Raw genomic sequence first — 61,712 nt, forward strand, 5'->3', positions numbered from 1 at the left:
ATCATTACCTAATTCGCAATCAATATTTTCATCATCCGAGATCTCTTCATCTGTTAGCATGTTATTATCCAATGGAAATTCTTCATTCAGCCAGTTATGTATTTTTTCGTCTTCATTAATATTAGTCATTTTTGTACAACAATATAAATGATCAAATATTCAAATTATAAAATAATAATTTATCAAAACGACAAACACAAGACGCAAGCGAGTACGCGACAACAAACGCTACAAACACGAAAACACGACGCGTCAAACGCGACGACACTTGCTGACCGACGGTACGCACAAGTCCAATTGATTATAATCGCATTATAAACATGAAATCTATATAAAAACATTTTAACCAAGTAATATAATTAATCTACACACACATGCCAACATAATTGCCGTTTTATAATTTCAATACAATGATTATTGATAAAATAATATAAACGATAATATTGTACGAGCAATCTCCCGATACCGATTTCAAGAAAATCCCATCCAAAAATAGTCGTTACGTAATTATTAAATAGAATTATATCTTACTTTTTTTTTTTTCGATAGATATAGTGGTACTGTAGAGTACCGACGGGAAATAACGTACAAATTGTTTCATATTGATTTTATATATATTTTAAAAGTGACGGTACTTATACGTACCGTCGGTCGACAAAGGGTTAAGTTAATAATAATTAATATTTATTATAAAATATGTGCGATTTGTTTTTGGAAAAGTTTGTAGAACTTTAATTTTTATTTAATTTTATTATTTTTGAATAGACAAGTGTATGACTTAAAATAATATATAAATACATGATCAAATATCCTGAGAATAGTTAGAATGATTCATCATTAAATACACGTTTTACTCATCTATTACAGTGATCTAGTCAATGACGAAGTACTTATACTTAACGCCTATTGGTTACTGGGTATACAGCAGAGCGACTTATACGGTTTTTTTTTCTCATAGTGACTTTCAAGACACTCGTCGTTTCATAAGATAATGATAGTAGTGGCCATCTATACACTCTATTGCTCAACTTAGCCCATAGGCAATTAATAACTAAACAAAAGCATAATAATTATTGTTCTCTGTGACCACGATGGCACGATGAGTTTCGTGGTAGCCTAACGGATCTGGTAAATATTATGAAATAATCTGTGGTCTGTGACCAGTGACGTCACACAAGAGATGGGCCCAAAGGGGCTTTAGGTTTTTTTATAACACACATTTTACCTTTTTATTTTTTTTTCCAAAAAACGGTTGGGAATTTTTTATCACAATACTGCCACCTGGTCACGTAACATTTATTTACAAATTTCATATTAATATATATGTATATAATACATAAGTTGAGGGACCTCTGAAAAGTATTTTACATTAAACGATATATTATAAAATAATGTGTTGAGTATTAGGAAGCTGCAGAGGTCAGAGAGATTTGTACACGGGTAGTACACTAGTACTCGAGTGTACTCAACAACTTAAATTAAAAATACATCTGTAAACAAATCAATGCCTTTTAATTACCAGCTACTACTATAAAGCCAATATTTCACCGTTGCCTTATTTATTTTGGCTTAACTAAGTTTGACTAATTACATCTGCAGTTTAATTACTTCAATATTATTGTAATTTAAAATTATATAATATAATAATATAGGTAGTTAAAATATGATGGTATGCACTAACCATCTTGAGAAAATAATGTAAGTGGCCCTCTTCTTATCTAATCTTGGGTACGGCATTGGCCAACTATTGTTCGTCACGGGTCAAACTATACGCTACAATCGAAAAGTAAAAAAAATCGAAATGAGCCGAGTAGGAAGAGTTGGTACTAACATCAATGTTTCATTCTAAACAGTCAAACTATACACCCACAACTATAATGTGGATAAATTAGAAACAAATTAAATTAAATTTATATTAACCGTGTAAGTCGTTACAAAATTTGTTTTTGTAATACAAAGTCAATTAAGACATATTTTCTATTACTCTCAGTTATAACCCAACCTTTAAGTACCTACGTCCTACGTATTATGCTGAAGATGCCATGTTTTTAGTTGAACATAATATTTTCAACACAAACTATTATTTATGAATAACTTTCACAAATTACAAAAACGAAATATTTGATTTAGCTGAAACAAGCGCAGAGAGATATATTTTATAGGTAAACCGTTAAACTCTCATAATACAGATAAACAGTCTAGCGGGATCATAAATTCTCTGAGGTACGAATTCAGTCTTGTAAAAAATACTTTTCAAATTTCACTTAAACGCAATTCTAAATACGACCATTTAGAAGGTATTTAAATACTTTTCAAATACTTTTTAATTTTACAAGGAAGTAAAAAAATGTATTTTGTTATGATAGTAATTATTAATTTAAAATTATTATGTCTCATTTAAGTATTATTAGAACTTTGTACTACTTTCAACTGATGAAAATAAATAAATATTTGTTATGTTTTAATTCTGAAATACTTAATATTAATTAAACAATAACCGATTGATGATAAAATATAAAATAAATAAATGTTTATAATTTGATTTTAATTATATAAAAAAAAAACCATTGTCAAAAAACAATATAAATAGTAAAATATCATGAATAACTCGCTTTTATTAATTTTGAAAATCATTTACTTATACTAGTATATGATATTAAGTAAAATTAGAGGTATCTACTATTCTACTATTTTTACTTAAATATTTTGAAAAGACTAGTTACGTTGATAATATTTATATTAATGGAAATAATAACTTATAACTGAAATTTTAATCTTTGAACTCGATAGTGCTTCACATTGAAATATGATTATTTTTTTTACTATTAATCTTTAAGTTTGACGGCAGGGGGGTAAATAGAGGTATATAAATTCACAAATAAATAAGATGGAATAAGTAATATGTGTGAAAATTATTATTATCGTTCGTATTAGTAACGAATTGCTTTAATAAAGTATCCCTTATTATTTCAAAAAAGAAAATCGTGATGTTCAATTTTTTTGAATGTGAATCAAATTTGATTACAATATGTTTATAACTTATATTATGCTTCTTGAAGGGGATGGGTAAAGTTACTATACAAATTTAGTGTAATTTAAAAAGAAAAAAAACATAAAAGCTCATTTAATTAACTACTGAGAAGGTTACAGAATTGTTGCAGACGTTGGTGCGTGCTAACTACTGACTTTATCCGAGACGTGAATGGATATCGAAAATCCCATGACAAGAGACCACTTTCAATTTGTTTATAAATTGTCGTATAAATGGCTGCGTATAAAAAGATCATCTACTTATTGATCTTCTATTATTCAGTTATTATGCAAGACTCTGAATTATCGTGGTGTCGCACAGAACCAAAATTCATACTTGCCATGGTAGTCGGTATATGGTATATGGTATATGCTATACGTGTATCAACGAAGCACTTACTAAGTCACTACTTGGCAGGCGTGCAGCTGGATGTAGTCTGCAGTGATTTCCATTTTTTTTGTAAAGCATCGTTAAAAATCGGAAAAATACCACTTAATCATTTAAATTGTCCACTAAGAACTCAAGAACCACTGTCGGCTGAATAAACCACGTTCAGGTGCAGTAGCATAGATTTAAAATTATCCAGGAATAGGTATGCACCTAATGTCCAAATTAGTAAACCACAATGCTTATCTACATGTAACACTTATCAAATCATTGACCTGTAAGATCAATTGGTAACTAACTGCAATTCACACTATTCTATTCACACAATAAGTATTTTCGTTCGGTTATCTTTGCGATTAATGTATTCTATTTCAATACATTTTTTGTTTTTTTATTAATTCGTCACATAGGTAGGTATGAAGTAACTCACACGTGCTATGGGCTGGAGTCCCGCTACGTAATGATAATAAAATGGTTCACCTTAAATTGCTGTACAGCTATTACCTCAGGATAGATAATCATCACAATCCTGGAATACGACAAGCAGATAGCATATAAATTAGAAGGTGGGTCTGGAAAAGTAATTGACCATAAGAGGTAACGATCCTAAAAAATAGAATAAAATAACAATAAGCACGAAGGGAACATAAATATACGTATATTGGTGGTCACACGTAGAAGTGCGCGTGGACAGGACAAGAAGGCGATGAAAATATCAGGAAAAATAGTAAACTAAATAGTACCAAAGAATAATTTACAAAACTATAAGTGTTTTTAAGCAATAAGCAGTAGTTCATCGAAAATGTTGTCATACAGGATGTACACTCGTATTGGAGACAAGAATGTATACAAACACCACATTCATGGGAATGATATTCTAAAGTAGTTTAGGAAAAGTAGAGGGTAGGTCTGTATAGGAGAGAGCCCTAAACAGCCCATATTCAAACGTGTTATAACAGAGCTATCATATATTATCCGGACATTGATTTCATTGATTTAAATATTCTAGTAATTTAAAAATATACCGTGTAAAATGTTAACAGTTTGAACACATTTAATACACATCTTATTCAATAAGCCAAATATTTTTTTTAAATAAATGTCACACGATTAAAATCCAGGGACATATGTCGTCAGGTGTCAATAAAAATATTAAACGTAGAAATCTCAATCAATTTGAATATCACATAATATATTTTGTGTTATTAAAAGTAGTCAGTTTATAGGTAGGTTGTACTTCCCATGCCATTAGCTTTCATTGACCAACAACATACAAATTGACTAAGACGGGGATTGTTTCAAATTAGGCGAGCGAGTAAATGAAAAATCGAATTTGAGTTAATTAAGTTAAGTCAATGGTCAAAACGTCAAGTTATATAATATATTAATCGTAACCACGTATTATATTTACTCTAAAAGTTAACTTAACTCAGTCAAAATGTTAGTTAATTTTTTCTAGTTATCACATGAATCACTCATTAGTGATTGTGCATTTTTTATTTTTAATAGTGACTTAAGAAATTATTAGTTTTATCTACTAATTTACAAAGCACAGAATTATTAGATTGTTTACTTTAAATATAAAATCATTGCTCACAGTGAGATCAAATAAAAAAATATTTAGTTAATTCTAAATTTTAATCACAGTTATAGATTTAAACAAGCTAAATTTAAATTTAAAAGAAAATTCCATGTTATTACTTTGGAAAATCATTTAAAATAATTAAAATTAATAAAAAAATTAACTTACTACTTAATTTTGAAAAATAGAAAAATTTAACTTTTTGGGTTAGGTTTAACTGTTTAAATGAGTATCCAATTAGCCAATTTTTGCAATTTAGAAGTGATTTTACAGAGTTTATGAAAGCACATTCACCCTACGGTAGTCAAGTCAATAAAGTTGAAAGTACTTAAAATTATTTTTGTGTTAAATTAATAAAGAGTTTAAATGTTAATTTAACGTATTAAATTATTTCAATGCTTCAAAGTGAGTTAAATCCATTTTAGATATTGCGTTGACATTGGCTACACCAAAAACGCAAATGTCAATTTATTTGACTAAGTTTATATTGTACTGTCTTGAATATTTTCGAATATCTAGCGTATATTTTATGCATTTTTTTTTTAAGTGCATAAGAGAATGCGTGTTTCGTGTTTTTTTAGTGGATTCAATTCGCAGCCCTGACAAAACTCACATGTACTACGAAAATCGCTATTACCTGTATTTTTTTTTATGCTTCGAGAGTTTATGAGAATTTGCAACTATTAGTGGAGTATTGGGAGTTGCAATACCAGCTGTGTGTATTGTGCCACTATCGTTTTTTTTATTTTTCACATCGGTATATATTTTTTTACTCTACACGGAATACATTATAATATTTCGTATACATATTTTAACGAGTGGAAAATTCGCCACTTTGTGTTCGGAGTATTATACGATCGGGGAATTGCGGTCACACTGTTGGATTACATATTATTATTATTATACGTAGGTATACGATGCAATACATAGCATGAGACGCACTTGACACAAACGCGTGTACCTATGTTATAATATGTTTATATATAAATATCATCTCACTTTAGTCTATACAAGTATATAGGCAACTATAGTAATAAGGGGCTCTATTAACGACTATATAGTCGACTGTGGTAGCGTGCTAAAGATTTGCGTGCAAGTCCCCTCGTTTTCTTACGTTGATGTTTATTATCGTCGTCATTATTACCATCATCGTCATCGTCGTCTTCGTAATAATCATGATCATCGTGATCATCATCATCATTATTATATTAGCTGTAACATCGAAAACTATGATAATAGGTGTTAAGTGGACGCCACACGCTCATAAATTGTTTGTGAAAACCGTCTCGAGCGTAAAAGAACCACTCGGGATAGTCATAGTTGAATAACCAAATGTCTATACTTTACACAGATGAAAATGTATTTCTTCGTCGCAGGGTTTTAATTTTAATTGTTTTTTTAGTACCATTAAATGAAAAATAATATTTTTAGTTTTAAAATAGTTTTATATTGTATGTATTAATAATGGTGTAAAAAACAAAACGCCTAAAATATGTATGGAAATATTCTGTATTGTGTAGGTATAAATTTAGTTTCTTAAACTATGAATCTGACTCAGTGATATCCGAAATGTTAAAATCGAAAGAGTCACTAGTGTGGAGTTGCTCTGGCCCTCTCTGTCAAATTACATCTGAAAAATATTATAACATTCAATATTATATTCTTTATAAGTATGTACGAATATGTTGTAACTATATATTATGTACATAATAAGTACCTATGTTCCCTATGATGATAATAATTTTTATGAATTTTATATGAAACACTAGTTTTGTAAACCATCTAAAAAATGTGTTTAAATGCGTACTTATTTTCAATAGTTTTTATATTGTATTATTTATTAAAATTACTTTTTTCCAAACCAGAAAAATTGATTTAAATTTAAGACCCAATAATTTTTTTCAATCACTTACGTGTATAATTTTTACTAGCATTATAAATTATTTGACTATACCTAAACATAATACGTTTTTGTTCGTTACCAACTAAAGTTAATTTCAAACCATTCCAAAATTAACAATAAAAAAGTGTATATTCTATAAGTATTCGTATACCGTTTCACCAATTTATTCAAATCCTTAGTAAAAAATAAAAATATTCTTTACAAGACTGTCAAATACAAATGCAGTAACAATGACGTAGCGAGCCCGAGTACAGATAATGATTTCAAGACGTATATGGCAAGGTGTCGTTAATAATATTAACAGTGATTTGGCTTATTGGATAAGATGTTTTTTAAATTTGTTCAAACTGCTAACATTTTACACGGTATATTTTTAAATTACTAGAATATTTAAATCAATGAAATCAGTGTCCAGAAAATATATGATAGCTCTGTTGAAACACATCTGACATGGCTATTTGGAGCTCTCCTATATATATATTCCTACCCTATACTTCTCCTAGCCATCTCGATAAGAGTACCTATCGTTCCCATGGATTAAGTATCCTAGTATAATCTTTTTTAGTATCTTAAGTTATGATAACAATTCTCACGACTTTGTATCACTGTCGTATCCGACTTCATATATTGTGATTACAATTGGCCACTTGTCCATTAAGTCACCCTTCCTGCACTATTATTATCCTATCTCTAATTCTGATTTCTCAGACATTTTTATAAGCCCGCCATTTAATATTTATGCGTTCTTGCTATAGCTGTTAAATTTGAATTAACAATGTTTCCCAACCCAGAGGTAGTGATAGGATGGTAATTTAATGTTAACTCTTTTATCGTTAATATTATTATAACGTCAGTCCATAGCATATTATATTATTAGTCATTATAATATGTAACAATTATATTATATTTATTACTGTTCTTATTAGTCAATACCGACTTACCGTAATGCAATGTAAATAAGTTCGTGGTATCCCTTAAAATGTGTCTAAATATTATGAAAATTTCATTGTGTATAGAAAATAATTTAATAAATCTAATGGTAAAACGTTTAAAGTCCCTACGTTTAAAGTTTTTCGAATTACAGAAAATCAATTTGAATCGTTAGATGCAATAACTGGCAAAATCGTTATTTTCCGTTTAGATATATAATGTTTAATTTTTTTTTTTGTTATTTCAGATTATTTTGAAAAGTTCTGGAAATTTTTACTCTTGACCTCCCGCCTCCTAAACTACGAACTAGATTTAACTCGTTAACAGATAAAAAGCTCAAAAAGGATATTGAGATTTAAGTAATTGTACTTTTGCTGCTTCTAAAGGTGACATCAGACGAAAAAATGAAACGACAACCACTCTAAAACTAATCACTTCAAACAAATCTTGTACATTTTTTTTATCTCGTGGTATTATCAAATTAAATAATACAAATAAGGAATAGTAGTGTAAATGTAACTTCTATTTAATGGTAGTTTGTAGTTTTTTTTACAAAAAAACTCTCAAATTATGTAAAATGTAGTTGTTTTAAAATCTTATACGTACCTACCTATATAAAAATAACAACTTAAATATTATGCAACTGCACTGTAGGAGCGCATAAATCTGCTCCAGTATATTATTTCACACGGAAAAAAACACATCCGTTGCAGTAATAAAAAAGAATGATTTTATGGTTGTAATATAATATATATTATACACATATATACACGTACACGGACACGCACATACCCACACACTCACATATATATATATATATAGTCGTATATACATACATAATCACGTTGTGCACTCATGTCGTATTGTACTCGGAAATGTTTATCAACAAAAAAAAAATAATAGAAAAAATTAACACAATTGTGTAACTCTTACTCACATACCTACCTATATTAAGTATAGTATAATAATATATACCATTGTGCGAAATTGTATTTATAATTTATTTTATTACAATGGAAAAACCGATTTACTATACACATTTCAGGTGGTGTCGATGAGTCGCCCGGGCGGGCATTTGAGTTCAATAACAACGCAAGTTTAACGCACTGAGCCGACGATCGCATCGATAATACGTTATTATTTTTATTGGATTTAAAATTTAAATTCATTGTCACGCTGAAAAATGTGATGACCGGGACACTCAAATCTCAAGTTTTCACTCTAATTGTTATAATACTACACACGGTACACTATTTAAGTACTTGTTAAAGAAAAAAAAATATCAATAATAATCACAGTGTTAGGTGCAAAATATCTATTATTTGTAGCCATCGAAATAGCATCTAATAATATTTATCAAAATATGATAGCTAATATAATATTAAAGCAAAACAAAAATAAACGTACATATTTGTCTTAGGAATTCTGTTATGAATTATATTGTGTTTTTAGAAATGTTCTATGGTGGAAGGGCACAAAAAGAATTTGAATTAATAATCAATAGTATTGTTACAATAGTCAATAATTACCTCATTTAAATATTATAAATAATAAACGAACATAGAATAAATCGTAGATTATATAAAAATAAAACAAAATATCTTAAATTATTATTCATGTTTATATATAATATGTGGATAATTTTGTCCAAATTTGAACTTTAAACGATTACGAAACAAAATCTTTTCTACTCATTTTTGATATTTTTCAACTGCCATTATTGTAACAATATTTTAGGAACCTTGTATTTTCATCCTCTTTGACTCAACGAATAAAATTGAAATAACATTTATAGAAAAAAAACTAAAAAAATGGAAAACTGAAAACTTTCATAAACAACTCAAAACAAGTCAAAATATTTTGAAAATTGTATGATGTATAGAAAATGCTAATAAAAACATTCAGTGAAAATTTTTGAAAATTTTGAGAGGATTTTTATTCCACCAGTAGGAGTTATATGGTACATAATATTATACTCCAATTATTTAAAGTTTTTATTTTCCTAGTTATTATTATAATTAGTTGAATTAATTTTCGTACGGTTTTCGTAATCGTCTGTAGGATGGTCTATAGTATTTTTTTGAAAGCAAAATTAAACAATTTCTCGACATATTGGTGAGAAAATGTTTTCAAAATTTTCGTTCGTATTACTAACCAATAAATTTGTTTTATTAATCTCTTTGCGTGCATTTGGTAAGCGTTTAAAGATAGGTTTAATCGGTCCAAGCGATGAGTATAATAATTTCGCATCGTTAAATCACATCTTGGATAATCAACTCCGAAACACAATGCCTATAACTTACAAGCAAAATAAATGTCTCTGAACAATTTATGTCCCAAAAGTGTTGATGCCTCGTCATGTACCACCTATATATAGTTCTGTTCTATTAGTAATTGTTTATCGATTTTAAAGTGTTTTTAACATCTCGTTTCGATAGTCTGATTGAACTACCGGTCGGCCCTGCGCTGGAATATAATATCATCCTATAGAGCTTGTCAACAATCGTATGGTAATTATATTATGTTCGCGGAACAATGAAGACATTAAAACGCATTATTCGCCGTTCAACGACATATTATAATAACAGCTGTGAACGTTAATTATTAATCTCGGACGAGTGTGTCTATATATTATACTATTATATGTACATATAATTATTTTATTACACAACGTTTATTTTTATAATGTAATACATTTATCGCCTAGGTAATTTCACTCGGATCGAGTATAACAAGTACTCCGGGTTATTTGTTCGTTCACTTTCAATTTGCCAATTTACACCACCGGATTACCGAGGTAGTGTGTGTGTGTGTGTGTGTGCATATAATATGTAGGTATCTATTATATTTTATCGTCCGCGCTCAGCTAGTTAGCAACTATTTTACTATACGCAGTTACCTATTACGATGCAACTGATAATACAAATAATAATATAACGTTAGACCACGTTTTCGTTAAAACGTGTTTTTCAGCCAGAATCTGCAGGTTAAACCTAGGTGACCGACTGTAAACGGCAGCGGTTTGTATGTTTAAATTATTACACAGAGGGTCTCTCCCTACGTGTATCGAAATGACAGCACTTTCAATCTTAGACGAATACAAACGGCACCACGACCGTCTTATTAAAATAACTCCTGAAGTGAAGCAGGACAAGACACAGAATATGTCAATTAAATCCAAGCTAACTGCAACATATTGGTAGTATTGGGTGTAGAGTTCGGGAGTTTTAGACTTTGTTTCTTTTTTCTCATAATTTTCCAATACCACGAATCTCGAAACTATGTATAAGCCATACAACATTAATATTATTTGTAAATTACATATAGGATATTAATATCAATTCTTAATTATTGTAATATTATGCATAAAAACTTCAACTTTCTAATAGGAAAAAGCGAATCTAGTTGGTATTTTGAAGTTCGAGCGGTCAATTAAAATCACTTTTCTTTATAATGAGACAAAATATAGAAATAAAGGGAATTTTCAACAATTATTTAGAACATCATATTCTATATACATTGTTTAATTTCAAAAATATTTTGACACTTATTGAGCTATTTATAGACATTCGAGAAACTCGATTTTTTTTTTCTTTTCTATAAATTTCCACTGTGAGCATTGAGCACAGTTTAAAATCTGAAGAAATTGAAAAGTCTCACTCAAAGTAACGATTTACTATTGAATACATTTTTGTTTTTTTGTTGTAATTTGAAGAATATTAACTGGGAACTTGAAATATACCACTGCTACTTTAATATAATTTTCTTTACTCAATCCAATTTTCAAAATATTTAGACCCAGTTTTAAACTATTAAAAGTATTTGACATTTTGGATTTATTTAAAAAATTATTGATAAAAAATTGAGGCAAAAAAAATCAAAAATTTTGCATCAAACCTTAAAAATAGTCGAACCGAATATTTTAAATTCTGAGCTGAACGATGGATGTATTGATTTTATAATAATGTAGGTTTTTTGTTTTGTCATCAACTTCTGAGACAGTATAAATGCAATGTTTTTGGCAAAAATTAATTTAACCTTCTGTATTATTGATAGTAAAACAAATTGCTTTAATAGTAAAAATATCATAAAATATAATTTGTAATATAGGCTTATATATTATATATATCTGACCATCTTCGCTCAGAATCATTTTCATATACTTACAATGATTTTGTCTCATTGAATTCAAATTTAACGCATCCTTTACAGTGACTCCTGTAGACACCAGTACTGGCAAAGTACTCAGTTGCTCACCTTTCTACTCTTCACTCTTAATTCTTAACAAGCTTATAATATTAGTGTACACATAGTAAGTACTGTAGTAAGATTAAAAACTGAATTTTTCATACAATTAGCACCCATACTATTTATTTTTAAATTAAAACTGGTCAATAACTTTAAAATGTACCTTTGTATGGGTATGTTTTTTTATTTATAAACAAAAACATTTGAATTGCAATACTTCAAAATTCCAATAATTATAATTTTAATATTAATGTCGTGATTCCTTATAATTTATTTAATTTTTAAAAAAATGGCTTTCAAATGTGTATGACATTGACACTTCCTGCAGTTAAAATAACTAATACCCGGAAGTTCCATCAATGGATGGATTCTTCCCTCAATACCACAAGTTTACTTAAGTCACTACATCACTTATACTTATTGTAAATAAAATAAAATTACAAATTGTATAATAGACTAGGTATTTGAAATACAAAAAAAATAACTTAAAATTTCTATGCTTGTCATACATTTCGAGTTCACGGTGTATTGGTGAATGTGTGTTCGATAATAGCATTACGATCAAAAACAAATTGTTTGTAAAGACGAATAAATTTATATGAAACGTACACAAGTTGTATTTAAGAGAGTGTAGTGCTAATGTAATTGGCGTGTAGGAACCCAATACATCCGAACCAACGCCACATGACGAACATGCTGTAATTCACACGTATGTTGTACATTGTGTGAACAGATTCTATAAAATGGTAAATTTTAATAATTCATATACTTCCTACTAGCTACCTATCTAGTGCAAGTTGCAAGAAGCCTTGTGAAATTCACTGTCTTGTCAAATAATAAAAACTTTAGGTCACGAATCAAATAAGATTTCTCCGACACATAAAATAAGTACCTACTATAAAATAAAAATTTGATTGAAAATAATATTATCGTCGCAAGTTAGCACAATACAATTAAAAAAAAAAAAAATCATAGTTAAGTAATTGCGACCGTAACAAACAATAGTGACAATGGTACTAACATATTATAAACATATGTGGCCATATGGGAGTATGGGACCACTTGTAAATGTAATCGTAAAACTTTCGTAGTACGTACAAATTTTAAAAGTTTAAACGACCACTTGTTAAAAACTCCATTACTTAAATGCTTATTGGGAGTTCCTTCGCCACCATATCGTACGTCGTGTTTCTTAACCAAACAAGTATGTCGGTGTAGGATGTAAATAAGAAGTTATTTATTTGACGTATTATTATAAATGAAATTAAATATTAAGGATTGGTATTGTACGATTCAATTAAATATAAACAATAATATGTTGGACAAGTCATAAGTCATACTCGCAATATATAAAACTATCTTCTCGCCAAAAAATAAAATCCACTCTGTTAAGTGCGTCCTTTCACCGAAATTCCTTTCGCCAAAATGACCGGTTACATCTTGTAAGTAGGTACACAATATTATACTTGCCATCAAAAGTAATTGCTAAAAAATAACATACAATCAGTGCTCTTTCCGGTCGACTATAAAATATCATATAATGAATAGTATTGTTGACCGGCTAGTAATTTTCAGTAGATAGGTTATACATTTATCAGAATAGTATATTATATAATTTACTATGTATAATTGTGAGCATTAATCATTCGGTATCAAAATAAATTTTTTCGATGTAAGTATGTTACGTAGGTACCTTATTGAATTTGGATTCTGGATGGAGGAATAAATGATATTGGCATTATAACGATGTGTTAATTTTTTTTATTTTGTGTCTTCAGAAACTTTTGAATGCATCCACTTCAACTTTGAAGATGGCTTATAGTATCAAATTTAATTTAGTTGGTAATTTGGAGCCAATAGGTACCTAATTTAAAAAACAAATTAGGAATAACTAAAACCAAATTACGGAAAAACGGATATGTTTACGAAAGCTACATACAACAATTTATTGAAAAATCGGTTTTATTATTTTACTGCAATTCGAAAATAAATGTCGTAGGTACACTTGTCACCGCTTATTGGACTCACTTTGGAACCAGAGTATATATGAGTCCAATAATTGAATTAGTCAATAATATTTTTAAATGTTCTTTTAGGAGTGTTGATAAATTTTTTTATGCTGGGTAGAAATGTTTAAATTGTAACACATAGGTAATAAGGCATATGTTTTTTAGCGTCATTAAAAAATTTCAAAAATACATAATATGCACAATGTTTTATTTATAGACATTTTGAGTAACAATTTGACGATTGTAACATAGATTGTAACTGTGTTGTAATTTAAAAAAAAAAATCCTCTTAGGGACTTGTAACTTTTTGCCATTATGTATATGTATTATTTAGTATACAATAATATACCTTTTCATGTTTTATACCACTAACAACCGTTCTATATAGTACATGGGTGTTGGCTATAGAACAGAACGACTTTTCTTGTTTTTTTTTTCATTTTTAAATTGGTGATTTTTATTTATATTAACACTCTCTTGACCGGTTAGTGCTATTTTGTTTTTCGAATGTACACGTGGGTCATAGGTACCTAATCATTTTGTATTCAATTTAAGTATAGTTATATTTGACGGATCAAAAATTTCACACTGCCACCTGATAATCGGCGAGGGACGCACGTGCATCACGCCCACATCATTGCCGGTTGCAGTCAAATATACTTAACAATATATTTTATATAAAGTACTTATTATATGCTAATACAAGGTTAATGCTATGTAATATACTGTCAAAAGCGAAGTTCAATTATTGGACGTCTCAGTCATGTTCAACCGATCGTGTGTGTTATAACTAATATTATATATTATAACCTATAACCTACACCATAGGTCCTATAGGTACAAGGCACATATACATATTGAGCGTAATGTTTAGGTAACTCTAATGCAATACAATAAGCACTCGTATTAACACTGTATTTAACACAGCGCTTATAATTAGACCTCGGGGCTTTCTTTTGTAATTATAAATTTTACAATGAGTGTGCAAGAATATAGGGGATCTATTTATACGGCTATGCTAATTTTATATTGTTTTGATTGTTTTTTGCTACCTTTATATTTTGTTATAATCATTTTTTTTTGGGGTCTTGAATTGTTTACATTTGAGGTATATTGGATACTCAGAAGCAAAAAAATAACCTTGATGTATAAATATCAGATATTATAATAAATAGTAACTGAATTAACAACATTTAAAGTTTAGGTGAACTAATGAGCAGTAATATTTGTGACCATTGAGGTCAATACGACAATACTTATCAAAACTTCAAATATTTAGTAATAAAAAAAAAAAAGGGGTAGTCGCTCTGTTGGACATTGTTTATCCATAAAAGTCACTATAATGGATGTGTTAAATTTGAACTCAATGATATAAAACCATTGTTTAAAAAAAATGATTCTGAGCGAAGACGGTATGTCAGACTATAATACTACCGAGTATATTTTATGATATTATTAACTATAATTAAAGTAATTTATTTTGCTGTTAGTCATTCGTACTACAGTAGGTTAAATTAATTTTTGACTAAATAATTGTATTTTAAAATGTCATTGTGTGTATCTTAAAAGGTTCAAGTACCTAGTAATAATATTTTCAAATTACAACAGAACAACTAAAATCATTAATCTTTGTTTAAATATCTAATTTTGTCTGAATCTGAACTTAAAATGTCTAAAAAAAACTGTGACTATATTTCTAAGATTTTTTGATTACAGTGATATGATCTACTCGCGTGGAATCTTATTTTACCTTTTAAACCCTTAAATATAACAGTTAAACATTTTTTAAATTTGTATCTTTACAACGAATTTAATTTATTGTCATGTATAGGAGCACAAAACTAAAAAAAATTAAAAATTGAAAATTTCTGTAAACATCTCAACCCCTTAAACATTTTTTGAAAATTGTATCAAGTGAAAAAAATGGTAAAATAAAAAGTTGGTGTAAATTTCAAGTATCTATACGGTTATTCGTTTTAGAATTGCAATAAAATAAAAAAGTCGTTGCATGAAAAATTCAGCGGTTATCCAATGTCGTAAAAATTCGAACTTTAAACTTTAAAAAATCTAATTTGACTTTTCGGTCGACTTTTATTTTGTAAAGGTAGATAAATTTATGAGGAATCTTGTATTCAATTTTAAAATTTAAGACATAAGAAGAAACATTTTTATGAATTTCTAACTCCAAATAATTTGTAAATTTTAGTAATTTTGACAAATTTTGTTGAAAATCAAACCAATATTTCGACTACTTATCGTGGACATACAAAAAATAAAAGACACACATCATTGTCAACTCATTTCAAATCAATACATTCATATCTCCTCTCAGAATCTAAAAATAACAGAGGATGTCGCTGTGCTGTATAGTAGTGTTACGAGTGAGTCTCGTCATTACTTCAAGTCCTAAGTACTACCGCAATGGCCTACTGTTATACATAATTTAACATATCCATTACGGTCTTACAAAATAGGATTCTGAGTAGAGACGGTGTCAGCCTCGATTTCTAAGAATATTTTATAATTTATTCAAATTGCCTAAGTAATGTACGGTAGATTTAAGTAGTTGAAAGTTGATTTTCAATTGAAATATTTGTTGGTTATTCATTTTTAAATACAACACGAAAATTAAATTTTTTGAAATGACTTCATCGAAAATTGGTAGGTAAATATTCCAGTTTTTCAATTTTTTATGCATATTTTTGCCACTCGATTTCTTACATCGTCAATTTAAATTGCAGGTATTACAGAACCGGGACTTTTTTAACATTAAGGAAACAAAATCTCGGAAACGGAATTGAAGTGTTGATGTACAAGTTTTTTCGATTTGCTGGTACTTAGAAGTTACTTTTGGTTTTCTCTTTCATCGGTTACAAAACTTTTACTCAAATTAAACTAATAATTTTATAATACCCATCTAACATAACATCATAATAAATACATACATTTTACGATAAAATTGAAAATAATATATACTATTATACAATTGTCAACAAACTACATTATATGCGTGTAAATTATGTTAGTAAAATTTCAGAAAAGGACACGCATATTCAAACTTTAGTTTTATGATATGTATTTTTTCTACAAAGTCTTAGATGAATTAAATTGCAATATACATAATGCGGTTTCTTATAAAGAATATTTTTAGTAGTGAAAAATAAATAGTTAAAAAGTTATACATTTTTTTGGAATATCGGTCAAATAATATTAATTGTAATATTTTATAATACATTTTTATGTTTAGGTAAATGTTTCACTCAAATGAGTCTACATTATTATATGCTGGTCTGTAACTAACCTTTTAATATTTAAATAATAATAAGTTTTATTTTTGGTTTTATAATCCATACCTATACTTTTTTAAATAATGTGTTTATTTATATGTGAAAAAATTGAATCACTATTAAAGAATTAATAGATTTTTTTACTTACAAGCAATACATAAATATCCACTCTATAAGTTATAAGCATTTTTGTTACACGTCGTACGTTATTAACTTATAAACAGACATTAATTATTATACACTTCTTGACGTTTGATTGGGTACATTCGAAAATAAGACGGCTTTCGAAACGCCATCAATTATTTATTAGATATTATAAGAGACGTCACACTCAGCAGTTGTGTTCGTTTTCTAAGAATATAGTGGGGCTTCGCATTCATATATAAATTAATATATGGGTATATTGTATTAGTCAATTATACATGAGAAACTTTGGGTAGTATATTTGGGCGATTGTCTGTAAATAACTGTTATATTCTTATATTATGCTGTAATAACTTACTGCGGGTACGCTAAATGCTAAAATTAATTAACGACAGTAAAGTATAAATAAATTGCATTTACAATTTTTTAAAATCTAATACTGGTCATAGAAGAGGTAATATAATTGGAGAAATTGTTATACAAGTTTGACAAATAAGTCGTCTTTAATTAACAAATAAATAAATCCATCAGTTACCTAAGTTTTTTTAGCAAAAATAAAATCTATTAAAAGTTGATGTATCTAGTAGGTCCCTACGTTTTTCAACTAAATGAAAAAAGTTTCTTAATATTTCAATTTCTGACAGGGGTGATAGCCCGACCTCACCTCCTCCTCACATTCACAACACTGTATTTTAAACGCATGTATAATAATTTATTGTGTTATGTTCGGTGGTAAATTACCTATTTGATCTATTTTAAATGTGCCTTTGAATTGTTTATATTTTGTTTATTTAAATAATGAAACCATGTATGAAAAATTGTATATACTCGCGACAAGGTTCAGTTAAAAGAGTTACAAGAGATGAAACATTTTTTTTTTTTTATAACAGAAAAAGCTAATTACACTATTATTATGCCAATCATAATAAATATGTACTTATTGTACTTAATGGATATGCGTTTTTGAGTCCACAACAATATTATTATCTGTAATTGAATTTGGTATTCGTTTATTGTAATTCACGAAGAAAATAAGCGAACCAACCTGGGGGCTAAGGCGTGTTCAAAAAGTAGTTTGATACACGTACTTATTAATAAGAAAATGTTAATGTTATACTATCGTTCTTTCTACTATAAGTATACTTAAGCACTGTGATTGCTATGTATATATTAAACTGAAATGCTGTTACATAATGCGTTTTAAATTTTAATAATCTTAATATCTGATTAATTACATTCAATTAATTATCAGATGGTATATTGGAATAGTAACACCCAATACGCGAACAATGTGCATATTAAAATAAATTTAAAAGTAGTTTCGTTGTTTGTGAAATAAACTAAAATTTCAAATCTAATTACATAATTATTGTAAGTTTTAAATTGTAATTACATATTTTAAAGGTTTATACCTATCATTATATTTTATAGTTAATGTGGGTGTCGTGACTGATTTAAAATATTAACAATTGTATTGTGCTACATAATAGATAACATACAACTATTGAAAAATACCTATTGCTAATGTTGGGAATTTTTAATTAAAAATTTTTTTGTTAAATTTGGTTTCAATGGTAAATCATTTATATATACCTACGATAAAAACGATTTAGAGCGAAGACGGTTAGTTTTTTATTTATATATTATTACTTCGCCAGTGTGTATTTTTATTTTTTTCATATTTACAGTATATATCCCTATAACGTTAGAACTTCTCGGAACAATTTTTATCTATATGAATTACAAAAATGATAAGTTGCATGTAGCTAGAAGACCCCGGGCAGCCGTGTCGTACAATACAAAATATATAATTGTTAATTACTCCACTAAAACGCTACATTTTTGAAAATCCTTCAGCAAATCTTAAAATAAGTATTACTTACACTAATTTAACATTATAATAATATCTCGTTATGGTGCATTGTAAAATATTATATAATAACATTATGTTACTAAATTATATCATGATAGTGATTTTTGACTACTGTTACAACCATAAAGAAAATATGTATCAGAATTCATTATAGTATTCATTTATAATATATATATATATATATGTATAAAAAAAACGATAAAAATAGATTTGACTAACGAAATTAGAAGATTATCTTAATAACGATTCACAAATATGGCTGAATATATATTGTCGTTCTCGGTTTAAGAGTTTATGACTTATTTATGATGTTGTGTATATTGAAATATAAAATATATTCAATTGCACAACAAATCGTAAAATTTATTACTAACGCTCTCGTTATGAGTACGTTACTACGTACACGACGAGCAAAGATTTTTATACGTTTGAAGATTGTAATAAATAATAATTTACAATATTATACATATTTTATACGAGTTCAAAGGTAACCTACATGTGCTCTCACCCACTTTCACGGTAGGCAGTTTGCGTGTGTGTTTAATCAAAAACCGAAGGTAAGTAAACGTAAACGTAAAACAAAATAAACAAAAATAAATAAAAACGAGTTGGTTTTCGAATTTAATGTTATTGGCCCCGGCCCCGCTTAAAGACAGTACAATAATAATAATAATTCTGATTTATATTACGGAAATATTGTAACGTTGTTTGTCGTTTGGTAAACCTAAGTTTAGGTCACATACTTAAATAATATAATTTATTATGTTATTATGTATTATTTTTATAGGTGCCATATAATATTATTATCAGCATGACGTTCGCCGTTATGTCGAACTTTCGAAAACGACGATTGCACCCGTGTCGAATCTGCGAGTGGAATAAAATATAATATCGAACAATCTACCTAAATGTAGTAATACTGCTGAACAGTACACATACAATATTATGTTCGTATTCATATGGGAACTGCAATTGTAATAAAGGTAAAAAAAAAATGAACTCCAACATCCTTTTAGTTTGATCACAGAAAAAAACAAAAATAGTAGTAGTAATAATAATAATGGAGTGTTCAATTGTATTTTTCTATTATATGTGAATGCATGTATATGAGTAAATTCTTTGAACGATGAACGGTTTTCCCGTTTAACAGAAAAATATAACTTTATTTAATAAATTATTATACATATAGGAACAAAGGACTAGGTATTTTTTTTTTTATCACTAAACTGCAGTCATTCTCGTTTAATAGTTTACGTGGTTTTTTAAATATTTTATTTTCATCATTGTACGAGGTACGAGTAAGTCATTATACAGAACAAAAATTTTTTTATCATTATATTTTTTTAGTTTTTAAATTTTTAAACTTTCATAAGGTCGTAATATTTTATTTCAAAACATGAAATATCAAATTATCTGTCAGTTGTCAATTAATTATACGCATATACATTTTAGACAAGTATACTGGACACATTTAAAAAATTAAAAAATGTATCTATATATTGTATACTGTTTGGTAAAAAAAGAGCCAAAATAAAGGTACGGAACGTTTACCAGTGACCATCATATTAATTGCATCCACTAAAAACGTTTTTGTATAATTTTTTGATACCAACAATTATCATTGTTGACAGTATTTTTAATATTGGTTTATCAAAAATCTAAGGTTTTATACTATATAATTTATTAATTATTGTATTATAGAATTTATCAATTGTGCAAATATTTAAAGAATTCAATAATTTGTTGTTGATTACCATTTGGTATTCAAAAAGTTATGTGAGTTTTAAACTTTTAAATAATAATATATGCATATATTGTACAAAGGTATAATTAGTCAGCACGATATATTCGTACTTCTAAAAGTGATTTGTAGTGAAAAGTTTATAAATCCAGAGAAAGTTTTCAGACGTCTATTGTTTCCTGACACAAATCACAATTTTATACTCCATATGAGAGTAGTTGGTATTTTGAATGCCAGGTGTCAGGACAACGTCTCTTATTTGTGACTTAGAAGTATATTATGTTGTTTCTTCCCAACTGTACACAATTATAGGAACTAAATCCTAAGCTAAATTCTGCTTATTATACATTTTTTGAAAATATGATAATTAAGTATGCATGTCCAGTTCTCGATGTACCTGTTTTGAAAGCTTAAATCTACTATGCATATAGTGGATACCACTCTAGTTTCCGGTTGCGTAAGTACGGTTTCACGTTACCCACCCAATTTTCACAGGATTGGATTTGACGAAGGAATTTGCCAAATTTTGAGATGAGTGTACAATATTATTTTAAGCACCACAATAGTCGATGATTAGTAAATAAAAAATAAAAAATAAAAATTATAATCTCGATTATCTAAAAATACAGTTTTTTAGTACGACAATAATTTTCAGCTGATACCTATAATATGAGTATATGACAATGTGGTATGATATAATTTCAATAATATTTCAAACTACTTATAAATATGTAATCGATCGAACACATTACACATATTAAATACATAAAATAATTCGTCTGCGTTTCAATTTTCAGAAGATACAAAACAGTCTAAGGATAGGTCGTTTGCGGGATGTGTGCACCTATGGTCAATATATTAATATTCAAAGAATAAGTGAATTATATAGCAATGATATTTTTATTAAACATACAACATAGGCAACTTAATGGTACGTATTATTTTAATTCCACCCGAGGTGAATATTTGGTTTGTTTACTTTCAGATGTTATTTGCCAAGGTAAAATCGGATAATGAACGGAAAAGTAATTTATTTTATCATCTATTCCGAAAAACATTATAGGTATACTACAAAACTAAAAATAAAGTAGCGTTTTCTAAAAATGATTATCATTTATCATCAACAGGTGTTGTTTTTTATAATTTATTCGGTAATGCCGATATAATGCCCATGTACAACGAGTATATTAAAATGATTGAATTAATATAACACCGGCGGACCCGCACACAATTCAATTCTTATGAAACATAGGCATAACTACCTACGGAATTATTAAGTCCGAAAATTCTGTTTTTCGTCCTTTTTTTCGGTAGACATTTCTAGGAGTAATAATATGTAATATACCTACGCACTATGAATCCGCAATTGATTTCTCGGGGAAATGAAAGCACCTTCTACATCGTCTGGCCATCGAAATCATATAGGCACAGACGTATTAAATAATAATAATTCGTGAATGTTGTCACGATTGGGGTCCGCGGAATGACTGTTTATAGAGAAAAAAATGTGGTGACGACGCGGTGTTTGGGTATATACAGCTGCATAATATATAAAGAGATGCGTAACAAGACAAACAAACTTTCTAAAAACGTCAAGACCATGTGAAAAAAAAAATTGTTCGTGTAAGTTTCAAACCGAAAACTTAATTAAATGTAAATTATGCTGTGCGTGCAATTAAATTATATCTAATGTTTATAAAATACTATACAAATATTATTATATTATGGTTGTTGGCTTATAGTACATAATATGTAGGTACAATATACGTGTGGTCATGTAAGACAGTATTTTTTTATAGTCCCGAACAGTCGATGCGTATAATATCATAATGTGTACCTGCCGGCCAGTTTAATAACAATAATTACTATAGGGGGCACTGGTAATAAAAACAATGATTTGTTTTATCTAATATGCTAATATACCTACATTGTACCTAGGCACTTGTATTATATTTACCGATTATACATTTTATTAGCCATAATATCGTCCGCTATACACATAGGAATTAGGAAGTAGGTATGTTATAGGTACTTATATGCTTATTGCTGCATCAGTTATATTAGTAAATCAATAATAGTAAAGAATAATCAATTATTGTTTAGGACGATCAATGATATTCTGTGACCTATATTTCATCAAACACTGGCTGAACTTCAATTTATCCCATCAATATATTACAGGAGCAGATATTCAATAGGTGCTATGAAGCACACAAGTAACAAATAGTAAAATAACGATTTGTGTTAAAAGCTAAATAAAATCTTCTGAAAATAAAACTTCTATAATTAGTGGTGCATTAAACTTAGAATAAAAAATATTTGATTATTTTAATCTAATTCCATAACCAATAATAGACGATAAGAACTCAAGTCCATCACGAAGATTTGACCATTTGGAGTGACATCAGTCGATCAGCTGAACAGCAGTCATGAGATTCAAGTAATTAAATTTTTTTAAAAATAAAAAAACTTGGCTACTTTTGTCCTCATAGAATAATATTTATCCTAATAGTCATTATTCTTATAGTCTAGTATTGACTTTCTCTACTACTCAATTAATAGTCCTGGATTATGTTGCACCAGATAAATAAATTATAATATTAAAATTCACATTTGTTATAATTAATGATTTTTTTTTGGAAAAGAGTGACAATTGAATATTTTTAAATATTTTTTTTTTTGAAATCCACATTTACTTCTCCGGACCGAGTGCAAAGCTAAAATAGTTAAATATATTATACACTTTATCTGCACGTGTAACCGGTCGATCGAGAAGTGAACATTTCATGAATAATAAATTAATAAATGTCAAGTACGTTCCTGTTTCATCCGCAAACGTCCTAACAAAATTTAAAACTTTACCATCCCATAATAGCACGCTAGAATTTACTTTTTTAGATATTTAAATGAAACATAAATAATTGAATAATCAAACGCATTCAAAGATCATTAGCTAGGTATTATTTGCTAATAATTTCTCTGATTTTATGACATCAGTTGTATATTAATTTATAAATTTTAAGTTTACTTTCTAGTTTTTTTTTCAGATTAGCAATGTATAAAATTTAATTTATCAAGTTTAAAATAAAAAAATGTTCGACGTATAAAATAAAAAAAAGTTAAATTTTTCTACTGAAACAATATAGGAATATTTAAACTTTATAGGTTTATCGGTTTCCTTGTTTCCTATACTTTTAGGAGATACAGCGTATTTTGTTTTAAATGTATACGCACACATATTTCTTCGTTTTCTAAAGAATAAAAAGCTAACCCTTAGTCCTTAGTAATAATGAACACCTGCAGCTATTTGGCTTGAGAAAAATACATATTTCCCATATTTCAAACAGGTATTACCGGGAAAAAGATGCAAGTACAAATTTTTTTTCTAAACTTTCTTAGTATTGTGGCTACGTTTTCGTTTTCAGCGGTTAACCTATACCTAGGGTACTCTGTGTAGTACATGTAATACCCTGATGGACTTTAAATATTATTAAGGCAGCCAACCTAACATAATCCTCATAATTAAAATAAAAAATTAATGTATCGCATGACATTATCCGATAATATTTTCTTTCCCTATAATTGTGGTATTAGTCGGGCGATATAACAAAACTGTTGTTCTGCAACTGTTAACTCAGGGCCTAACTTAACGCTCATGAATAATAATAAAATATACCTATTTTTACTAAAATAACTCAATTGAAGCTTAAATAATATATTATTATAATATTCGACAGGTAGGTAAGTACTTCTTAAAAGGATGTTACTTTGATATTTCATATTATCGTACCTATTTCTACCTAGTATTTATAGGTACAGAGCATATTCTGCAAACAAAAAAATCTTCAAACGCACACAAATATTCACGCAATTCTTGCTTTTGCAATGTTCGTCAGTTAATATTTAATAAATATTTAATCAATTTACATTAACAAGTATAAGGTTTAATCAATTATATATATCACGATTTTGTAAATTATATTTATACATTTTCTGTAGTTTCTAAATTTTAATTTCTCGGACAATTAGTGAGTAAGTACCTGCTTCTTCTGGGTTTGATAAAAAAAAAAAAAAAATAATAAAAATAGGCACTTACAGCCGTTAGCTATGTTTTCAAGCAATAACTACGAATAGTGTAAAAAACTTGTCGGTTAAAATATCAAATCAATACCATGAAATGGTTTTTTTCCTAGAGGGTCTCGAAAACACGATGTTGTATCACACGTGGGTGGCGTGCAGCGTAACGGTATAACACTATTAAATAGGCACTTTGTTATTGTGATGTCGTTCTACGATATTGTATGATAGGTATCTAATATACGCCGTACCATATTGTTGCTGTATTATATCATATTATTATAACGAATAATGCGTTTCCGGGATAATACTCGTGATATTGTATTATTGTAATACGACGTCGCGTCAGTAGTCGCCGCCGCCTCGCGCACGCGCTGACCGACGACGAAGACGGTGAAATCGCATAACCATATAATAATAATAATAATAATAATAAATTCTTATTATTTATTAAAATACCAGCTGGTTGTGTTAGTATACACTGGGTTTGCGGTTAAAACGCGTCACGCGTGCGTGTTGAGACTCGTCGTCAGTAAATACTCAGTTGTATACAGGGTGATATTTTTATGGCACAACGTTCGATGCACCGAGGAGCGAATAGGCAGAGTTTAGAATTTGGCAGGGTCTTTGGTAACTGAGTTTAGTATCATCTTATAGGATTAGCTACAATGATTTGAAGAAAACAAATTTTTTTACACTATATTATGCGTATTTTAAAAATACATAATTGCAAAAAATTTAAATATCATATAATAATATTATATCAGCTATCTTATTAATTCAATTATTATTATACGAATGTTTATAAAATGTTATTATAATTTAGGTACAATGAAAAAAATCCATAAACTATACGTTACGGTTAGGTTATCATATAATAAACTTATTACAATTATTATTGATTATGCCTGATAAATAAATCCGCCTCTTCTTTTAGTTACTGAAAATGTTAAAAATATTTCTTCATGACAAAGCCGGTTTCTATTGAAATAATCTTTGGAATGTTTAAATTTGCGTGTTGCTCGAGTTATTTCCAAGACGCTGACCGATGAGTATAGTAAACACAATATTTCATAAAAATATATATTTTAATTTTTTCCTAATCGTACTGTTTCATAGTATGTATTTACTATTTTTTTAAACTACTTTATTTTAATTTATTTCTGAAATAATGTTGAGACCCTTTCCCCTGTTTATTCATAAATCCTTAAACTATTAACTTAACTCACCATCATCCTAACCTAACCCAGCATTCTCACCATGTCCCAATATTGATACCCTGTTTTTATTACCGCGTCCTGTGATCAACAATATAATTACTTTACCCACATAATAAGCTATTTCAATATAATATTAGTGATTTATTATATTGGTTGGCAAGAGGGTGATAACCAAAATAAATATAATTTAAAATTGAACTTCATGATCGTAGAGAATTCAACATTTTTTTATTTGTGTACAACATTATTTTTATTTTTCACTTGTTCTAAGAATTCAAAATTTAAAAAAAGTTTTAATATCAAACTTAAAATTAAGTTTTCAAAGTCTTAAATAATTACTAAATCATGAGAAATGACTGTAGGATTAACAGTTTATGCTGATGTGGGGAGGCAGTGTAGGTAGGTTAAGTTAAATGTTAAGTTAAGAGATCTGTTGAGTGTTCTGTGACGAAATAATGCATCCGTATAATGTATATTGTATATGTATATTAAAAATGTTATAAGGACCGCGAATAATCAAAAACCGATTATTATATTACTATTTTTTAATATAGTGCGCTTAGTATAAAAATGTTATAAAACCGGTTCCCGCCGATGGAGACGCACGATGAATATTACGACAATATAATATACCAATAGCTTAGTCGTCGGAGAATATGAATCGACGTGTTAGGTATATACTGTATACGTTACATATAATAGGCGCATATCGTATTAACGCAGGTATGCCCGGCAACAGTTGTCCGGAAAGTCCGGGCGAAATGAAAGTCATTTCGTAACACGTCTCGGCAAACCGGAAGTTTTTACCGCTGCCGCCACCAACTCCTACCCTGGAGGCGGCGGCTAAACCCGACCGGCACCGTCGTCGTCAGGAAGTCCCGATTGTCTCACACCGTCAATCCGTTCTCGACCGTCGAAGAATCCAACAAGTGTTCTCACGACATATCCAGCTAAACTACTATAAGATATTGCCAAAATTACCGATTTTGCCGAAACGCGGTTGTATTCAAATTTTTAATCGAAATTTTTTCAACTCCGTCGTTCGGATTCGGTCTTCCGCAATCAACGTGTGACACCGTCGCCAGGACACGTATTTTTGTGCAGCATTTTCTACATACTGTGAGTACCTTACATCGTAATACTTACCATCCGATTGTAGTTATAAATATACGACCATAAGCATTTATGCTCCAATATTTATCTGATAATTTAAACTTTAAAATATACTTATGACAAAATACAAATAAATTATTGATTTTTATACTATTATTATTATTATTTCGATATTTTCGACCAAATATTCTGTTCATTTGGAACACGAAATTAAAAAAGATTTTATAGAAATTTAAATAGTAATAATAATAATAAAAAAATAATGTTATATTAATAATATAACATTTTGAAAACAAATTGCAATGAGTTCAAATCACGTAAGCAATTTGTTTTTATAACATACCTACCTATATTCATTGATTGAATTACTGGTTTGTGATAAACGACTTATTAATACCTATCGAATTATCACATTGCGAGCCAATAAAAATCTTCTGTTTCAGTAAGCACCTTTCCGCAGCGACGGCCAATATGAGATTCGCGATAATTGGATTCTTAGTGCTGGTGATGGGCGCCGCCGTCAAAGCTCACATACACTTCATCAGGCTGGCTCTACTGGCGGCCATGGGTCTGGCTGGCATGTGGATGATGCACAAACTCGCACAAGACTGGCACAAGATTTCATCATCTGGCAAGCCCGCCAAGCCAGCAGCCATGGCCGGAAAACTTTTGGGACTCTGGAAGAGATCCTTACCCGACGAGGTGAGTGCAAAAAAAAGGTTTCTACCATAGAGTCGTAAGCCTACACTTATACACTGACATTAGTTAAATACTTACCTGTTAAATATGGTATACCGAATTAAAATGGGCATCTATACATTTTTAAGAAATAATTTATTCAATTTATCTGCAATAATAGTAACATTTGAATGAATTTTGGAGACCATCTCTCACCGATCATTTTTTTTCAATTTCTAAAGGGATAAATAAATATATGAATTAATTATTGCCAAGCAAAATATTTTCCGCCTCGACCATGTCGGGAGGTTATATAGTGGGAAATGTAATTAAATTTCTCGATTAATCGAAAATTGAAAATAAATACAATTTGTGCAAGTGCAATAAATTATTATCCTTCGAGTTTATAAAAGGAATATCGTATATGGTATTTCGCATTTCAGTTAAGGCCAATACAGTTGAGTATAATTTAGAGTTGGAAATAGCAACCCTAAACTGTTAAATGTTGTTTATGTGGTAGCAAATCGTTCAGACTTTATTTCTTCTTTTATCATTACCTAATCTAAACGTTAGTAGTGACTAGTGAAATCTATACAACAATCCGATTTTAGCGATTTAAATTTATCTTTCTGGTTTTAAATGTAGGTATAATAGTGGATTTTGAGTTGTTCTTTTAATTTTAAGTTTATTTAATGTTTATACATATTCATGTTTGAACTACAGTAAACATTTAGAGATGATCGATGGGGTTCTTCTTTTATGTATTGAAAAAAAAAATTGTTAGGTTAAAAATGGTAAAATGTTATACCTAAAATGTAATATCTGTAATTTCACGAACATTAAATGTGAAATATGAATCATTATTGGGTTTGGGTCCAGATCGGCGTGACACTGTGACTTGTACTGCACGTCCTTACTCGATATTTATAATATTAACGAAACTTTGAATTTTAAATTTCCAAGTAGAAAATGCACAACAGGTACACTACATTAGCCACTGCAAATGGTATAACATATTTATTACGTATTTCATTGACGTCACAACGAAGTCGGCGCGCTATTATTAAAATGAAATCGTATTTGTCCGGAGAACCAATTATTCGATTGTTATCAAACATATGAGATCCCCGCGGGTCGTTTAAAAAAAAGAAAATAATAATAATAGTAATAATAATAATGGTGAATAAATAAAATCGTAAACAACGACCACTCATTTCCCTCCCAAGCTAAAAAAAACGGCCGTGTCGTCACGGCTGTGGGGGATATAATAGTTGCAATAGTAGTATTTTAATCCGTCCATTGTTTCGACAACATTACCAGTGACAAAATCTGTCGGTTTTTCAAAAGATGTACGTTCTATATTCACAAAGCGTCATATTATTTGAATCCACCATACAGTACTGCTTGCAGTAATGTTGTTCTCGTCGTCGAATGAAGTGGTGCCGACCTATACCCTGCAGTTTATTTTTTATGTTATTTTTTATCTCGTTACCATTGACGATGAGCAATAATTATAAAATAATTTAAGAAACGTATGACGACGATACGATTAATAACGTTTGTATAATAATGTAACGATATGAAAGGAGCGACCCCCGGAGACGGCTATTGAAAAATTACATGAAACAATTGCAGTCGAACACACACACGCACACACACTGACACGGATAATATAAAAACACAAAGTATGAGCCTTAAACGCAGCCTAAATAGTATGACGTAAAACGAGAATTGAAACGTAGCAACTGCAGCAAAGTTTAGTGTGTAGGACAAGCGCGAGCGGAGGGGGGCTTTTTTAATGAGACCCTTATGATCTCGTGCGTCGCTTGTACATGATAAATATAAAATATTTAACCTACCACCTAACCTAACCTAACCAACCTGCAGAAGAGACCACAAAGGATAAACGCGTGAAAATAATTTTAGTTTTCCGTGTGTGCTCTATGTATACTTACGGAGAGCCAAAAAATAGTTTTCGACAAAGAAAATTAACGGTTGACCTGGATCGTGGAAACTCAAGACCGTTTTATTGGTGAGTTATATTTGTTCGTAGCGCACATACTGTTGTAGAGGAGACCGGTCTGACAGTTTAAATCGAAAACATTCGTTTTGAAAAAGCGTTTAAAGGCCCGCAGTGTGAGCAATTTTTCAGGCGTGGTGAACAGAGTTTTTTCGTTTGTAATAACTAATCAGTGAACACCAAACAATTTATCATTTTTGGTTGTATAAATCTATGAACAATATTTGTTCAATATTATGTTCTGTACCTTTAGACTCAAACACCAATACATTAAGTATTATACAAAAATAATATAAACTTTATATACTCATATAATAGTTATATTATTTATTTATTGAATAATAATATAAACTTCATATACTCATATAATAGTTATATTTTATATTTACTGAATTCAAATCATTTGGTTGAGGGACAATGGTCGGCTCTAGACGGTCTAGTAGAAGGTCTAAAAGTAGAGCATATCAAATAACGTTACATACCTAGTGACATGGTGAACACAATGCTTTCGATTTTTAAACGTTTTTTGAAAGAAATTCTGTATACTTACGGATTGGTTGAATGAACATTACCTACTTACATCGTATAGCTATTCTAAATAGGTAATAGGTACCTAAAAATAAATGTTCTATCCCATCTATATTTTTGGATCGATATTCGTTGTTCTGCTTCATCTTCACGATAATAATGCAGACGATCAGCATAATGATCGTATACTATTATTGACAATTGTTATGTACAATAGTAAACATGTAGCTCTAAGGTAGCAGTTTATTCTTGGTTTAGGCGTTTTATTGACTTTTTACAAATCGATGACCAGAAATGGTCTATATAGGTAGGTACATACCACATCTACCAAATCTAAAAATAAGGAGCAACATCTTTTTATTGTTGTTTTATAGTTTGTTTTTTATTTTTATAAAGAAACACATGTTTGTTCATGTAAACTTTACCAGTATTTCTAATTTTTTTAATGTATGTTTGATTAAAAAAATATTTTATAAGTACTTTTATATTCTTTGTAATAGTCTAAAAAGTTTCCAATCAATCCAATCTCACCTATAAATGCATAAGATTACACAAGTAAAATATATTCATATCACATATAGGTACTACATGAAACAAATGATAACGTTATAATTAACGCAACTAACCATAGCCTCCGAAACTAACCATAGCCTCCGATATGTATTCTTGGAAGATAATAATTAGCACATGTGGAGAGGTTTCATGAATTTTTAATAAATATATTATTATACATAGATATAAGTAGGTATGTGTGGTATATACACAAGTACAGGTACATAATATACCTACCGATCGTTCTCATTCAATAACGAAAATTTGCTTTCGTTTCCCGCTACTTGCAGTTCAAAATTCACTGAATGTATACATATAGCTTCCTAAAGTATACACAAGTACGAATGGTACGCATAGCTTTAACGTTATGTATTTGGCAATATGTTTGAGCATAGATTCTCAAGTCTCGAATTTCGTGGAATATTATATTGTATATTATAAACACGAGCACGCGACATGGGTCGCATGACACTCGTACGGGCAGAATTGTTCAACATTTAAAAAAGTTAAATATCATCATATGCTTACATTTTATAATATTTTATCTTATTTGACGTTTGAGTAAATTTGTGTGGAACAAGAATAATTGAAAAAAAAAATGTTCTCAAACTCATATAATTGGTCGGTAAATACAATTTTTAAACGTCATGGTCTACAACAACTGTTCAATCTGGAAAAATTAAAAATGTTCGAATTCAATTTAAAATAGGCCCATTTTATATTATAAATAAAACTAATTATTATTGATTATTAACTGATTTAATGAAAATTAATAATAATGTAAAAAAATGAGCTCGAGTTTAATTAGGTTAAAATTGTGAAATTGTCTTTAAGTTACATAATTACATAGCTATATTAATAGATATAATAATATGTATATACTATATATAATATACCAAATATGTGCGTGGAAACTCTATTTGCTATTATTTGCATTCGGATACTGTTATTTTTCGTCTAATAAGTAACAAGTCAAGTACCCAGTTATAATATAATTTTATGAGTAAACGTGCGTGTGGTCGAAAACCAATATGTAGATAATTAAATATTATTATAATACTCGTAGCATTATATAATACATATATCATACATTAATGCAATAAACAGTTAAACGTGTAAATAAGTTTTTTTCGGAGTGAAATTAATTATAATTTGATGCTTTTTTTTATGAATTATTATTTTTATGCACATACGTGGTATAGTTGTAATGGTCTGGATTAAAAATTTGAACAGTTTATTGATAGTTGTACCAATGTAACAGTGTGTTTTCAAAGCGAAAAACCGCAGTGGCTCTATATTTTCGCTACACTATAATTATTGTTTTGAGAAAAAAATCGAATTCAAAATTGAAACAAGACTAATAATTGATGGAATAATAATACGTGCTATTAAGTAGGTATTACAATTTGTATAATATATGTGAACACTTCGATACCGATAATTAGCGTTAATTCGAAATTGTAGAAGTATTTTAATGAAATACTAATAGGTAGGTTGGTAGTCAATAAGCATTAAAATTGTTTGTTTTTTTCAAACATCAAAACTATATTACCTAATAATTAGGTAGGTATAAATATTAATTTTTTTTTCAGTTTTTATTTGTATTTGTATTTCATATATAATTTATCATATTATACTAATAGGTTGTGATTTAATTTTATAAAATGTAATATCAAAAATAATTTTTGGAATATTTACTATTCAGGAAATTACAATTTGAATCGAGCTAAATGGACAAATATATGTACTTTTATGAGCTAACTACAAGAGACAGGGACTTCTTGAACTAAAATCCGTAAAACATATAATTAAAATTGTTAAAATAAAGCTTATATGCAAAAAAACATTTTGTTTTTGGAAAAAATTAATAAACATATAAGATAAACAATTTAAGCATTACAATACATTAAGTATTGGATAGTTAAAATAACATAAATTTGAATACACACTAAATAACTATTTACTAAATTAATAACTAATAATAATAAAATTATTAATCATGAATGATGAATAAATAATTGCTCCAATATCATATGATTTGGATGACTAAAAACAGTATTAAAATTTACAGTTAATGAATACCATCTGTTTTTCTGTAAGAAAAACGAAAATTTAAGATCCTTTTATTTTTAATTATTTTTGCATAATTTTACCGTTGAAATTATCGAACCATGCCTTAAGATATTTTCTAATGTTGTTGAATTTAAATATTTAAATGCACGGCGATTATCAGGCAATATATACGCAGAAAAAGAACGTACAACGTTCACTGAAGTAACCGGTGTACAGTTTAGTATGCCCTTAATAAAATATACTAGCTACCTAATATAATATATTTAGATAATAAGTTTCCTTCTTTTAACTGATAATATTAAAAATAATAACATAAACACATAATTATGCTAACTAAGTTTCAAATTTGCTTTTTCCCTTAAATATGACGAAAAGTACCAAAATATATCTATGCAAAACAAAATGTTGTAGTTACTTTAATTTGTTGTAAGGGCTTTAATATTCTATGGGCATTGTGCATAATAATAAAAAAAAAACCCAATATATACCTAATAATATATCTTGACCACCATAGATTGTCCCTACAAATAGCGACCACCACTATTGTCTATTATATTTGTGGTGATCTCCCCAGCGCCACCCCTCGGCCATCATTATACTTATTAAAGAACCTTTAGAATCTCGTTTAATTAGAAAGTTAACAAAAAAAGATATTTTTTCTTTTATTTGTATACTTTGATAAGTATCATTCATTAATGTTAGAGCCGAATATTTTTAATTATACCCTAAGGTTAATTAATATCCATGCTTACGAATTGTAGAGTGATTTGTTTAATTTAATTGTTAGTTTTCAATTACAAGGAATAGGTGTATTTGTATTGTTTTTTATTGATTTATGATACATTGAAGTATTTATTTTATTGAAAAATGTAAAATTATACATCGATATAAGGAATTGCCAACGATATTTTTGAAGTTTCTCCATTTATTTTATTTGCACACCTACATAGTTACATCATTCAAACATGTGTTACTTGATTCAAATTCAAAAGAATTCATTAAGTAGCTAGTTTATTCGCTTATTAAATAGCACTTCAAACTAAAATTGAACAAGCAGCCGGGGATTTTAAAAGTTAAGATGTGAAATTAAAAACTATATAATTTGGAAATTTGTATTTTGATTAAAAATACAAATTACTTATTACATTTTTTACTCGAAATTATTCGATGTTTTTGAAACTTGGAAATAGCTAAAACTAATAAGTACTTTTCAAGAAATATTTGTTTTGCTTTTTATGATTTATGAATCGGTGAACTGCGTTTCGGAAAGAGATGTAAACAAATCAAAAGCACAATATTAATAATATATTCATGGAATCTTACTAGATATAAACTATAAACTTTAGGCGTGTATAAGTCTGAAACTAACTTATTTGTTGATTGTATTATTGAATAAAGTAATTTTGAATTGTATTTTATATTAAAAAACCATCGTGAGAATTATAATTTAATATCGCATTTACAGTTCAGTCGAGAATCTAAAATAGGTACACGTTTTCAATTTTTCTCGTTTATCTTAATAAAAATAATGTGACGGGGAACTTATAGCTGTACCTGTGAAAGAAACTTAAGATTCTATTACCGATTATAATACTTTGCAATTTAAGTCCATATATCAACTTAACAATACATTATATAATAGTAAATTCATAGGTACATCATACGATTTTACCATTATTCATGTTCAAATTCACTTTCGTTAACCTCAAGCCCAATGGTTGTTGGAGTATTTTTTAAGTGTGTCAAACTCAATATTAATCAAACATACAGTTTTTTAGTGTCATTGTTACATTTCAATATGTATAGGGTGTATAAACTAAATATATCATATCAGGTAAACTGTACAACCGTACACTACCTATTATGTTATGGAAAAGGCTAACAGGGCGATACATTTTTTTACACGCATATTTTAGTTCATTTAGAAACACAAAATGTTTTTAAACATTTTGGTAGGATTCAAATATCGGTTACTGAAAAAATACAATGATTAATTTATACGCATTAAACACTATATTGACGTAGCGCAAACTTAAAGCCTATTAATAAAAGAAAAATTATCAATTTAATAACGGATATATTATTTATACCACAATGTCGGTTGAAATATTCCTTTTTTTGTCATGGAATCAAAAATATTTTAATTTGTAGAAAAAACACAGGTAGAAAATGACATGTCTTAGTAAAAATTGTAATCTTATGTATACTTAAGACCATAGGTATAAGATCGTTTTTCATTTTCAAAAGCACAAAGCTTGACCTGTGTCTTACAATCGTACTGTAATTGTTTTTGTTTAGCCATGTAAACGAATCCCCCTGTATATGATATAGATATAGACAGTCAGGCAGGTATATAATAGGTGCAGGGAAATCTCAAGGGCGTTAAGGGTCACGCCGTGAGAATTCTGCCGTGCACAAGAAAAAAAACAACTTAAGAACACCCTCATTATTCTGTATCGATTGGTGTTGATTGTAGGTTTTGCTCACACTTTGCCGAGCAGTTGGGTACGTCGAATGATATCGTCAAGTTATTAATACCTACTACGTATTTTGGGCACCTATCGATGAATAAAACATTATATGTAGGTAAAGTTTTATTTTCGATTGAACGCGCAGATCCGTATTGCGTCGGTCTATTTGGACCCAACAAAGAGGTTACACTGTAAATCGCAGCGAAAAAATTAGTTTAATAATATTTAAATATTTTAGAATACTGTGTGGGTTAATTTTGTATCAAGTGACCAGGTGTGTATACAATAACATGATTAGGTAATGAATAAAGATGAACAATTATTGATACAAAAAATATGGTATTCGTCAGTATAATACTCATTTATATCATTTCAATGTCGAAATAAATTTATGAAAATCTTTAAAAAGGTACATTTTGACGCCACCTGTAGACTCTTGTAATGTTTTTGTGAATCTTTCTGTGTGTCTTTTGTCTTTAGGTTTATCACCCATCGGAATTTCAGCTATCAATATTGATATTGACTTTCTTGATTTTTAAATTAATGGCTACACATTTCCAAAAATTGGGATGCAATGTGCGTTTATTTCTATAACAGTCATATTTATTTGTATTTCAAGTCTGTCAACACAAACATTTTTCTTTCAAAATATTATTATTCTAATTTAGTATGAAAAAAACAGTATTTATGTATCTGTTAATACGTTTACTAACAATTTTGTCGAATCTGACCATATCGTTTGGTAGGTACCTACTATTTATTGTAAATATATATCGTAAAAGTCCGACGGATCAATCTTCAATCTTAGGGAAGAAGCTAAAGATAATAATATAATATTAAATATATTATTATATGTGTGTGTGGCCGTTAATTGTCCATGTAACATATACCGAAACAACTTGCTCGTCGTGACAATATTTCTCAAGTAAAACAAATCGAAAACTCAGTTTATCACCGTTAAAGGAATCCCCTCAAAAGGTTATTCTGTAAAATACGGACAGGATATATGTATGTAAAATACACACCGACTGTAGGCCAGTGTTGGATCTTGTAACTCGTCTTGATTTGTTCTCCCGATTTAATCCTGCACGTGTCCTTATTTATTTATTTAGTCGGCGATACGTTAAATCTATTCGGATTACCCTGTCGGCGACCAACGTCCTTTTGGTTAACTGTTTTTCGAATACGTTTGGTTTTTTTTTTGAATTCCATCTCAACAGCCGTATAGTATATTAATTTATAGGTATAGGCGTATACAGTACCTATGTCAACCATGTTCAGTTTTCGATCAGCTCCAATAGAATTTATTAGCGACTTTCGCCCAAAAAAACTCCCAATAGATCGCAATTGCAAAATTCTAGAAGGTATTCTTACATTAGCTGTTAATTAAATAAACAATAACAACATTTACGAAAGGACTACGGTTATCGTGATAAATTAGTTTTTATTAGCAGTGACGAGTGTACCTCATGCGGTTTGATGTGGTAGAGGTCAAGTTGTGCGGCACAGTGTTCAACCATAAGTCCAGTTGTTTCTTATTTTTTTTAACAATTCCTTCAGTCACCGTGTTTTCTACCCGGTTGCACGCCTCGAATACCAACCAACTAATATTATATACAAGCTTTTCAAGAAAGAAATTGGAGTTTATCGGTTCAATGTTGAGTGTTAAAGATGTTACCTTGTGGTATACCAGCGACGCCCTTATCGGACTTCGATACGAATTGGTATAACTGTTCCGTATCGATTCAGTCATCGAATTCGTCTTCTTGAAAATCATGATACTTACGTGCACCCGAGATTACGTAAATAAAACGCACATCAAGCAGACCATGTAATATCTACCCAATAGGTTAATATGATTGAAAACGCTGTTGAAAACCACGAGTGATGTACGGGAAACGCCAGTTGTTAAGCGTTATATTAGACGATAACGTAAATTCGATGATTTTTCGATGCACATTGCTAATATAATTATTATGACCCCATGGGCTTGGAGAAACTTTCGTTAACTGCGTATCCGTGAATAGGTACACATATGTAACGTATAATTATAATAATTAAAACAAGTGTACCTTGTTATACCGTGGTGACCGTACGTATTATTATTATATACTACACAAATTGGCGACGGTTAATATTCAACGTCGACCATTAAAAAAAAACCCAAATCATTTTTTATCTAATTAGAATTTTACATTTATCTCGTTTGTTATAACCCGCGGTGCATACGTCCGCGTAAGAATATCTATATCGTTCCCATAAACTATTATTTTCCATGTGATAAATTTAATATAGCAGATAATACTGCAAAATATTTGAGTATCTAGTTATATTTAAATACCCTGTCGTATACATAGTATTAAACACTCTATTTTATTGGCTTTTTAAATATTTGTATTTAAAACTTCAAAAAAAAAAAAAATATATATTTTTTACGGCTAAAAAAAAATATTTTTAACTCCTACGTTGTCAATCAATCATCAATTGTTCTAATATGCTTATACCATAACGCACGCATGCGCATTATGCATTATGACATAATATGATAGTTCAAGTAATTAGAATTAATTAACTTCTCAAGTATTATTTTTTGTATACATTATTTTTTTCCAAACACACCTGAAATACATTTTAAGTAGATTTTAAATGAGTTTTTATCTGTATACCTATTCAAATACAAATAAAAATTATATTTTCCAACACTGCAGTAAACATCTTTAGGTACATATATGGGTACATTCATTCAAGTATAATACATTAGGTAGTCTTTAGATATTTATAACTTATGTGTAACAAAATTGTATAAACAAGATGAAAATAGTTAACTTAAGTTAGTTAATTAAGTCAACGTTTAGAACGTTGAGTTAGTATAGTTAACGGACAATATAGGTAATACTTAACTCTAAATAAGTTTAAAGTTAGGGAGAAAAATATTGATTTAACTCAGTTAAAAATAAGTATTCTTTTTTTCTAAATAATTATAAAATAGTTTATTAAAAATAGGTACATCTTACTAAGTCGTTCACCTGTCTCATTGTGCATAATATGTATTAGATTTGACTTAATTTACACGTTTGTATCAACAGAGTAATTGGATTAGGTAATGAATATTTATTTGTACTTAAAATTGTTGCGAGATAAACAAACATTATTCAACTAATTTGTTTTAGCTACATTTATAGATAGGAAGATAGCTGTATATAAAGATGATTTTAACTTAATGTATTATACATAAACTAGTTAAAAATAGCTAAATTATTATTGTAATGGATACCTACTTAGTTACGTTAAAATTATAAAATTAATTCAACTATCATAATTATTGTCTTTATTACCTACCAATTGTGAACCGAAAATAATAATTATAAATGATTACAATTTTGGACCTTTTCGTTTCGCAGCACGTTTCCGCTTATGTCGAAGAGTCACTGACTGATTTCTACAAATTCGACGAAATTCTCAGGCAAGACAGGTCGACGTGTGCGAGGAAAATGATATGTCAAATCGCGGCTACGCCTGAAAATCAACTCAACCAAGTGGAGATCAATCTGCTCAAACTGCTCAGGTGAGTTCTAGATAGTATTTGCAATAATATATAAAATATAATCCAAGTATCCAAAACCCGAATTATATAAGCCATAACGCATCTCACGATAGTAATAATAAATATATTGCACATGCCACAATGAATGTCACAAAACAGATTTTAGTCAAGATTTTTTTCTATTTTATTAGTTACGTTTTGAAGATGCTCACTTTTTGAAAACATCTACTTACGTTTTGACAAGGGTTGACTTTATAATATTAAAAAAAACCAAAAGTACGATATAATAAGTGTTATAAGTAAAAAACACAGAAAACTTGCAATAACGTAACAGATATTATTGAATAAAAAAATAAAAAAATGGGATTTTATTTTAAACGTAACATGCATATAATATAAGATACGTAATATGTACCTTCATATTTTTTCATTAAACCGTAATTTAATATCGGTTACCATAATATTAAATATTGCAATTCGATATTTAATGAAAAGTTTTAAAAACTAGTTACAGAATGTTGTTGTAGGTATATTATGACTAAAATAATATTACATAAATCATCAGCTGTTTTGAGCAATAACATATTATTTATTAACTGAGATCGATTTTGGGTGAAACAGGTCGGGTCCGTATAGAGACAATATTGTACCGCTGTCAGGTCGTGTGCGAGCAAAAAAAAAAAAAAATAGAAATAAAACTTTGTAAACGGCGGTGACAACGAAAGGTCATTAGGACATTTATTTTGTGTGATTAGGATAAATTCTCATTTGAAAGATAATATAAATTAGAATTATATATTTATATGTAATGACCCCTTAGTAGGTTGTTCGATATAATATATAATATAGTATACATATTTTTTACACACATTTATAAAACATTCAAATTCTTAAAATATCAAATGAGACATAATGTCAAAAACAAATATCGCAGCATCAATAATACTATTACGTAAATAATATTATCATGAAATGTTAATGTAAATTGTTATTGGTATGTCATGCAAGGTACCTACTTAACAAAATAAACAATTATTATCTATGAGTAGTGAATAATTTAAAAAAACCTTTGCACTAATAGTAGAGTATTTGTTTGGATATTGCTTAGCTCTGTACTTTAACGATGGCAGAACAATAATTTAAAAAATATTACAGAGTTATGATCCGTGCAATACTTACACTAAAATGGTCGAAAGTCGTTTGTACTACCCTTTTTATTCGTTACACGCAACTACAATTCGACTGACAAAATATGCAGAAGAGACCAAACGACAGTTTTGTACCCCCGTTTAACCCTCCCCTTCCCAACCCACTATAGACGTCAAACTGTTGTGACGTCATCCGGCGAGATTATAATTGTTGCTTATTGGAATTATTCGGTTAGGTTATCATAGGTCGTCATTGAGGTGTCCCTCATGGCACTTCCTCTCGGAAAACCGAGTCTAACGATACACCGGCAGAGCTGAGAGTTATCGGGATTTCCGGTATTTGATTTATCGGATGTATAGACATAATATGTTTAGGTATAATCCATCAAATTACATAAAATATGCAGAACCATTATAAATTATAATTACTTGTATTGTATTGCTATGTTTGTTGTTCTGCGCTTTATGTCCAATAAACCATCTGGATTGTGGTAAAAATGAGTTCGTACGGTTCATAATAATTTATCATAGTAGAAGTTAATATACAATATTTAATTACGTATTCTGATTTTAGTTTTCATATATTATATTTGTTTTTCCTACGAACTCGATTATTTATTAAATTGAATTGAATTAAATATAATACTATAATCAAAATACGTAATTTGGATTTTCGGTTTATTCTATGCAAAATGAAAATGTTGATCCACCGTAAGTTTTAGTTTGTAATGAGCTGCAATGCGAGTTATGCGAACCTTAAAGAGTGCACACGTCATAATAATGTATTTATGCATCAAAACAAAGAATAAGAGGCAAAAAACCGTAAAATAAAAAGGGGGAAAAATCGAGCACAAACAGTAAAAAAGTCTGTGTTAATTTATTACGAAAAAAGGAAAAGTTCCAAGTCGGAATTGCAAGTATAAAAACGTCTAATTTATAAAAATAATTAGACTACATTTATATTTTTATTACCGCCACATAAAGTAACGACCATAGGGTAGGTACCTGTGTTGTTATTAGTACAAATTAATGTTGTTTTCGTTTTTATACAACGCTCGCCTCCTCCGATAAGAAATGTAATTATTTATGAATCAAAGTTATTTCAAACATTGAAATTGCAAAATGTGATGGATAATCATCCCATATTTTTATTCCCATGATGCGCCTACTCACAGATCTTGGCATTTAAATTTATATTGATTGGGGTTTTAAACTAATTTAATCCAACATTTTGTGAAATGAAACTTAAGGCGTAGGTATACCATTGAGTGCAGCGTGTATGATAAATACAACTGTATTGAACATCGTGTAAGTATAAAATATACATACAAAATCTGGCGATCGATCACAGAATAGGCTGAAGTAATCACCAAAAGAACTTTTTTTGTTGAATGTTAGAGCCATTTTCGTAGTCTCACACATTTATATTATTGACATTTTATATTTATTATTCACATTTACATCAACTTTAAGAACTTTTTCTCAATTTCATTCCACTGAATTGTTTTATTGTACTGTTAACAGTGTGTTGCTGTTACTGTCTCACATAATAATATTTAGTTAGTGGTTATCAAAACTAGCGTGGTCGTAATAAATATAGGGTTTTCAAGAAATATGCAATGATTTCGAAGAGAAAATCTGAAAACTTCTAGAACTATTTGAATAAAAATTTATTTATTTATAATTTATCAACAATATACATTTAATAAAAAAAAATTTTAAATTGTCATATCACCAAATATAATTTAAACTGTGTGTCTATACTCGATTCGCTCGGAGTGCTCAGAGTCTGCGAGATTGATAGAAGTAAATAGTGTTTGTCATCGAGGTGTGCGCAGGTATTATATATTATTATAAACGAGTATATTGCGGTGTATAGTTTTTGAACACAACATTTTTAAGCTGGACGTTTTGTACCTCCTAAATGGTCCAAGTTGCAGCTACATAATAATCCCAATATGACATTTATCAGCCACGCGGTTACATGCCTTTTTGGGAGACGCACACCTACAACCATGTATATTTTATACGCGTATTTTTTGGAGTGCACATGAGATTTTCGAGATCTACTCCGAAACGTTTCCATCTTAAGTCTCGACCGCCTTATTTGGAACATATTTGTTCAATCATATTATGTGCGCGTGTTTGTGGAACTTACGTCATCATTGATATTTTTGTTGTTGTATTATACTGGTATTATCTATTTTATAAGATTTTACAATAGGACAGTGATTAGAAGGTGGAGCAAAAAAACTTTTTTTCTAGGGACGAATCAGCTTGGTAAAATTATAGAGGTTCCAACTATTAGTAATAATAGTTGTTGTAAATTGATAGTGAAAAAAACAATTTTTCATTATCATTTTTAAGAGTTTAACTGATAGCAATATTCACACACAAAAAAAAAAATTAACAGATACCTACTTGTTTGTAAGTTCATTTATAAATATATACTGAAAAATTATAATCTTTACATTTTTTAAATTTTGATTTGGCCATTTTTCCTGCAGTCTCAATGGACATTTTTTTACATAAATTTAAATTGAGTACTAGAATATTATAAGTAGGGTTAGGATATTTATGCACTAAAAAATGTATGAATATGTATGCACTTATGCACTAAAAATCAACTAAATATGCATGAACAATTTGAAAAATATGCATTAAAAAATAAAAAATATTTTGGACAAAAAATGCAATAAACATTTATTATTATAGACAAATTGAAAAAAACTGAAAAAAATTAAATAAAATATAAAAAAATTAAAAAGAGTTGCATTGAATAATTAAAGTTTGTTTTAAATGTTCCGCTGTAAATCTTCGTCTGTTTGGTGCTAATACGTTTTTGAATCTATTGAACAAAAAATTGTATTTATTTAAATTATTATAATTTAATTTAGATTTATTATTATTTAATTATAATTTATATAATAATTTAATTTAAACAATAATAGTCACCTGGAAAAGCTCCTCTCCACTTCAACAGACGTAATTGGTGAAAACTTAAAAAAAACGAAATCCTCCGCAGTTAATTCCTCTTCGATCCCCTCAATGATTTCAAGTTCTCCATTAAGTACTTTTGAAATTTGACATACTGTTTTGAATTCACTGTTTTTCTCTAGAATCGTTTTAAATTTACTACATATTTCGTTGCCGATTTGTCCACCGGCTTTGTTAATGTTATCTGTTGTATTATTGACTATTGATATTGCCTCTGACAAAAGCTGCCCAGATGATTCAAGACGAGTTATATTGACTGATAAAAACCCATAGTTTGATTGAATGTATACTAAATTTGCTTCTAAAGATGGATCATTCCAAAGCGTATGACATTTTTGTAGGGCTACAGCATCTTCTGGATCCAGTTTATTAAAAACTTTGCGTATATCAGTAAGATGATCTGCATAATAAACAGCTGCATCCGACCAAGTTCCCCAGCGTGTTATTACAGGTGTTGGGGGGAGTGGCACTGCGGTTGCTTCGTCTTTAAATATTTGTATTCTACTTGGTGCTTTTAAAAATACTTTTTTTGCATTTGATATGAATTCGTCAACTTTTTTAAAACTACCCCGTATTTTCTCATCAACACGGTGGTGTGCATGTGCTAAGCATGTCACATGTACCATCTTAGAATACAAAGCTTTTAAACTATTGGCTGCTTTTACCATATAATATGGCGCAGCGTCAGTTAGAAATAATAAGACGTTATCATGAAGTACATCGTTTGGCCATAATAAATTCATTGATTTATCAAATAATTTACTAATAGTTGAAAAGTTAGCTCTTTCCAACTGTTCTGAAGTTAGCAAAAAAATTTTACCGGATTCGTTTTTTTCTAGTGTGCCAACAACTACAATAATTGCTATATAACGGCCTTCACAATCAGTTGTTTCATCGATTGAAACCCAAATTTTCTTGTCGGTTACATAACTTCGAATTTTATTCATTGTTTCTTGATAGCACTCTGATAAATAGTTTTTACGCATTGTCGATTCATTTGGTATCTCTTTTCCTGTATACTTTTCCAAAAAATCACGAAAAATAGCGTTGTTGACCTTATTTAATGGTATGTTTGCTGAAGTCAATGCTCTACATAAATCTAAGTTGAATGACGATATTTTTGTGTTTGATATTAATTGTTGTTTATCATTTTTTTCTTTTTGTTTACTCAATCGAATATGTTTAGCGGTGTTCATATGCTGTTCAACAGTAAACCGACGTTTACTACCGACCTTAACTTCGCATATTTTGCAATAAAGGATTGAACCATCGGTAGTTAAAACGTGCTCTCCAAATTCTTTTACAAAACCTCTTAGTCGGTTAGAACAAGAACTTTTAACTTTAGGCATAACTGAGTGATTTAATAAATCAAATACGTTCACGACAAAATACGAAACGTGCAATATACCGTACTCTACATCGGTCGTAGACAAGACGGAAACTAACTATACATTTTTAAACGTTCTGTTAAAATATCTGATACAATTTTAATAGTTTTAAGATAAGTTTTGACTGTGACAATTGACGAAGCTTATCGAAAATTCTATTTAGGTAGGTACCTTTATATTATTTACTCCGAATAGGTAAAACCATAATATTGAATTCTCAACAATAAATAAGTGATAAATGATAATATGTGAAATACAGATAATCAAACTTATATAAGATTCAGTAAAATATAAAATTACAGTGTTTTTCAGCATTTTGCATCGAAAACTGTCAAATATGCGCTTAAAAACAGAAAAAAACACAAATTATGCACTTTTTTAAAAAAATGGTAAAATATGCAATTATATGCAAAATAAAATTATGATATTTTGAATATAAATATCATGAAACCTATTTCTGTATAAGAATGGATGCTATTGGACAACCTAAAAAAAATATGCAAAATCATAAACGTCCTAACCCTAATTATAAGCATGTATGTGCATGTGTTGTGTAACTAGGTACTCCACTCATCTTCATGAAATCGACAGAAGTCAGCGTTTGGTAATAGTGTCTATATGTAAATTAAATAGAATTATAACGCCTCCTGTAAGGCGATAATAGTATGTTGCAGAATGTGTACAATGACAACTAATGTTGTTTTGCACTAGTTGTCAATTTATTTTACAACCGACCAAACCTAACCTAAGTCACGACGGCCTCTTTTATTCGTATAATCACATAGGTATACCACGCTTTACCTACATTTATACATGACTGCGAAATACTAGTTTACGCAACGTGACGATTTTGACAATATGTAGCGAATACCGCCGAAACATGTACCACAACAAAACATAAAAATTCTACGAGAGCTTATATAATACAAAGCAGAACGCTAAGTGGTAGTATACTAGTAACTGCGTACCACAATAATGTAGTATAGGCACGTGCACCAAGTCCCGAAGATGAGCTCATCTAAATAATAAAATACTGTTTGGTGGGTATATACTATATAATATGTATATTGTTATTTAGACCGTCCTGTAAAAATGTGTGGGGAAAGTGCAAGTCACACGGAAATGAGAGAAATATTATAGGAAGTCGATGAAAAAACAAGTTGACGAGGTTCTCTCTATATGACTAATGAAAACTTAAAATATTATATCAATCCAGACAATTCAGTTTCAGTTAATTATGCTCTTAGTTCAGTATTATATAACAAGACTGCTAAATTAAAACAAATTTCCTTCCTACTATTATAAAAGTATGAGACTTTGTTTTTGGTGTTGTATTTTGCTATTATCTATAAGTCTTAATTACTTTCAGCTGGACAGTAAAAAAGAGTTTTTGGCCCGAGACGTATCAGCTCGGTATTACGGTGTCCAAATATTAATAATAATATTTGTTACAAGTTGATAAAAAAAAAAAAATTGAAATTTGCATTTTTAATAGTTCAATTGATCGTAATATGTACACACAAAAATAAAACTAACGAATACTTGTTTAAAAATTCTTTAAAATGGCTGTACTAATAGTCTACATTTAGAGATGTTTACTAAACAATTATATTATTTCAATTTTTCAAATTTGTATTGAGCTGTTTTTTCTGTACCTAGTCTTAATAGAAATTGTTTAAAATAACTTTAAATTAAGTGCAAGAATGAAAATTTTCAAAATGTTTGAAAATATTATGTACATATTTAAGTGGGTACTCCACATTCAAAACAAATTTCCTCCCTACTTAGATAAAAGTAAGAGACTTAGGAGTCATATGAGTGTGGTGATTTGTCACTTACTGCAGTAGTAATGTAGTACCTAGTTGAAAGGAATAGGGCGAGATGTATTTACCGATAAACTGTATAAACTCGATGACTAAAGTAGTTTTATTTATTAAAACACTCAAATCAATACATTCAAATCACGATTGTATAAAGTATCGATGCACTAGAATAATCAGCTCAGTGAATAATTCTAAGTGTTTAGTCCATTTTCTAAGTCCAAAATATTACTGCTCAAATTATTTTCTGAGTCCAAAATTATAAATTGAAAGACTGACTGACGTGAAGGTGCCCTGGCTTCTTCTGTCAAGTGAAAATTTAAAAAAAAAATGATTGAGATTGTATGCGTACATAGAACGGACAATTTTGAAATAACGTGCCGTTAAACGAAAAAATATTTATAATTTAATTTATTATGTATATAATATATATATATATATATATATGAAGGTTTCATATACACATACATATGAACAATATGTACTGTGTATAATGTACCAGTATAATTTGGTTTTCGATATTTTCGATTGGTTTTTAAAGTATATCAAAATGATGAACGATACATATAAAAAATAACGTAAAAATATATCATAACGATAAAACGGAAAAGCGTAATAATGTTTTTGCTGTAAATATATATTATGTATTAGCAAAGTATATACAAATATTGAAGACATTTTGTAAATCCAATCACATGGCCCACACTTCCACATCTCGCTAACAATACAAAGAACTGTTTATGGCGTATTTATGCACTTGAAAAAAAATAATACTTAGGTGGGCACAACATACTTAAGTTTAGCATGAAATTGATAATAAATCACATATTCGCGTCAAAATAACCATACAGTGCCGAAGGTATTATCAAAAATGAATCGCGAAATTCAAAATAATTATGGAGGAGTTTTCGTGGCATCAATCCCAATACGAATTTTATCGTGTGCAAACTTCCGCTTAATAATAATGATGATTTATGGCTTGCAGCGTCCAGATATGCGTTGAGGGTGTAATAGGGATTTGGGTCCGGCCGCGTTTCGACCTTACCCGAGGGTAGAGGGTTAGGCGTTTGGAATTTCAAGCGATGAGGGAGGGAGTGAGACTGCGGTGTAGATACCAGATGGCAGATGCCTATACGTTTCCTGGTTTTCAGTAAACCATCAAACAACTCACGAATGCTAAAGCCAGCATAACAACATATCACAGTGACTACAGGTATATATTGTTATTAAAAAAAAGTAAAAATGTACTCAACGTTACGTCTAAACTTATTTGTTCGAGCCAAAGAGTCCTAAATTAATGTCTTTTCTTAAAAAAATAACCTTTCCGTTTCGGACATCTATCGTTTTAGCCCAAAACAATGTATTGTCTACGATATTTAAAACTTAAAACACAAACAGGTAATATAATTTATTGAACTTAACGCATAGCCACATGGGACCAGTATAATAATTATACTATAATTTTACATCGTGATAGGTAGCCAATAATTGTAGATGCTCCGGGCTTCGTGTATTAAAATATTAATTGTTCGGACAGCAAACAGGACAACTATATAATAACTCGAATTCTATGCAAATACATGTCTTAATATCAGTTATTTTTTTTTGTTTAAATTCTCATCTATACTAAAACTTTTTTAATCGTGGCTCAAACAATATGGCATGATTATGCGTTAGAGAGCTGCATCATATGGCGTATCGTTACTTATACGATTAACGTATGGTCTTAACTGGAGACAAATTGCAACGGTGCTCAGCGCCTATTAAAAAATCGCAACACACGCATTCAGTGTCTATACACACCACACACGTCATAACATAACTACACTTATGTTCTATTTAGGTTTAGATGTTTTTGCTGTAAGAATAATTTTATCTTTCATCGAACTTAGAATACACTTTAACACTGTAGGTGGTTTCACTATTATAATTTCAAATCGAGTTATATAATATTATTAAATTATTTATATATTTTCATTTATTGTGTTTACGTACAAGTGTTGATCGCAACATTCGCAACTCACTTTTATAATATTTACATTTACTCTGATATTAAAAGGAACATAACTGTATTGGTAAGTATGCGAAACGCGCGTTTAAGTATTTGTTATTGTTATGACATTTGCAGAAAATTTAGTAATGTGGACATGTGGTTTGTTAGTAGTTAGGTTTCTTTAATAATTTGTGTCGCAACCCGTGGTAATATGTTTGTGTGGGAGGTAGGGAGGGATATTGTAACCGCCCAAAATATGAGTTTTTTCTATACGAATTCTTTGTAATACGCTTACATGATTATATAATTTGTGCTGACATTACATTATATTTTGTAACGTCGTATAAGTCTATAGCCACTATGTACGACGTACACTTCACCTAGATTTTACTCACAAACCCCAAATAAAGAAATGCTGGTGCGTGCCATTATCAAAAGCGTGTCACATTGTCCGTGGTAAAAATGCGAGAACAATTTTTCACGTCTCGACACCTGGCCATAGGTACGCATATAATAACAACGAGACGTAAGTGTATAACAACAACAATTATTACTTAAGTTAATTGCGTACAACTATGAGGAGGTGTTAAGACTCATCGATCGACGGACTTGATAACATAATAATAGTAATTTTATTGTAATTTCGGTTAATAATATGTGCTTAGAGAACTTCTTATAATTTTTTTCCCGCGGTGAACCTGACCAATTTTTATTGTGTTCTACACACAATAATATAAACGTATGTTACATATTATACATATTTTATTGATGTGTATCAGTTTCACGAGTAAAACGAAACGGAAAGCGAAAACAATTCCGACGCTACAATTGATTGCGCCGTGCAAGTGCGACCGGACACAAACCTCCGGAAGTCATTATTACATTGTATGGCTATAATTGCATTTGAACACATTATATAGGTATAATACAATGTACGTTCCCCGCGATCGGTCCGAGATCGGAAGTGGTGTGTCGAGAGATTATCTGCTTGTGAGTTTACGTATTTGCGTGTACACGTAAACAGATCGTGACATTGTTCACACAACAAAGACGTTTAAAAAGTTTATTGTCGACAAATAGGAAGCGGGCGATCTCTTTTCTATTGAATCTATAGAGGCGCCACACTGACCCGACGAGAGGGGTAGTGGGTGCCTTTGATACACTGAGAGTGGTAGAATATAGTTGTTTAAATATATAGTGCATAATATTATAATACCTACATCGTTATAATAGCCTTGTTTTTAATTATACGAGCATTCAATAGTACATGACAAAACTATAATTATTGTCTATAGGTACTTAATTTGTTGTTCTTCGGGGAGTATTTATCAAGTAGGTTTACTTATTTACTTATTTACCCACGCGAATTAAGAGATCTGCAGAATCTCTCGGAATAGATATAATCATTAACTATTTTGAGTTCATAAAATTGGTAGTGTAGATAATGGTTATCGTGTACAGACATCTATCTACCTACAGTCTTGGTCTGTAGTTTTAAATAACTGTGATTCAATTTACGTATCTCAATTTGTATAAAAACGTTATCTCTTTGGAAACAATTTAAAAATAAAATAAATTATAGTTTGTTGTTGTTTTGAAAATTTTAAGTCGTTGATGTTTAAACAAAACAGGAAGTAAAATGTGTTATTATAATACAGTTATGAAAACACATCGGATTATATTAATATTATGTGCGTTTGAGAGTTTACAAAGAAAAAAATTTCGAATATATACGTAATACAGTGTAACCGAGTTGGGTTTGGAAAAAAAAATAAAACATTTAGTATATATTATTATAACGATATGTATTACCATAAATTCTTTTAAGATTTTTTTTCGACAGGTAAATAATGTGTTAGAAAACACTTTTACATAACTCTACAATTGAACACAACAAACTGGAAGTGACATACGTCATCCTTAAATGGATAATATTAGAAAGTCGTTTTGCCGTGATCACGTATAGATGTATTTTTGATCAATGTAATTTGTTTTTATTTTTTCCATTATTGATCCCTATATAAATTTGTCGTATTAATTTACAAACAGATTGCACGCATATTGTCATAGTTCACAAACACGAAAGTTGACTCTTTGAAAAAAATTTACTCATTTAAGCTTAATACTGCATAATGCATACTACAGCATGTAATACCATCTATAGACTATAACGTCCTGCGATTTTAAAATGTTATTTAGTTCGGTTATTGATTTAAATTTAAATTATCGAAAACAGTTTTTGTGCATAAACTAATTAAATCGTTACTTATTTTATATTTTGGTAAGAAACACTTTTTGATTTTAAATACATATTGGATATATTTTATTTTTATTTTTACATCCAACAGCCTGTCAAATTTACAGTCATTGCGAATTCATGAGTTAGATAATTTATTAATAAACATAATATCATGATATTTAATTTTATCAAAATTCATCAACCGTTTCATAATAGCAATACAATATATATTAATGCTATGCATGAAAATCGTAATACGATACCGATAACTGCATCGTCCGTGAAAGTATTTCATATAATTACTTTCTATGTAAGTAGTTAGTTTTTTCATCGATTATTATTATTATTAATCTTAAAGTCGTATTTTTTTATTTTTTTTTTCCCCGTTTGAACCGACAGCAGAGGAGGATCTGTGTGAACAAACTTAAAGTCGTCTTGATCAACAACGATTGCAAACTGCAATTTTTTTTTAACGTTTGATTTGTTTTTAATACGTTGTATTATTCATATTCATATGAGTCATATTTTATAAAAATAAAATACTTTTGAAACGCGTTGAAAATAGATATTTGAGTAATCGAATAAAAGGGTGAAAAGTGAAAATGTATTTAGTAAAAAGTAAGAGCTCATAAATCCTTTTTGGATTTTATATTGTTTAAGTGCTTTTATAATTATAATTTACCAATTTCATGTATTCCAAACATAGAGTGTTTCTAAAAAGTTATGATTTTATTCATGTTAAAGACATTTTGCAATTAATAAAGGCAAAGTTTTCAACCCCAAGCTCCTAGCACCCTAAATCCTGACGCTGGCAATACTGTCAAAATGTCCGGTGTGTGTGTGTTCTTTTTTACGTAGTTTCGGCCATTCGTCGTCAGGTCTGTGGTTTTTGTTTCCTCGGACCTAACATTTAGAATGGACTTCACTGAGATTTAAAGCTATGTCATAAAAAAAACCTCAAGGGAGGAAGTTCCGTATATCATAGTATAGGGTGTCAAAAATGACGGTGGTTAACTTACTACAGTTGAGTATTGTTTATTTCAAACAATAAATGTCTGACCACGAAAGAGTATATAGTTACTCTCGAAAATGTACTGCGGACGGTAACTTTGAATAGTCTATAAAAACAATATTATTATTACAAATGTGCACGATAATATAGTAATATATAATGTAAGTAAAGTAAGAACATAGCCCTAAATAGTCATTTTGAAAGTTTATGTATGAATTAAGAAAAAAAAAAGTACTGTTTAAAGTCACTAAAACATAACGATTTTACAATAAATTTTTATATTTTTAACGATTTTTACTTTTATCATTTTTAAATACCTAGATATTTAACTTTTTAAAATTTGAACCGGACGTTGTGTTGTAATTACTTCAAATTATGCAAAAAAAATTAAATGTACACTTTCATTGTTCGGGAAAATGATCGATTAGTGATAAAAAAATAGATTACCTTCTCTGTATAAAACCGTTCGTAAATCCTCTATATTATAATCAGAAAAAAAATGAATATGAAGAAAATTGTTTTTTTTCTAAAGTATACAATGTGTATACAAAATATATTCCTGCAATTATTCCTATCAAACAATGCTTAAATAAATAATATTATGATTTAGTTAGGTACAAATCGATGAATAAATAATTAAAAATAAATATTTCGTGTGTGGTATCATATAAAAAATATTTTACTCAGTCCCCTCATTAAATTGCCAACAAAGCGATAAATTACTTAATATAATATAATTTATAAATATTAATGAATTATGAAAAGCGTATTTAAAAAAATCCTTTATTCAAACAAAAGATAAATTATGACGATACTATTAGTACCTATACAACTTTTACAAGTCATTAAAATTGATTTCAATTGTTTTGGTATTAACCATAAAAATATTAAAAATAATGCCTAAACCAGAATATTTAAAATAAACAATAAGAAAATATGCAATTATAATGTACTCAAATACTCAGTTATACAAAAACATGCAAAATATAATTACAAACATGCACTATTGAATTTAATTCCTCTCAAAAAGTGTCAAAATAAAATAAAAATAATAAAATATAATTATAACCACTTACGATTGTATGTACAGACGAGGCGTAGCACTTCAGTCGCACCGGTGAACCATGAGTTACCGACACACAACGGCGCTACAGTGGCCTGTAACGTTATTTTATGGTCTCAATCTCAAACTCTCAAAGCCTCATTTCAAAATACATTTTTTTAAAAACTGTCGAAATAATATTATCGTACAATATGATCTTTAAATCAAATAAAAAATGTCATGGTCATAACATTCATAAGTTTATTTTTACCTTGCTTATAATTTTATTGTTTGATTTGCACGTACTATGACGTTTTTTTCCATTATTTTTCATGAAACTATGTATTTATGAGAGGGATACAGTTGTTTTTGGAATTATTTGTTTATTGTTTTATAGTGTATTAATGATATTAGAAAGATGAAATTATATTAATAATAATTATTTTTCTTTGACCATCTCATGTTATTCAGAAATGTTTAAATGTTTAAGATATGTTTTACTCAAATTCTTATGCATACATACAATATAGACATTTTCCAATATTCTGAAATTTGTTTTGTTTCGTCCATAGGGAATAATACGTTTATGAATTGTTTCTGTAAAGTTTAAACATAAATTTAATTTAAAAAACTCATCTGAAACATAGACATGAACATCATACATCTAAGTATACATATATTAAAATGTATCTATCCTTATGTTTCTATATGAATACATTAATATTTTTAAATAATTAAATAATGATTATTAGTGATAAAATGCGTACCTAGAACAAGATAACCTCAACTCAAAATTGTTTGTAATGATATATTTCTACTACTGTGTAGAGATATTGCTTAAAAGATGCTTAGGTTAGGTTAGGTATACCGGTATACGATGATGATGGACAAGGTGTTAATAATTCGAGCCTATGTGTTAATTTTTGAACATGGATTTATTGCAATCCTAAAACTGTTTGAAGATTTCTGATGTAGTTGAATACTTTTCAGAGAGTCTGCTGGCTTGAATGTGCTCCTACTCACTCGGACAGTAAGTTCACCTCTGAATACCACTCGCCCGAGTCTCTACTATATCGTCCTAATCTCTAATACTCTTCTCCTATTGACACAATATAGTGTTGACCCAATTTAATATCGTATGAGTGCGTACAAGGTCCTGCAGGAAATGCCATCGGCCCACGCTCTTACGCCGCGAAATTCCGTGTTGTTTTGTTGTCGACGTTACTATGCGCAGTTTCTACTATCATAATAATATACCCAATATTGGCTATTCGAATATTCTTGATTAATTGTCTGCCAAGTAATAACACTGATCGTATTTTTATTATTCTTTTAAAACTCGCTTATCCTACTCGTACTCTTTTCGCAACACGACCTCTCTTGTCTTATTCTCAGAATTACTATCAACTATTTTATTGTTGGCCTAGCCTTGTCTATCCCCGACGTTAATAACATTTGGCATCTTTACAAAGAAAATTTCAATAACCCGCATATGGCGTTTCTATGCCTATCTCAAGTGTCATACCTTATATCGGCTGCTGGACGCCCGTTTTACAACGAAGACAACAATACATTCGAATACATCGTTTAAAATGATCTCTGTACAAATATGCAAGAAATGTTATTATATTGAAATAAATTTAACACTATTTTCGATTGGACATCAAAACCATCTGTCGGTATTGAATTTTAAATTATGAAAATATGTGAATAATTATTATCAAAGCAACAGAGTCGTATAATATTATTTACTGATAGTATTACGTTTTTAAATTATCTAACCAATCACAGAAGTCAAAATATGAGATTGCCTTATTTTGATTTCAGCATTTGAAGTAGTAATGTAGTATTACAATTATAATGATTTGTAGATTTCGTATATGTCGAATATGTAATGAAATACAACCACATTTTAAAATAGGTCAGTATAACATTAACTTGAATAATAAATGCTATAAAACGCTACACATTTAAATGTAATGAGTTGTAAAAAGTATTTCATAATACATATTATTTGGAAATGTCGTATTTTAATTTATGGATTCAAGACGTATGTAAGGGGACTCAATACCGACTGTCTTTAAGGAGTTCAATATAGGCAATTTATTTTGTCCCTTGTCGTGTGAATATGTGCGTCGTAGGTGATCATTAGTGTATGTGACGAGAGAAATAGCGGTGCGCCGTCAATGTCAATAATGCACTACACTAATTGCAAATATTATTATTATTTTTTGTATTGAATAATCAAACTAAATAACCTATTTATCCCATAAGATTTATGAAAACATATTTAATTTCGTAATGAATTTCTCCTGAAAACGACTTACATTTTATAAATACATTTTTTCACTTCGATATTATTATCATTTTAAAATACTTAATATTCAAAATTTAAAACTGAAATTGTAAGGGGTTCTGTTTCAAAGAAGTGGAAAAGTCGTTTTCAAGTAAATTCTATGATGAATTCAAATACTTTTTGCAGAAGTCTTATCCGTTGACTAAGATATTCTGTGTAGTAGAAATAAGATGGGTTTATTGTGGTAAAAAACACAATCGAAATTGAAACCCCCAAGTTATTAATTTTAAATAAAAACCTTAAGCGGTTTATAATATTATCTTTGTTTCAAACTTCAAATATCGATTTTTTTTCAAAACTATATGATATTTAGAGTTTGAGTGGTCAGATTTTAAATGTGCATTAGGTATAGATGTTATGGTTTTCGTAAGGTTAAAGATGCAATGCCTGATAGAATGAGCATAATAATATTACTGTGGAACTTTTGTAATTCGTATAATACAAATAAAACTATAATGTAACCAAATGTACGTAGGTAGATTTTGAAATACATCTATTTCAAGCTGACAAAGATTAATAATAAATGAAGAAATAATTTTATGGTATTGATTTTAGATTTAAAGTGACTAATATGTAGGTATTTATTATTATACGATATGATATTAATTGTTAATGAGAATAGACAAGAATTTTAGCAATATAATTTTTAATACCTATCGATGATGGAATTTTATCAATTTATTTTAATTTTTGTTTCAACTTCGCCGATCGTATAATTTATAAACGATCGATGATGACAATTGTGTGCTGGTTTTTTACTTTTTACATCTAATAGTAATATTTCAATTTTACAGCCCCACCGAACACTTTGGCGAAAATATGGCAAAGAACATATTCCGAAAGGCCATGGACCTGGGTCGGAGTAAAAAGGACGTGAAGGCGTGTCATTCAGAGTATAAAAAATGAAGATTCAACACAAGGCAAATGTTTAAATTATTCACTTCGTTCATGTGACCCGGACTCATCATTCTGCTCCCGTTTGTTTTCTGTCGATTTGATGCGAGCCTGTAAATTATGTGCCAAATACGTGTATTATTACTACTACTATTATTATTATTATTTTAATTATTATTAATATTGTTGTGATTGTTATTAATCAATTTGACAGTTTAGTGTGTATTATGTAAGCATATATTATGTGTTATTAGCAAAGCTGGGCAAGTTAGTCATTTTTTTTTAACCAAAAAAAAGTTAATAATCATTATAAAATCAATAAAATTAGATTTAAGTTGTTGTAATATATTACACTTTTTTTAAAAAGTTTTTAACGAAAGAAATTTTTAAATCAGTTGGTATCATAAAATACATTACATAAAAGTATAATATTACTATGTACATACAACTCTATATAAGTGCTTAAAAAATGTGAAAAAAAACAACTTGAAATAAAAAATTAACCCGAATCATAATATATAAATAACTATGTATACTGAACAATAATTGTGTAATTCCGTTTTTATTTTTAACGCATTAGTTCACAGTTCAGACAGTATTGTAACTACAAAGTTAACTTCAGAAAATTACTTTTAGTTAATGTTATCGATTAAGTTAATAAGTTGCCAAAAAAATAACTGTGTCTCTAATTAGTTAGTGCTCAGCTTTGAATTGATCGTATACTTTATATACCTACTCCTAGGTGTAATTTTCATTGTCATTATAACTATATTTTGCTATTGTTATTGTTATGTGGCACCATGTAAAATCATCATAATTAAAATATTATAAAATACTGTTGGTTAGATGTTGCACGAATAAAAACATATTTTTTTTCGAGAACTTCAGTTGACAAATATTGCCTTTTATTGTGGGATAACTAGATCAATACGATTTTTCTGTTCTGGCAGACATTTTAATCACATACTTATTAAGTTCTAGTTTGTTGAATAATTGATATTGATGCGAGTTCCGTGTGGTAACGTTGGCACGTATCGATATATTATATTATGATAATATCTTTAAGATACACGCACATATTAATATTATAATTATTAATCGTCAAGACATGACTTTTTCGAGTGTGTTTTCACTACAACATTATGAACTTAAGGTCTTAGGCAATATAAAATAAACATAAAGCGTTATACGTATAATATTATATTGTGCACCACTGAAGGAGAATGTTTTTAGTTTTTAAACAAATCGAATAAAATATATATTATACTATAACATAATATTATACACACATGTATTGTTATTATTATTATTATTGTTGTTCTTGTTAGTATTGCTGTTGCATTAAACAATAATTTTCGTATACCTACCTACGCATAATATAACCGGTGCGTTGTAAATAGTTAGCATATTATATTGCCGTTGAATAAAACACCCTTTTACGAGTATGTGTGCACTCTTTGTGTACAAAGCTAAATTGCCGTTTATTCACAATAGTCCTTTGATTCGCGTTCGTATTTGCGTAGGCACATCAAACATGCATACACAGTAGTTATGTACAAGGGTAGGTACACAAAAAACGCACAAGTGTATACGACAGAATAATGTATATGGATAGTTATACCACTCGCCGTGCGTCTAAGGGAATTCAATTTTTGTTTTGAAAGATTTCGACCACTTGCTAGACTTTAATCGGTAAAAAAATCAAATTGTACATTTACATCACGGCAAAATATATAGGTGGGTGCATTCTGCTCGAAATGTCTCGTACACGCAACTAAGTTTATGAACAAACAAAATAAAATCCTATTATTCCATTTACTATATGGCTATTATTAATGATCGATCGAATTTGATAACTTTGTTTTTATCTAATAACATGATTTGAAAAAGCTGGCGACACCAACTCCGTTCGTTATCTCTGACCGTAGATGATCGTATCGTATAATAATTACAAACCGATGACAAGTAGAAATATTATATCATATGAGGATTGTTAACACACACCATTTTATTTGTGTACCAACCAATTGTACTATATTTTAATGGTATAATGTATTGCACGGTATTGTACGGTATAAAAACATGTAGTATCTTCAATTATCAACAATAGAACACATGTTACAAAACTTAAAACCAATTAAAAAATGTTTTATATATTCTATACTGCAGTATAGTAGTATACAGTTATATAATAAATTAACTTTGAGTTGGTCAGCTGTTGTTCCCAGTGAAGCTAAATAACATTAACCTAAAACATATGACAAACATTGACCTAATAATAATTATAAGTGAATATTCTAAGACAGTAAAGGGGAGACAGGTTATATATTTATATAATAAGGAAATTATTATGCAGTTAAAAAGATGAGGGTCAATAATCGAATAAAATCAACATTCGATTATATACTTAATAAAATCGATAACAGTAAATGCACAACACTACGCAAAACTGTTTGCATACATCATACTTGTAGACTTATAATATAATCATAATATTATTTGTACGACGATGAAATGATTTCACTCGATTACCTCAGATACACAAAATTTGTATATGTTTGTGGGTTGTATAACATTCGTCGGCTTGAACAATGGCAACACAATAATTATAGCGTCATCGTTTGAACATCAATAATAGTAGCTACAAACTTCAGAGTATAGGTAAGACTTATATAGAAACGGATCATATACTATAGTAGTTGAAAACTAAACACCTTCTTTTTAGTCGACTATTTGGTAAAATCATAATATTTTGGACTTGGAAAAACGATTGAATAAATTCATATTTTTCTAGACTCTGACTGCCAAAGATCCTAGGTATCCTGATATTGGTCGGTTTTTTAATGAACAGTTGAAGACAATTTCAACAATATATGTATTGATAGTTTTATTTCAAGTTAAAAACAAGTGTATTAATTCGTGAATACGTGAGTACTGAGTAAAGGTGCTCAGGTGTCAACGGCAATGGTACATTTGAATAATATTCTGTACTCAGTACTCCCTTATAAATTGTATATATTTCATTGTTTTGGACCTAGCTTGCCATCTCTCAGGTGTCTTTTAGGAGGAGTAAAAAAGCGTATATTGATACTCTGTGTCGTGTTATCGACTTTAAAACGCGTAGTTTCTATAATACTATAATAATAGTTTTAAAAAATAAATAGCTATCCAAATTTTTTTATTGATGGCCTGTGTTGGTAAGCTGCGATGGATACATATATTATACATATATACACATAAGTACATGTGCCGAAAATGCTAGATAACGAGAGAACCTCGCTGTTCCGCATTCGGCCTAATCCACCGGTTATAGTTCCACACGGCCTTTAGTCTGGTTTGGATTTGCGAGCTGTTCAAGTTCGTGACGATGATATAATAGTACTGTTCTGGTCAAAGGTTGTGCTCAGTCGTCAAAACTCTTAATTATTTTACTTACTAATCGAATCTGTCCAATATTGTGCTATTGCGGATACCGGTCCCGTCCCACTTCTTATGCTCTGTGCCACCTTCGGACAGCTCTCCAGTCAACTTCCACCAGGCACCCACATCACACCCGGTCACCATAGCATCCTTGCCAACTGCCAAACCACTGTCCCGAGTCTCCGAGCAAAGGTTAGGTCAGTTGTTATTATGTAACACCTGTTCGTGTGTTCCAGCACACGTTCGGTATCACGAGGTTATACAATTTGGTTAATGCCACCCCATTATAATATAGTATACCTATTTAGCATAGTTTTATTAATTATTTGTTCTGATCAGCGATACATTACCTATCACCATACTAACACTACATGATAAGCATAGGCGTGTCTAAACTTCCATAGCTGCGGAGGCAAGTTTTACAATTTTCGTTTTAACATACTACACCTATGACTTTTTAACGTAAATATGCAAACATCTAAAATTTAGAAAATCCCCGGTACCTACTATAAAATATGTCAACTGTCAAGTTAAATAAATGCTAGTACATAAAGCAAACCACTAAGGCATTAATGTTATTTGAAACTGAAAGTAAGTAATTACCAATTACAATCGTATAAATATGAAAAATATACAATTAAATTAGTATTTAAAAAAAATAATTTAAAGTGGAAAATGTTTATGTTATTGCAAGTAGGTAGGTAATTAATGAAAAAGTGTATGAATGACAAATTATAAAATACAGTCAATCCAAAAGTTTTTTTTACAATTCCACACTCCTATCTAGAGAGCCTTAATATTAAGGCTCTCTAAGCCTATCTACTGGTTAGGTTACAGGTTAGGTAATCGGTAAAAAATGACATTAGAAATAACGACGCAGAATAAAGCATCGAGTGAAAAGCTTCATGGTAATAAAAACGACACAGAAAATACCACAAAGTTATAAGTGGTTATAAGTAATATATATTACATTGCATATTATTATTATTATTATTATAAGTTATTATACTGATAGAATATATATAATCACCACTAAATAGGTAATACAAATTACTGCTGGCCGAGCGTCGCATCGAACCCATACCAAATAACTGTCGTAGATAAATATTTAGCAGACAAATATACACAAAGTCCTATAACAGAGCACTTATAATCTATTTAGTATTGTGTGTAATGAAGGTTTAAAATTTATAACTCTGGATAACGTTGATAAGATAACGAATATAAACTGAAACTTTCATACGTTTTGTGTCAATCTTAAACGTTTAATATTTTAATTGATATATTTCACGTTGTCAAATTTTTTTAACATCTATAGAAAATACTAAATATAAGACAGTTGTGATTTTTAGATAAAAATACATTTGACGTTATTTATTTCGTCGTTTTTTACTCTTGTCGTATTTTAGTATGTCACTTTTTACTTAATGTTTTTTTCTAGTTTCTAGGTTATTATTAGTACCTATTTTTAATTTTCAACTAGGTATGTCATCAATAATAATTAATAATATTGTAGGAAAATTCATGTTCAATAATTATAGCTAAAACTTATGCTTCCCAGTGGTCTTGAAGAATTGTGCTTCTAAGTTATGGTTTTGATGAAACTCAACTTCGAAAAATGTCTCTCACATGAACAATTTGTAACTGGGATAGGTACAAAGTCATTTACAACTTGATTTATATTTTTGAATAATATAAGGTATCTCTTCCAGAATAGGCCAACCGCCTTATCCAATTTTCAAGAAGTCACTGGGAAGGCATTTGCCCACCCTGTCTCCCCAGTAAACACGCCTATCACGATATGCGCCTTTAATTGTCGCATATTATTATTTTGAATAATTGCCATTTATATTTTTACTATTTAATTTATCTTTTCCACAATTTCTCATATTATTATTAAACAGTCCATTATCAATCATGGTCAGTGACCGTATATCGCCGGGGCATTTTCCGGAGCGATCTCCCGTGAGCGGGCAATACCTGACGACATAA

At 29.3% G+C, this 61,712-nt stretch overlaps 1 protein-coding gene across 1 annotated transcript; it reads left to right on the plus strand.

Annotated features, from left to right (window-relative positions):
* The first annotated feature begins 27,314 nt into the window (after positions 1 to 27,314).
* On the plus strand, positions 27,315 to 56,483 carry LOC111041180. Its single transcript, XM_022325391.1, has 4 exons — positions 27,315 to 27,551; positions 27,989 to 28,247; positions 39,269 to 39,432; positions 56,201 to 56,483. Exons 2-4 carry the CDS (start codon positions 28,017 to 28,019, stop codon positions 56,310 to 56,312), a joined length of 507 nt encoding a protein of 168 aa, XP_022181083.1. The 5' UTR covers positions 27,315 to 27,551; positions 27,989 to 28,016; the 3' UTR covers positions 56,313 to 56,483.
* Positions 56,484 to 61,712: the final 5,229 nt, after the last annotated feature.

The sequence above is a fragment of the Myzus persicae genome, unplaced genomic scaffold (assembly GCF_001856785.1).
Source record: "Myzus persicae strain clone G006 unplaced genomic scaffold, MPER_G0061.0, whole genome shotgun sequence".
NCBI lineage: Eukaryota > Metazoa > Arthropoda > Insecta > Hemiptera > Aphididae > Myzus > Myzus persicae.

Excerpts from the sequence above, each read along its gene's own strand:
- LOC111041180 (XM_022325391.1), top strand. The coding sequence starts at position 28,017 with ATGAGATTCGCGATAATTGGATTCTTAGTGCTGGTGATGGGCGCCGCC. Across the intron at positions 28,248-39,268 it reads AGAGATCCTTACCCGACGAG|CACGTTTCCGCTTATGTCGA; the intron begins GTGAGTGCAAAA and ends TTCGTTTCGCAG. Across the intron at positions 39,433-56,200 it reads AATCTGCTCAAACTGCTCAG|CCCCACCGAACACTTTGGCG; the intron begins GTGAGTTCTAGA and ends TCAATTTTACAG.